Raw genomic sequence first — 55,012 nt, forward strand, 5'->3', positions numbered from 1 at the left:
AGCCTGGTCCCAACAGATTGGAAATCATTCAGTGGAGATTTTACCTTCCCCCGCCCCATCTGGAACTAGGCTCCCTCTTGAAAGCTTGTAAGCCAGTCACTTCTTTGCCTTTATAGTCCCCCGCATTTTGTAGCCAATGTCTAAGTTGCCCATCTCTGTCAGCCCTGTGTACCGAGGGGGGTGGGAGTGATCCTCGCTGTAAAAATTTGTTCCCTTTTTTGAGCTATTACATCCATAAGTATAGGTAAAGTTCATCAAATTGTAGCAGGCTACTCTTTTTTTTCCCCCCTCGTTTTCTTCTTCTAGTCAAGTTCTGATCATCCAGCCATCGAAGCCAGGTCAAACGGGTACTATCTGCAAGTATGGGTGTTCTTGTGCATCTTCCCTCACTTCATATCAGCTGGATGCTTCACTCTCTGCTCTAGTCCTCTGGGGCCATGTCACTGCCTCTAGGCCCAGGAGTCCCCAGGTCTTGCCATACTGCTGGCCACTCAGGTCTCCACCAGGGTTCAGTTCACAGCGGTCTGTTGAATGTGGTCGGACTTAGCTTGCAACTTCATTGCTGTTTTCCCCCCTCTTGCCCTTATCGGTGACCAACGAGGTCACCAGCCAGACCACCTGCCTGCTCATGTATTCCCCTTGAGTCTCAGTCTTGGAAGGGAGTTAGATATGAGGGGTCCTGACCACTTGCCTTGATGGCTCCTGGGTGAACAGCTTACTTGTTCTTGTAGTAATCAATCAGACTGTCGTTATTGTTTCGGAGATTCCCTGCTGGTCTTTCTGTTCTTCTGTTTTTCTGTCCTCTCCAGGCTGGTCTACTCATCCTTTCCAGTGGAAATTTCCTACCTCTGGCAATTCTGGATGAGGTTCTGGATTCCACCTATGGTCTTGTACAATGTAAAGGCTCCACAGGAAACCTCTTTCACTGGGCAACTTCTAGCCCCCTTTAAGGTATTCCAATCAGTTATAGTCTGAAGGCGGACTTACAAGCTTTCTGTAGTGATGTTTCTGGTTATTCCTTTCTCCCTCCCTCTAGTGTCTATTTTACAATGGTAGGCAAGAGAAACCAAGATTCAAAAGACAGCCAAGCATCTTAACATTATTCCCCTCTTTTAGAAGGGTGGTTTTTTTACTTAGATCTTTAATCTATCTGGAATTTACCTTTATGTAGAGTGTGGTAGGAATTAACTTTATATTTGCTTAAAAATAGCAACCTTTGTCATGTATCTCAATTTCACATATACATAGGTTTGTTTCTGAACTCTCTTGTTTTATTGATTTGTTTGTCTATTCTTGAGTCAATACCACACTATTTTAATTACTACTTTTATGGCATGCTTTGACCTCTGGTCTCTACTTCCTGAAACACACTGTTTTCTTGGCATCTGTGACTTAACATGTGCCTTTTTTTTTTGTTTATATATATTTCCTGGTTACTTCTCAGTCTCCTCTATGAGTTCTTCTCTTTCTCTGCTCTTTCACTAAGTCTGCATGTCTTCCCTGGCTGTATACATCCTCATTCTATATACTCCCTGGGTGAACTTACCTATGCTAATGTTGATAGTTTTCAAATACATATCCCTATTCACGGTCTTTTGGAGACATTAAATTCAATCATTGTTGTAGAAGTGAATTAATCTTTTCACCTTACCCACCTCCAAAAAACCCTAGCCTATGTCTAGCGTTTCTCTTTTATTGCCTAGCACCATTGGCCACACAGTTGCTGAAGTTGGATACCTGCTTGTCTCCTTGGTAGTGTCTGTCTTTCCTTTCTTTTCCTCAGATCAACCACTAAGTCATGTTCTTTGGACCTAGTAAATAGCTCTAGAGCTCACCAATTCTTTTCACCTCACTGTGACTTCCCTAGTCATACCTCACTATGTACTTGAGTAATCAAAGTCACTCCCTCCTGCTGGTATCTCGGCCTCTGCTAGTATCCTCCCTGTAATCCAATGTAGCCAGTGAAGAGATTTTTGTAAAATTTATAAAATGTAATTGCATCACATCCTATTTAAAATCTTTAAACCTCTCCTTTACTCATAGGATCAACTCTTCAGCATGGTTTATAAGGCCCTGCCATGACCTGGCTCCGGTTTGTCCACTCAGCTTTAACTATAATATGTGCTCTTTTCATTTCTTGAAGTTCTATTTCAAAGTCTTCTAGAACACTAGACCCTTCTCTTGTTAATTTACCCATCTACAAGAATCCTAGTTTCTTTGGCACCATTTTCTCTGAGACAGTCATATCCCCACCCCATCTGGGTCAGGCACCCCTGTTCTTTGCTTCCACAGTATAATCACTCCATTGTATCTAAAGGAAATGTGCATCCGAAGCTAGGATGGCCTTATACAAGATAGATGCACAGTGAATAGTGAGTGCAAGTAGTGTGCATATGATGTCCAGGACACAGCCGCTTATAGGGGCTCATGGGTGCTCACGGGAGGTAACACCCGTGGGAGGGTTGTTGTTAAGTGCCGTCGAATCGGTTCTGACTCAGTGAACCTGTAGAGGGTTTTTGAGGAGCTGTTGGTGAACTTGAACCGCTGACCTTGAGGTTTAAACTAACCTTGCAGTTCAACACATTAACCCGCAGTGCCTGTCAAATGCCTTTGAGTCATATCTGACTCATACCGACTGTGGGGTTTCCAAAGACATGCTGGTGAGTTTGAACCACCGACCTTGTAGTTAGCAGCTGGGCCCAATTCCACCCGGGTCCAGCCTCTCTTACAGCAGTCTTCCGTCCTAGCCAATCGGGACTTCCCATGATGACCCGCGGGGCACCCATTCAAACTGCGCGGCGAAGAGGAAGGCAGTCGTGATGGCGGCGCGGAAGCCGGAAGTGTTGTCCTCGGACGCAGTCACAGGTAGAGCATGGGGGTCCGGAGCTCAAGGACCCTTGGGGACTCATTTCTTACTGACTGGTGCTCCCTTCAGTCACCTATTCCTTGGCCCTTTCTCCTGCCTGTCCCCTTGTCGCCTACTTCCTGCCATTCTGCCTCGATTTGTTTCTACCCCAGTGACTCCCTCGCCTCCACAGCCCAGGTTCCTCTCTGTTCGACCCCTCTCTCTCTTCATCTCGCCCTTTTCGACCCCACACGACTGCATTTTCTTTTCACTCACTTCCCGGGTTCTGGAGGGCCGCCGCTGTTTGGGCGGAGCTTCTGTCACTGCCTCGGAGCCTTAGGCGAGAGGGACCGGGACTCTTCGTCCCCGCCACGGCTCACGGTGGAGCTTGCAGAGGAAGCGTACGTGTGGCCAGGTGCCCCTTCGTAGTGGCCGATGGGGGGTCCATAAGGGAATGAAGAAGACTGCCTTTGCCCTTGGAGCTTTGCATTTTCTTTCTTTCCTCTGTGCACATACAGATTTGGAGTGGTATGAGAAGGTGGAGGAGACCCCAACCGCCCAACTAGAACTGCTTGAGACCACCTCCGCCCACGGACCTCTGCACCCTTCAGAACACTTTTGCCCCAGAAACTGCATGGTGCCGGTCGTTTTTCCCGGGCCTGTGAGCCAGGAAGGCTGCTGCCGGTTTACCTGTGAACTTCTTAAGCATGTCATGTACCAACGCCAGCAGCTCCCTCTGCCCTATGAACAGATTAAGCACTTCTACCGAAAACCGTCTCCTCAGGTAGGCACATGCTTTGGGGGGAAAGTTGGTGGGAAGATGTTGTGGCTTTTAATGGGTTCCGACTCATAGTGACCCTGTATGTAAGTCTTTACGGGAGCAGAGAGGCCAGCTTTCTCCTGTGAGCAGCTGGTAGATTCAAACTGCTGACCTGCATTCATCAGCCCAACTGGCTACTGTTGTTGTTGTTGTTAAGTGCCGTCGAGTCGGTTCCGACCCATAGCGACCCTGTACAGGGTTTCCGAGGGTGTAAATCTTTACGGGAGTAGAAAGCCTCATCTTTCTCCCGCGGAGCAGCTGGTAGTTTCGAATCGTTGACCTTAAGGTTCGCAGCCCGATTCGTAACCACTACGTTAACTGGCTACTAGCTCTCCTTAAATGGTGGTGGTTGTTGTTATGTGACATGGAGTCGATTTCGACTCATAGCGACCCTGTACAGGGTTTCCGAGGCTGGAACTCTTTACGGGAGCCGAAAGTCTCATCTTTCTCCCGCGGAACAGCTGGTAGTTTCGAACTGCTGACCTTCCGGTTAGCAGCCCGATTCCTAACTGCTACGCTACCAGGTGGTGGGTGTTCAGTGCCTTCGAGTCTGTTCCGACTCAGCCACCCTGCATAGGGTTTCCCTAGGTAGGTAAAATGGAAGTCCTGGTGTGGCACAGCCACCCTGCATAGGGTTTCCCTAGGTAGGTAAAATGGAAGTCCTGGTGTGGCACAGCCACCCTGCATAGGGTTTCCCTAGGTAGGTAAAATAGAAGTCCTGGTGTGGCGCTGTGGGTTAATGCGCCAGACTGCAAAGCCCTTTGAACTGCAAGGTAGGAGGTTCAAGCTCGCCAGCTGCTCCTCGGAAACCCTATACAGGGTCGCTATGAGTAGAAATTGACTCGACAGCACTTAAAAAACAACAAGTAATGGAGTCATGTTGTGGTACCATTGGATAAGCTAGTGGACTGCTAACTGCAGGGACGGCGGTTCATACTCATCAGCCACTCCTAGGAAACCCTATACAGTGGAGGTACGGAATGTTTGGCCCATGGGTTGTAAAAAGATTTCGATATCATTTGGTCTGGCCCTGCCAAAGAAACTACAGGTGGAACTCAAAATTCAATAAATCTAAGAGCTTTTTTCATAGCAATATTAAATAGATTAAATGATGTGATAAATATCCAAATGGCCCTTGGCAGTTTCCCCACCTGTGCTTAATGTCTTTTTTCTCAGTATAGTATTTCTTGTAGGAGCACAAATAAACATTTGTTCCATTTGCCATATTTACCTGGAAGGCTAACTCCAGAATCACCATTATTAGACCAAGTAATCTCCATTCCAATTATTTCCTATGCAGCCAAGATTTGCTACTGTAATGCTGAAGAAGCAGATGACTGCTAGCTATGAGGTTGGTGGTTCAAGCTTACCAACCACTCCTTGGAAACCTTATACAGGGTCGCTATGAGCCCGAACTGACTAGACAACACTTAGGAACAGCCATGCTCCCAAATCTCCTTGAATTATGGTGTTGCCTTTTTCTGAGTACCTGCTAGCTTTAGAACCCTATCTTGCTGTTCTGAGTGTGGGAGAATTCTGGTTTTGTCCCATTCGTTTATTTTTCGTTTTGATATAATGCCCTTTGATAGAGTTCAGTGTTTTGGTTGTGGTGGTTCATTGAGCTGGAAATGCAGTCCCATGAGGATTATTCAAAGGGTAGTAGCTGGGACATTAACTTTCCCTTACCTTGTGTTTCTCTCCCACCATTCTTTGTCCTTACAGGCAGAGGACATGGTGAGGAAGAAACCTTGGACTGCTGCTGAGACAAGCAGCAAGAAATGCCAACAAACCCTGGCAGAACTGGAGAGTGTCTTCAGCCACCTGGAGGGCTTTTTTGCTCGGACATTAGTTCCACGAGTGCTGATTCTCCTTGGAGGCAGTTCTCTAAGCCCCAAGGAGTTCTATGAGCTCGACTTGTCCCGATTGGCCCCTGGTAACATGGAGCAGAGCCTGAACACAGCCGCTTGTGTGCGCCATCTTTTCCGAGCCATTTTCATGGCTGATGCCTTCAGTGAACTTCAGGCTCCTCCACTCATGGGTACCATTATCATGGCACAGGGGCATCGAGACTGTGGAGAAGATTGGTTTCGACCCAAGCTCAACTACCGAGTGCCCAGCCGGGGCCACAAACTCACTGTGACTCTGTCCTGCGGCAGGTTGCCCATCCCAACCACGACCTGGGAGGATTACATCTGGTTCCAGGCACCAGTGACGCTTAAAGGCTTCCACTAGTGAATGACGTTGCTTTTTAATCATGAAGACACAATGGCTGAATTATCTTTCCCCCTGTGGCACTGAGTCACCCGACTCATGCTTGGAACTGAAGCTGCTTCCTGGTGAAGGAGGAAGATTTGGTTCTCTGGCTGCCTGCTTCCCCTCCTGAGAATTCCTGGTGGGCTGATGGTGTGGCTGGGGCTGTAATAATCACCAGTGAACAACATCTCTGAATCCCAGGGTTGATTTTCTCAGAGGGTGCTGGGTCAGGTGTTTCTGTTTGGTATTTCAAAGCAAGCATGGACCCGTGGACACTCCTGTGAAGAAGGCTAGTTTTTGCTTTTTATGTGGACGTTCAGGCTTTTTACCTAGAATATGTGTGTGTGAATCATGAACTTAAATATAAAATGAATGAATGAAATACTAAATTTTCCTGAAAATCTCTTTGCTCAAAGAGATTTTCTTTCTTGTGGCTAGAGTACTTGGCCTCTTCTGTTTCAGGGCTTCCAGGATTTTATTACTAATGCCTTTTTGTACTTCATGGACTCCAGGCCAATCTGGAAAGTTAAGTGACTTGGCTAAGGCCCTAAAAGAACAAGAATGATAGCAGATCTGGGACGAGAGTCCTCATCAGCTCACTCCTAGCCCAACTTTCTGTCCTTGCCACATACTGGTTTTTGTGACCCTTAGATTCTCTCTGATCAAAGCCAACTTCTGGTAAGGAACTTAACTCTCCAGACCACTCAATGGGACCAGTGTGATGTAGAGGAGCAGTCTGGTCCTGTGCTTGTTTAAACTTTCAGTGAATGAGCTGAAAGAATACTCAGAGGAGAGGAGGTGTCTGCAGGAGAGCGGAACTAGAACCTGGCTTATCAACATGGTCAGCTGTAGCCTTGAGTGCTTTGGGTGTTGCTGGTGTTCAGTCAGCATAGGAGAAGCTACAGCATGTCCTGCTTCCTTAAGGCAACTGTTGATTAAACACATACCATGTGCCAAACGTGGGAACCTGCGGTCCAAGTGCAGAGCCTGGCAGCTGCCTCCAAATCTCAGGTCTAAAGGATTCTGGTGAACCTGGCCCATTCTGCCCATCAGATCTGAGAATTAAATGCAGGAACGGGGCTCTGAGAGACTGAGATGAGAGGTCTGACAAAAGTAAAATGGGAGGACATTTCTAAAATCTGTGGGACCAGCTTCCTGAAGCTAAATGTCCCTTCTGGAATTCTGCCCAGCCTGTCTCTTGCTGCCATTGTCTTGTGGCTATTGGCAGTATTGTCCTTAAGTAAGCCCTGCCTCAGCCTATGGCAGCGACTCCTTGACTATCCTGATCCTTGTTTTTATCCTTCTGGCTTGATGCTGTTCTGATCACGAAATGTGGAAGCGCTTTGTCCCAAGGGAAGAACACCAAATGTTTCCTGGATACGAGCTGAAAACCGAATTCTCAACCTACTGGTGCTGTGGATACGTGTGTGTAGATATAAATATGGACAATAATACACATAAGTTTATTGTTGCTAGGTGCACTGAGTCCAGAGTGACTATGCACAACAGAAGGAAATACTGCTCAGTCCTGCATTGTCTTCACAATCGCTGCTGTTTTTGAGTCCATTTTTGTAGTCACCCTGTCAGTTTATCTTGTTGAGTGTCTTCCTCTTTTTCACTGACCCTCTACCAAGAATGATGTCCATCTCCATTGATAACCTGTCCAAAGTACATAAAATGAATTCCTGCCATCTTCATTTCTAAGGAGCATAAGGTTGTAATTCTCCCAAGACAGATTTGTTTGTTCTGGAATATTGAAAATTCTTCACCAACACCATAATTCAAATTCATCAATTCTTCATTCTCCCTCATTCATTGTCTAGCTTTTGAATGCAATTTCAAATACCATGGCTTGGGTCAGGTGCATCTTTGTCCTGAAAGTGACATCTTTGCATTTTAAACACTTTAACAGAGGTATTTTGCAGCAGATTTGCCCAATGCAATATATCATTTGATTTTTTTGACTACCACTTCTATCAATGTTGATTGTGGATCCAAGTAAAAAGTTATTTAAAAAAAATTTTTTCCTCCCCTCCCCCCCTTCACCAATCACGTGTTTTGTCTCATTTCATTGATTAACACTCCCCTCCCTGTAATAATTACTGTTTCTACTGTGTGGCTTCCCTTTTACATCACATTTTCCACAAATGAACAAAGCCAAAATATTTGAGGTGTGCACACAAAACAGAAAATATATATTTAAATATCCAAAGGGCATATAAAATGAAATTCTTGATGGCGTCCATCTTTTCTCTGATAATCATGATGCTACGTGTCCAATTGTGAGGATTTCTGTTATTAGCTTGATGGATAATGTGTGTAAAATGCTTCATGTATGTAAGGTGCCAAATGCCTGTCAAGTACTTAGGATATACTTTCCATTTTATGCTATGTTTTAAGTAGTTTATATGTATTATCAATTTATGTAGTATTCCCATTTCATAAGGAGCTCTGGTAGCGTAGTGGTTATGAATCTGGCTGCTAACCTCAGGGTCAGCAGTTCAAAACTACCAGCTGTTCCACAGGAAAAAGATGAGGCTTCCTGCTCCCGTAAAGATTTACAGCCTCGGAAACCTTGTACAGGGTCACTATGAGTTGGAACCGACTCCACGGCACATAACAACAACAACAACATCCCCATTTCATGGATGAAGCTAAGGGAAATTGAGTAACCCAGTCCATCTAGTGCCAGAGGCTGTGTTCTTTACACTGTTACTGTGCATCCTATGTGGTTTTGCTCAGATCGTTAAACAGGATCTGCCCTGCCAATGGTAGCAGCAGTTGCAGGGCCCTCCTCTGGTTTTCAATTCTGGTTCTTAACATGGAACCTGCTGTTGTTAGGTGCTGAGTAAATATTTAATGAAAATAGAAAGCTTAGGTTCTTTTCTGTGCTGTGACCACTGGAATCAAATTGCACTAGGCAGAATTTCGGCTGTCTTCCTATCTGGTACTACTATTTCACAGAAATGGAACTGGGCCATACCTCCCATTCAGGGAAGGCACAGGCAGAGGGGTGTGACTAAAGGGAGTAGGGGCATTGTGAAACCAGAGGGTTAGAAATTGTTTTGAGAGAAGCCAAGTCAGCTTCCTCAAGATACTTATTTTAAAAGCCTTTATAAATAATGCCTAGACAGTCAAAACAAAATAATTACCTGGGTTATTTAGATATTTCTCCATGGGTGTGGCATTGGGGCCCAGGCCATTCTGACTTTCAAAAGTTCTACAAAAGAATCCAGAAATGAAAAGATCAGTGAATTATATTAGCAATAAAGCCCAGTTCTTTCCCTGATAATAAATTTGCTGAGGAACGTGCTTCTCTGGACTTGGCTGGGGACTCCTGAGGTGGATGTGAAGAGGTAGTCTAGCCTGGGGAGAGAAAAACTTTAGCTGTTCCGGGTCTGGTCTTTCATCTTGCTACCATGGTGCCTAAAAAACAGTTGTGGGGCTCTGGGAGGTAAATAGAGGAGGTGTTAGCTGACGGGAAAATTTGTAAATGTCACCCTTTTTGCACCCTCTTCCACAGCCTCCTTTCCCAAAGTATAACCCTATACCTTGCTCTATTGCCTCGGTTTCCACATGCCATTTAATTGTTACCATCCTATAAAAGGAGTAGATAAAGACAGGTAGTGAAGACTGCAGGAAATGGGATGGATGGGCCCCATTCTGTAAGATCTGAATTTGAGAGGAGCTCTGGTAGCGTAGTGGTTACGAATTGGGCTGTGAACCTTAAGGTCAGCGGTTCGAAACTACCAGCTGCTCCACGGGAGAAAGATGAGGCTTTCTACTCCCGTAAAGATTTACACCCTCGGAAACCCTGTACAGGGTCGCTATGGGTCGGAACCGACTCGACGGCACTTAACAACAACAACATTAAGGACCTCTGCTAGCGTAGAAGTTAGGAATCGGGCTGCGAAACTCACGATAAGCAGTTTGAAACTACCAGCTGTTCCACGGGAGAAAGATGAAGCTTTCTGCTTGTAAAGATTTACAACCTCGGAAACCCTGTAAAGGATCGCTATGAGTCAGAACTGACTCCACGGCACATCACAACAACAACAAATTAGTTGTCTTGGACTTTTAGAGCCACAAAGAATCTCAGTTCTAGTCCACATTTTTCCCATATAAATTTGAAGCCAAAATTATAAAATAATAAAGCTAGCGTTGGAGCTTTTTATTGTTTTTCTTCCCCACTACACATGCAGAGGAATCAATGAGTGTCCATTATGTGGATGAACTCAGACAGGACTAAAGAATCCATGGAATTGGGCTGCATGCGGACACTCATTGAGTGCAGTCGAGTCAGTTCCTACTGATAGTGACCCTGTATAGTTTCTGAGGAGCAGCTGGTGTGCTTGAACAGCTGACCTTGTGATTCAAACCAATTTTGCAATCCAGCGCATTAACCAGCAGCGCCACACAAGGGCTCTAGAAACACTGTATTAAAGTGTTGAGTCAGTTCCGACCCATAGCGATCCTGAATAGTGTTTCCAAGGAGCCGCCGGTGAGCTTGAACCGTCGACCTTGTGGTTCAAACCGACTTTGCAGTCCAGCGCATCAACCCCACAGCGCCACACTGTAGTCTATCTCTATTAGGGAAAGCCACACTGTCGATGTGAAACTGAAGACCCTGTCCCATAATCTGGAGAGGAAAGGGGAGGATCTAGCGTATCACCTGGTATGGTGCTGTAGGCTAAACACTGGACTGTTAACTACAAGGTCGGCGGTTCAAACTCACAAGCTACTCCTCGGAAACCCTATACTGTGTCGATATGAGTCAGAACTGACTCAGCGGCACTTAACAACCTGCTGGACGCAAGATGCTCCGTAGGGAGAAGGGCTTCTTCCGACTGGGCTGGGCTTCAGGTGGTCACGTGGGTGGAAACTTGGCTTCCCGAAAGACGGAAAGGCGGAGTTTTCGGTATCCATGGAGACCTCGTCTCTTGGCAACTTGGCAGGCGTTGAACAGAGCCGCAGGCCTGATGGACGCCGAGAGCCTCCTGCTGTCGCTGGAGCTGGCGTCCGGCAGTGGACAGGGTCTCAGCCCTGACCGCCGGGCCTCCCTGCTCACTTCTCTCATGCTGGTTAAGCGCGACTACCGCTATGATCGGGTCCTTTTCTGGGGCCGCATCCTTGGCCTCGTCGCCGATTACTACATCGCGCAGGGCTTGAGTGAGGACCAGCTTGCACCGCGCAAGACCCTCTACAGGTGGAGGCGGTACCTGGAGCCCGCAGAGGCCTCGCAAACATACTAAAGGGGGCCGCTGTTGCTGAGTCCGAAGGAATAGGAAAGGGGTCGGGGCCCAGGAAAGACAGGATATGACGGGAAACAAAAGGGTCTTGGAAAGTTGGTTGCGGGTTAAGGGGTTGAAACTGGGCATCTTGAAGCAGAATAGAGCGGAAGGAGGCGGGAAATGGATGGAAGTGGTCTGAGGGGACGGGGCCCTGGGAGGGTAGATTTTTCTCCTTTTACAGCAGCCAAGAGAAGCCAATATACTGATAGGCTTGTAATAGAGACTGGGCCAAGAAAGCAAGGTAAGAGTTTTTGGAGACTGGAGCCTTGGAGTAGAAGCCAGGTGTGGGCCAGGTGTCCAACTTGGTATTCCGAAGGACTCAGTTTGGAGAATGATCCGAAACCTTGGTAGGTGAGGGAATGATGTTTGGAAACGAATCCAAAAGCATCTTAGGTGTGGGCTTTGCAGGTAGGAGGTGCTCTTGGAAGTAGTGAACAAATGTGAAATGGAGAGAAAAGGGGTTTGGAACTGGCAAAAATTCATTGGACACTACCATCCAGCCACTTTGACTACGATCAACGATGGTGGGTAGCTCACCACTTTACACAGCAGTCTGTTCAGGAGGCAGGATTTGGAGACTTCACTTAGCTATCCATGTAGCCATCTAACATTGATTAGAAGCATCCTGTGCTAGAATTGAGCTTTCAAAGGTAGCTGAGATGCACCTCTGTTTTCTAGTTTCCCACATCCTAGGGAGACAGATGTGTAACGCAGCAACGAAATTACAGTGTACAGTGAAAACTACAACAGAGCTGTACACAAAGGAGGGCTGGGTGGAGGCATATTCCTAGGAGGCAATTAAATAAGATCCATAAAGGAGCAACTTGTTTTGAGATTTGAAAGATGAGCAGGAATTCTCCAGCAAGGTGTGGGAAAAGTCATACCAGACAGAGAAGAAAATTCTGCAACTACTTGTTGGCTGGGGAGGACTTGGGGTGTTTGGGAAAACCTCAGGTAGGTAAACATGACAGTGGCAGCAAAGGGTGTTATGTGGGACTGGATGGAGAGACCACTAGGGGTTTGAACGTTGTCCTGTAAGCTCTAGGAAGTCATGGGTCTACAAGAGAGGAATGTTTAGGAGCTGTTGCAATATCTAGATGAGGGGACTCCTGAAGGAAGGGGTAGTGAGAGAATGGAAGAGAGGGGCTGGATTAGGAATTTGTAGGACTTGAGACTGTTTGATGTGGGGTGGGGGTGGGGATGGCAAAGAAGAGGTAAGGGTGAGTGCTGGCACCACTAGCTGGGAGAGACAATTCAAGGAGTCAGTCTAGAGTCTAGGGAGGGCAGTGAGTTTAGTGTTAGGTGTCTTGGAGTGGGGTGGGGGGTGGCAGGGTGTTAAGAAGGCATACTAAAATATAGATCTGGGTTTCAGAAGAGAAATCTGGGCTGCAAATAGAAATTGGGACTCATTTCATCTTATTCTATCAGTATTTATTTCTTGAGTACCTCCTATGTGCCGGATGTTGATCTCGGCACAAGGGACTCAGTGGTAAAGGAGACAAAATTCTTGTCTCTTGGGACCTTAGATTGTCTTGTGTATGTGAAGGGGAGAGACAGTAAATATATGCATATATTATGTGCTGTTTTCTTTACCTGCTGCTGCTATTGCAAAAATACCACAAGCGGTGGGCTATAAGTTCAAATTCAGGGCACAGGCAGGGCTAGAGTCTCTCTCTGGTATTCCTTGGCTGCTTGTAAATGAATAGTATCTGTTTCACTCAGCTGGACTTGTGTGTCCGTCCAGAATGGAGAGGTTTAGGACCCACTGTACTCCAAGATAATCTCATTAGTGTAACAAAAGAAAAACCCTCTTTCAAAAGGGTCAAATTTATAGATACAGGGGTTAGAGGACTTTAGCAATTCTTTTTTTGTTTAATGTTTTATTGTGAATTATATGATAGTTTACATGACAGAACTTTAGTTTTATATTCATTCCATCGTATATCATTTCATTGCCATGGTTCCAGTTCCCTCCATGCATCATCAACCAACCAAAGGGTATACCCTACAAACCTGCCCCCTCCACTCCCCACTCCCCCCCCACCCCCAGTCTTTAGCACACAGTCCCTTTCCCTCTTTGGATCCAAAGTCCCCAGCCGCTTCATCACTCCACGTCGTTGTCTCTACCTCTATCTCGGACCTCGCTGCTTCTCTGGGTAGGGTCCCGCTCTGGGCTCTTCCCCTTTGATGGTCCTAGAGACCTCCCCTCCTAGACTGGAGAGTTAATCACTCCCTTCCTTGCTATAAAACATCTACCTTTACATTTCCAACCCTCACAATCAGTCCTGATAACAATTATTCACTATTGTATCACAAATGACCCATCTGCGTTTCATTTCATCAGCTCCGTCTAGACAGATTGGATAGTACTCACTGGAGATTCTGCCTTCCTCCATGCCCCCTGGCTCTAGGTCCCCTCTTGAAAGCTTGAAAGCCCGTCACTTCTTGCCTTTGTAGTTCCCCCACCCCCATTTTGGGTTTTAACAATTCTTTTGGGGAACCACAAATCAATCCATAACACATCATATGGTGCTAGTGTTGCAACAAAAAGACAGCAGTAAAGGGGATAGAGATGCAGGATGGCATGCTATTTTAAAAGCGTGGTCAGTGATGGGCTCTCTGATAAGGTGACATTTGAGAAGAAATTTGAAGAGACTGATTAAGTGAAGTATGTGGCATTTACAAAGGCCCTGAGGCAGGGATGTGCTTAGTTTGTGGAACCCCATAGATTTTAGTATGACTGGAAAGGAGGGTGAGTATTGTAGGATATAAGTTCAGAGAGGTAAAGGGTGGGGAGACAATGAGGCACAGTCTTGTGGGGATCTGTAAGGATCTGTAAGGATTTTGGAATGTTTTGAACATAGAAATGACATGATCTGACTTTGATTTTAACGGGATCGGTTGGTTGTTGGGTGGGGGTAGACTAAAGGGAGAGCAGGTGTAGAAGCAGGAAGACTTGTTAGGAGGCTACTGCAATATCTGGGCAAGAATAGATGATGGCTTGTATCAGGTGGAAGCAGTGGAGATGGTTGGATTCTGGATACCAAGTAGGCTGTAGCTAGGGCCCAGGGAGTAAGGTGAATGAAACTACAGAGAGAAAAAAGGCATGAGAATAGAGCCCTGGAAGTACTTAAGGCACTGAAAGAAGGAGAAGGAAAATGTCAGAAGAAACAGAAATGGAAAAGCATTTTTAGAGCCCATAGATGACCTCTTACCAAGCAGTTTCTTAAGAGCGGTGGGACAGAAATCACAATATAGTAGGTTGAAGAGTGACATTAAGGGGAGGAAGGGCACCTGATGGGCAAATTGTTGTTCTGAGATTATTGTTCAGTGCTGGGGAAGAGGAAGGTGGTACAGGAAACGGGCATTTGTTCAGAAGGCACATGGATTTGAGAGCTGGTGTTGTTTCAGAAGGCTAAGCTGTTTCATGTTGAGTAGGAGCCAGTGGAGATTGAAGAGTAGGAAGAGGAGCAGAGAACAAACTGGGGAGGCACCTGCTGACAGTGGGTTATAAAGGAGTGGGAAATCCACACTTCCTATCCTGACTGGAAGTGAGAAAGAAGGGTTTGGGTAGGGGCTGGTGGGTGGTGAGTACTCCTGAAGACCTCAACGGAGGAGAGATCCTTGAGCATGGGCTGGACTTCCCTGAGAAGTGGGGGAGATGGCCATGTTGTCGGCTCAGCAGGCAGGCCAAGCATTAGTTCAGGGCACCATGAAAGCAGGATCACCCTTAAGTGAAGAAAGCTCACCTTCCAGAAATTTCTCCAGAATTTTACAGCCCAGATATCTAGGAAGAAGCTCTTTTAATTTCAATCTATGAGATCTTTCAAAAAAGAAAGTTCAATTTGAATCACCTATGGTAGTGAAACATAAACTACAATACTTAGGGCTTCTTGGGATCTCAGAACAGCATTGGGAGATAGGTATGAATCCCCAGAGCTTTTCTTGGACCTAACTCCCTGAGGAGAAGGGAAGGCAGAAGACTGGGTGAGGTGGAAGCTGCGTTCCACAAGGTGATATGGATGTTGTTGGCAGCCTGAACTGCATGGAGTGGAGCCTTTTGCCACCTGCCACAGAGGAGATGCTACTGCAGACATCTATGGTGAGCGGCCGCTTCATGGGAGATCCCTCACATGAGTATGAACACACAGAGCTGCAGAAGGTGAACGAAGGTGACAAGGTCTTTGAAGAAGAAGTGGTGGTGAGTGAAGAGATGACAAGGACAAGGGGGTCCTGAATGAAGAGGGTCTGGCCAATAGAAACCCAGCATAATGGAAATGATAACAGCACGATTGCTAATCTCTCCACCCTTGCACTAGATCAATTCCTAGAAATAGGTCAGGTATTGGGTATCTAGAAACCATGTTCTCATATGTGTGTCATCTCTTAATCTTTACAACTCTATGAAGTTGCTATATTACTTTCTGGATGGCACAGAGAAGAAACTGAAGTTTAGAGAGGTTAAGTGACTTGCTTAGGGTCACGTTGTTGTTAAGTGCCATGGAGTCAGTTCCAACTCATAGTGACCCTGTATAGTGTTTCTGAAGAGTGACTGGTGGGTTTGAACAACCTACCTTGTGGTTAGCAGTCCAGTGCGTATCCTACAGTGCCACACCAGGACTCCAGGGTCATGTAGCTATAGGCAGATCACAGAGATTATTGTGGATTTACATCCAGACCACCATAAGAAAATGAATATCTTAATAAAGCGAGTCACACAAATTCTTTTGGTTTTCCTAGTACGTATAGAAGTTATACTTGTACTATGCTGTAATCAATTCAGTGTGCAATAGCACTATGAAAAAGTTTTGAAATATTGTGAGAATTACCAAACTGTGGCACAGAATTACCAAACTGTGGCACACCAGGAGAGCACATGCTGTTGATAAAATGGTGCTGATAGACATGCTTGCTGTGGGGTTGCCACAAACCTTTAATTTGTAGACAAGGCCATCTCTGTAAAGCGAAGTAAGGAGAGACACAATAAAAACAAGGTCTGAGGTATGGAAGGACAGAATGGGGAGAGTGGGGGGTGGCTGGAAGACGGGCCTGTGTACCTCTTGGGTAAAGGAGTGAGCATAAGCTCTTGTGTTTTTGGTCAAAAATGTTTGACTAGATAATACATTATTTGGTTCAAAAGTCAAACATACAAATACAAGATGATGCCCAAAGTCTGGCTCTAGATCTGTGATGCCTTAGCTGCAGTGACTGCTCCTCCCATCTGACAACCTTAACACCTTCAGCCTCAGTTTTCCTCCTATCCCTGCCCACTAGACACCCAGGCCGTCTTTCTGAAGGCCAGTAATGTTACTGTTTTGTATTTGTGTGTGTGGATCTGTGTGCTGTGGATTGAAGCAAAGGCATCACTATGGCTCAGGAGTTAAAAATGCTGAATCTGGGGCCCCAGCAGCAGAATCTGCATTTTAACAAGAAATTCCCAGAGGACTCGAGTGCACATTAATACGTGAGAAACTAGTTTCCAAACACATCGTGTGAAAATACAAACCTCAGCATAACTCTTACTATACATGTCCTCTTTTTACCTGGAAAAATAAGAAATGGTAGCATGCTACACACATATTTCTGCACCTTACCCTTGTCAATGATCAAATGATATATTCAGTTAACAATGTGTTAACAATTAACAGATACTTCTCTTCTGTGCCCTAAGGAGCCTGCACATTTCCTCCGAGCATTTTGGGAATGTACCGTCATGCATTTAACCAGGGTCTTATTATGAATATGTGGGTTTCGAATTTTCATTCAGACAAACAATACCACAGGTATTGAACCTGTACACATGTCATTTCCCATATGTTCATTATCTTGGAAAGATCAATTCCTCAAAAATGGAATTGTTAGGTCTACAGGTCAGGAGCCCGCAGTTGGAGAGTAGACAAACCTGGAATTGAAAACCAGTTTTTCCATTTGGACCTGGGTGATCCCAAAGGACTGTGTCTCAGTCTGTAAACCCTCAGCTGCAACCCAGCCCCTCACACCTGACAAGCTTACTCTTCCTGAACCTCAATGTTATTTTCTGAGATAAACAGATTTACTTTGCAGGTTTTTCTTTTCTTTTATAACTTTCTATTGTGAGGGTGTACAGAGCAGATCAATTTTCCATTCGGTAATTCACACACATTTTGTTTCATCTCATTGATTACTTACTTTGAAGGTGAATATTAAATGAGGTGAATATGTAAAGCCCCCGGCCTGGGCACTTTGTAAATATCAGTTTCTGTCTTCTCTTAGACAGTTCAGCTTGACAGCTCCTGAGAAGTTGGTGACTCAGTGACTTGGGGGCTTCTGTTCATGTGTTTTCTTGTCAAACACTGCTTTCCCTCAAACATCTCTGTGAAGTCTTTTTGTTCAGGGTCCCTTGATATTTGTAACTAAATTTCACCTGCGTAAGTCCTAGTGTGGTGCTGTAGGATAAATGCAGGACCGCAAGGTTGGCTTGAACCACAAGGCCAGTGGTTCAAACTCACAAGTTACTTCTTGGAAACCCTATACTGGGTCGCTATGAATCAGAACCAACTAAATGACACTTAACAACAACAAACAACATTATTATCATATGGGAAGATGCTTGGGAAATAATGTTAAATCAAAGTACAGGGTATAAAATTATATAAATGGTGAGTAATTTTGCCTTCAGTATATGCGCAGATGTAAACAGACTAGAAGGGTATTGCCAATATATTATCAACTAGTGATTATCTTTGGGAGGTGGAATTATGAGTGTCTCCAATGATCTCAGTATGCGTTTCTCTGTTTTCCAAATATTTTCTAGTGAACATGATTGTTTTTATATTATAGAAAGGCATAAGATGGTATTTCTGTAGAAAGATACATGTTGTTGTTAAGTGCGATTGAGTCAGTTCCAACTTGAAGTGACCCTGTATAGGGTTTCCAAGGAGCAGTTGGTGAATTTGAACCATCAACCTGTGGTTAGAAGTCCAGTGCATATCCTACAGTGCCACACCAGAACTCTAGAAGGATACGTTGTTGTTGTTAAATGCTGTCAAGTTGGTTCTGACTCATAGCCATCCTGTATAGGGTTGACAAGGAGTGGCTGGTGAATTTGAACCCCTGACCCTGCAGTTCAAACCGACCTTGTGGTCCAGTGAATTCTCCCACAGTGTCATACCAGGACTCTGAAGGATTTGTTGTTGTGGTTAAGTGCTCTTGAAGTGGTTCCGACCCAAAGTGACCCTATATAGGGTTTCTGAAGAGACATAGGAAACCATTAACAGTGGTTGGCCCCAGGGAGGCATTGAGGAATTGAGGCATTGAGGAAAAGACTGGTTTTTGAAAGTCTAGAATTTGCACCACCTGTAAATATTTTCCATTCAAAAGTAAAACTGAGAATAACTTTGAATCCTGTTAAGAGAGGGGTGATGGTCCACCTATGATGATTTTCTGTGGGCCTGGCACGGTCTTACGGTGGGCACAGTGGTTAAATCGAATGGCTTCTCTCCTCAGATTCAGATCAAGGAAGAGACTCGCTTGGTGTCCATTATTGACCAAATTGATAAGGCTGTGGCCATTATCCCCCGAGGCGCCCTCTTCAAGACTCCTTTTGGGCCCACCCATGTCAATCGGACCTTTGAAGGTGAGTTCTCTGGGGTCCCCCTCAAACAACAGGAGGGGTCTCTTACTAAGTACAATTGGACCCATGTCCAAGAGTCCAATGGTAACCGGTTCACTTCGTCAGAGAACGAATAGCTATGGGCACATCATCAGTGGTCTGGCATTAGTTACCTGGTTATGGGACACTAACGCTCTTCTGTCTTATGGGTGGGAGAGCCTATGACTCTTACCTAGTATTTGTGTGCATCTGGTCTTCCTGCCTCCCTCCACCGTCCCGCTTGACTTCCCGCCTTGGGTATCTCCTCTTTGTAAGATTTGGACCAAGTTTGAGCTGAAGGAAATCTACTCCCTCATCTCCCTTCACTTCTAAGTTAATGGATAACCGAATCCTTTGCAATCTCCTCCACATGGTCCCAATGTAGAGACAAAGGGAGTTTTAGGTTTGAGAATGACCATCCCTTCTTGCCTGTTGCTTCTTTCTAGGACTGTCCTTGTCTGAGGCCAAGAAGCTTAGTTCCTATTTTCACTTCAAAGAAGCTGTTGAACTAAAGAATAAGACCTTGCTTGAGAAGGCTGACTTGGACCCCTCCCTGGACTTCATGGACTCCTTGGAGCATGATATCCCCAAAGGTAATGGCTCATTTAATTCCAGGACATAGAAACTGCCTCTGGGTGTTCCACCTGCCATTCTCCTTTGAGAGTGAAGCCAAGAGCCTGGATGGGAATTGGTTGGTCATTGTGGGCCCTTAAGGATGAGGTTTTCCCAGAGTCTAGTCTAGAGCCCAGCTCATAATTGTTATTGTTAGGTGCTATCGAGTCAATTCTAACCCAAAGCGACCCTATGTACAATAGAGCGAAACAAACGTTGCTACTCTTGAACCCATTGCTACTGCCACTGTGCCAATCCATCTCACTGGGAGTCTCCTTCTTTTTCTCTGACTCTCTACTTTACCAAACAAAATGCCCTTCTCCAGGGACTGATGATCCTTCCTGATAATATGTCTGAAGCATGACCATAATATGGTCTTCTTGGCTTCAAAGGAGAATTCTGGTTGTACTTCTTCCAACACAGACTTGTTTGTTCATGATACTTTGAATTTTCTCCTCCAACACCATAAGTCAAATGCATCAGTTCTTCTACGGTCTTTTGTATTCATAGTAGATGCTGAGTAAATGTTTGTTGAATGACAAAGATGGAAATGTCTTCCATATGCTTCCACAGACAGGAAGCATCTCAGGACCTCACAGCAATCTTGAATGGAGGCAGGTTGGGAATCTTTCCCCCCATCCATTCATGAAAATGTCCATTGAAATACTAAGCATGCTTGCATTGTAAGTTTTAGACTTTGGGAGGTGCTTGGCACATAGCTGGTGCTCATTAAGTGGATGTTAATTGAATGAAAAACCACCTGCTAAGAAAACAAGTTCTGTACATTAGTTCCAGCTATGTGTGGGGCACCTTTTAATCTTAACTCATACAGTTTCAGAGACCTTCCTGTGCTACAGGCCCCATCTGGCCTAGGCACAAAGCCAACAGTTGTTGGCAGGAAGCCCTTTCTGCTCCCTCCCTTGAGCTGTGCCCATGGAGGACCTATCCTGGGAGATGCTCCTTCTCTGAGGTTTTACCCCAGAGTAGTGCCAGGTGCTAGGTAGTTGACATAGCCACTGGCTCAGCATCCTGCTTCTTCTCCTCCCCACACCTGATGTTTGAGGACTGGAGGGATTTTGATGTTGGTGATGATAATGGCAATGATTGTGGTAATGATGGTGGAGTTGGTTGTGACTCACAGTGACCCTGCATAGGGTTTTTGAGGCCGTAAATCTTTACGGGAGCAGAAAGCCTCATTTTTCTCCCCCTGGAATGGCTAGTAATTTTGAACTGCTCACCCTGAGGTTAGCAGCCTGACTCGTCACCACTACACTACCAGAGCTCCTGTGATACTGCTGATGTTGCTGCTAAATGCTGTTGAGTCAGGGTCTGACTCATGGCAACCCTGGATAGGGTTTCCAAGGAGCAGCTGGTGAGACTGAACTGACGACCTTATGGTTCATACTGACTTTGCAGTCCAGTGCATTAACACACAGCATGACAACTAATTCAGAAAAGGGATGAGACTGCTTCCTGTGTAGCAGACACTGCTCAGCGCTTTCCATTTCTCATTTCTATGTTCACAGTCATCCTATTAGGTGGGGTGGGTCCTAATATCAATCCCACTTAACAGATTAGGAAACAGATGCAGGGAGTTAAGCCCGTGGAAATAATTCGAGCATTATACTTCTGGACTCTGGCATTAACTATGGAGCCAAATAGATGGTGTTTCCTTTTAAACCAATAAAAGGAATAGCCTGACAATTGTCACATCCACCCCCACTGTGGTGGCTTGTGTGTTGCTATGATGCTGGAAGCTATGCCACATATATTATAAATACCAGCAGGGTCACCCATGGTGGACAGGGTTCAGCTGAGCTTCCAGAAGAAGGAGAGGCAGACCACTTTTGAATGGGTAGTAACTAAAAATGTTATGAATAGGAATAAAACATTGTCTGATATAGTGCCCAAAGGTGAGCCCCTCAGGTTGGAAGGCACTCAAAATATGATGGAAAAGAGTTGTCTCCTCAAAGTAGAGTTGACTTTAATGACATGGATGGAGCAAAGTATCATTTGCTGATGGTGCACAACTCAAAATGAGAAGAAACAGCTGCAAACAACCATTAGTAATTGGAACATGGAATAGCTCAGAAAACTGCAATTCATAAAAAATGAAATGGAACGCATAAATATTTATATATTAGACATTAGTGAGCTGAAATGGATCAGTATTGCCCATTTCGAATTGAGTTATCATATGGTTTACTATCCCAACAATTACAAATTCAAGAGGAATGATGTTGCATTCATCATCAAAAAGAACATTTCCCAAAATCTATCTTGAAGTACAATGCTGTCTGTGATAGGATAACATCCATATTATACAAGGAAGGTCAGTTAATACCACTATTACTCAAATTTATGTATCAACCACTAATGAAGCTAATGAAGAAATTGAAGAATTCTGTCAACTTTTTCAGTCTGAAATTGATCAAACATGTCATCAAAATACCCGGATGTTAATGGTTATTGGAAAGTGAATGTTAGAAACCAAGAGGAAGGATCGGTAGTTGGAAAATATGGCCTTGGTGATAGAAACAATGCTGGAGATTATATACTAGAATTTTGCAATAAGTCCAGTCAATGATTTATTCATTGCAAATATCTTTTTCAACAACATAAACAGTGACTATATACATGGACCTTACCAGATGGAAGCTGAAGAAAATGAAAACATGTCCATGAGAGACAAAATATAACATTGAGTATATCCCACCTGTATTTAGAGATCTCATTAGATGGATGGAGTCCTGGTGTGGTGCTGTGGGCTAATGCACTAGACTGCAAGGTCAGTTAGAACCACAAGGTTGGTGGTTCAGGCTCACAAGTCACTCTTCAGAAACCATACACAGGGTTGCTGTGAGTAGGAACTGCTCAATAGCACTTAACAACAATGTAGAGACCATCTCAAAAACATGATACTTTGATGCATTAGACACTAATGACCTAAGATCAGAGAGTTGTAGGAACAACTCTCTGATCTTAAGAACATCATACATGAAGAAAGCAAAAGGTCATTCAAAAGACAGGAAAGAAAGACAAGACCAAAATGGATGTCCAGACAGACTCTGAAACTTGCTCTTGACCATAGAGAAGCTAAAGCAGCTGGAAGAAATGAAGTAAAAGAGCTGAATAGAAAATTCCAAAGGGCAGCTCAAGAAGACAGTCAAGTATTATAATGAAATGTGCAAAGACCCAGAGTTGGAAAATCCAAAGGAAAGAACATGCTCAATATTTCTCAGGCTGAAAGAGCTGAAGGAAAACTCAAGCCTTGGATTGTAATATTAAAGGATTCTAAGGGGAAATTTTTGAATAATGCAGAGAAAAAGAGGAAGACCCCCAATGAGATGAGTCAGCCAAGTGGCATCATTGATGGCGTCAAGTGTGGCAGCAGTAGTGAGGTTGGCCCAGGATCGGACATTGTTTCGTTCTGCTGTGCATGGGGTCTCTATGAGTTGGTTCCGACTCGATGGCACCTGACAACAACAACATACTAAAAATAATTGGTTGATGTTCTATGTCAAGAGGTAGCATATGATCAAGAACCAATGGTAATGCAGGAAGAAGTTCAAGCTGAACTGAAAGCATTAGCAAGAAAAAAGGCTCTAGGAATTCATGAAATGTTTCAACATACTGATGCAACATTGAAGGTACTCACTTGTCTATGCCAAGAAATTTGGAAGACTGTACCTGGCCAACCAATCGGAAGAGATCCATATTTGTGCCCATTCCAAAGAAAGATGACCTAACAATGCAGAAATCATCAAACAGTATCATTGATGTTACATGCAAGTAAAATTTTGCTGAAGATAATTCAAAATGTGTTACAGCAGTACATTGACAGGATGCTGCCAGAAATTCAAGCTGGATTCGGAAGAGGATGTGGAACTAGGGATATCATTGCTGACCTCAGATGGGTTTTGGTGGAAAGCAGAGAATACAAGAAAGATGTTAACTTGTGCAACTATGCAAAGGCATTTGACTGTGTGGATCATAACAAATTATGGAAAACATTGGGGAAAATGGGAATTCCAGAACATTTAGGAAACCTGTATACTTTAAGAAATCTGTACATAAACCAAGAGGCAGTTGTTCAAACAGAACAAGGAAAACTGAAAGGTTTTAAAATCCAGAAAGGTAGGTGCCAGGGTTGTATCCTTTAACCATATTTATTCAACTGTATGCTGAGCAAATAATGGGAGAAGTTGGATTATATGAAGAAGAACAGGGCATCAAAATTGGGGGAAGACTTTTTAATAACCTGAGATATTTAGATGACACAACCTTGATAGCTAGAAGAGAGGAGGCCTTGAAATACTTATTAAGATCAAAGACTATAGCTTTTAGTATGGATTACCCCTCAGTTTAAAGAAAACAAAAATCTTTATAATTAGACCAATAAATAACATCATGATAGATGGAGAAAAGATTGAAGTTGTCAAATACTTCATTTTGTTTGGATTCACAATCAACACTCATGGAAGCAACAGTCAAAAAGTCCAACGATGTATTGCATTAGGCAAATCTGCTGCAAAAGACATCTTTAAAGTGTTAAAGAGCAAAGATGTCGTTTTGAAGACTAAGATGTACCTGACCCAAGCTATGGTATTTTCAGTCACCTCATATGCATATGAAAGTTGGACAATGAATAATAAAGATCATAGAAGAATCAATGCATTTGAATTATTTTTTTTGAAAAACATTGAAAGTATCATGGACTGCCAGAGGAACAAACAAATCTATTTTGGAAGAAGTACAGCCAGATTGCTCCTTAGACGCAAGGATGGCGAGACTTCGTCGCAGGTACTTTGGACATTTTATTAGGAGGGACCAGTCCCTGGAGAAGGACATCATTCTTAGTAATGTGGAGGGTCAGTTAAAAAAAGGAAGACCCCCCTCAACAAGATGGATTAGCACAGTGGCTGCAACAATAGACTCAAATAGAAAATTATGAGGATGGAGCAGGACCGGGTATTGTTTCATTCTGTTGTGCATACGGTCACAATGAACTGACTCAAACGGACTCAAAGGCACCTAACAACACCACCTAACCCCCACCACTAGGGATACTTACCTCTGAGCAACAGTGAACCATCAGATGGGCTGGAGCTCAGGTGGAGAATGGGATGGCAGTAATGGTTAAAGGCAAGAGCTCTGGGATCAGACAGCCTGGCTTGGAATTCCAGCTCTGTCACTTACTAGCCGTGTGACCTCAGACATGTTCCTCAGTTTCCTTGTGCCTCAGATCCCTCATTTCTATAAGACGGCAACTATATTTTGACTTCATTGGGGTTGTTAAGAGAATTATATATATACAGAGTTAACATATATACAGAATAGTTATGACAGTGCTTAACACATAGTAAGGACTCAGAAAATATTCCTGGTATGATTTTCATTAACAAAAAGGCCTTGGGGTGGGGGGGAGCCGGGGGCTGGACGGGCCTAGGAGAGCCTAGAAGGCCAGGGCACTAGGAGTTGTTGGTGGGTTGTGGGCAGGCCTGTGAACGAAGGCAGCAATGCACTGGTGCAGAGAGCAAGAACAAGCCAAGGATCAGGAAGCCATTCAGGAGCTACTGCAGTGCCCTGGTGGTGCAGTGGTTAAAGCGTTCTGCTGCTAACCAAAAGTTCCAAAACCATCAGCTACTCTGTGAGCGAAAGTCGTGCAATCTGTTTCTGTAAAGATTTACAGTCTTAGAAACCCTACGGGGCAGTTCTACTCTGTCCTGTACGGTCACTATGAGTCCGAAGCCACTCAGTACAGTAGGTTTGGTTTTGCTTTTGGTGTTGGACAGTGTCCTTGGCTCCTGAGTATCTTCCATTAAGGAACAGCCACTCTGGTCTTTGCCACATGGGGGCGCCCGAGTCAAGCTGCTCTGAGCGTGACCAACTCTGCAGTGATGGATACAGAAGGGGCTTGTGATCTGGCAGGAGGGCTGGCTGGTGGGGGATGGGGTGGGAAGGGTTTATAGGGGCTCCTCAGACCTCCCTTATCTCCTCTAACTCTGCACTCCCAGCCTGGCCAGGAAACTGGAGGTGGCTGCACATCCCCCACTCATAAAAGGAGCAAGGAACTCTGGTGGTGGGACCCAGTGCCAGGAGCTGAGAGGTGGGCTGAGAAGTCCTTTTAAACTGAGGGCATCAGCCCACCTCCCTGATTCAGGCGTGACTGGAATGCCTTCTCACTTGCAGCTGATGCTCCAGGATTGGAGGAGGAGGAACTTCCTCTTCCAAACTGGGTGATGATGGAGTTGACACAACAGTGCCTCTTCCCCGTGGAGTCTCATCCATGCAGTGGCAGTGGTGGTGGTGCTGAAGGGGTGCTAGGGCCTTTGTAATCAAGACTGAATCGGACCAGATGACTTCCTAAGGGAACTCCATCAACCACTACCTGCCCTGTCCTTGAGGTAAAGGGCCACAGGAGGCTGATCTTTCTTGTGTTGTTATTAAAGTGCCATCTAGTCAGTTCCCATTCATAGCAAACCTCTATAGGGTTTCTGAGAAGTAGCTGGTGAATTTGAACTGCCAACCTTGCGGTCCAAACCAACCCTGAGGTCGGGTGCTTATCCAGGACTTTCTCATAGCAGTGGGGAAGATGTGGTAACTGTGCAGTCTTCCTATAGGAGTTCACTCTGATGTGGTACCTAATGGTCAAGGCAACCCCACAGGAGGGTACAATATAGGGCTTGAGAGGTGGATAAGCCTAAGACCCTAAATATCTGCCCTATCTGCCTCAAGACTGAAGGACCAGCTGCTTGCTGTACCTCCCAGTCCACCCGTATGGCAATGTTTGGGTGTTGGGGCCTTAGATGTATGGACCGCTGCCATCTCTTGTGTATGTGAGCCTGAGGGGTAGGTTGCCCTGGGTCCTGCCTTGGCAAACCTCCCCAGGCCTCCTCTTCCCTTATTCCCAGAGCTGCCTCCAGAAAGCCTCCAGGAAGTTAGGCAGTTTTTCTTAGGATGCCTTGATGGGGGCTGTTGTGTGGACTGGGGTGGAAGTAGGGAGAGTGGGGGAACACAGACAGCTCTGACTTTGCACCCAGACTCCCTTCTTTATCAGCTGGTCCAAGAGCAGAATGAGCAGCAGGGAAACTTTCTTGCCAAGCTCAAATTGCTGGGCCCCTCTAAATCCCAAGGCAGCCTTCTGGGACACCAGGACTGGTGGAAGGGATGAAGTTGGCCTGTTTTTTGCCCAGGTAAAATTCAGAATTTCCCCATGGTGACCTGCCCTTTCTGAATCTGAGGCAATTGTTCAGAGGTCTTTGTGTCACCTTGGAACAGGTGCAGTTTAGGCTCCCCTGTCCCCGAGACTGCTGCTCTCTGTGCTCATGAAGTAGACCAGGAGCTCAGCAGCCTGTCCCTGGACCAGCCTTGGCTAAAGAAAAGGATGAGAGGGATATTGCCTGGGGCCACTTATATCCTCAAAGGAGCTCTGGTAGCGTAGTGGTTATGAATCAGGCTGTGAACTGCAAGGTCAGCAGTTCGAAACTACCAGCTGCTCCGCGGGAGACAGATGAGGCTCTCTCTGATCCTGTAAAGATTTATAGCCTTGAAAACCCTGTTCAGGGTCGGAACCGACTTGACGGCACTTAACAACAACTTATATCCTCAGGTGCCACCCTGCCTCCTTGGATCTGCAGTTAATGGGAGTGGGTCGCTTTGGGGTTCACCACCTATTTCTGGGGTGGTGGGCAACAGCTAAGAGTTTTCTGGCCTTGAGATAGATAGAGCATTAGATTAGGATGCAGGAGACCAGATTTCTAGGTTGTGTTTTTGTTAATTGCTGTCAAGTTGGTTCTGACTCATAGTGTGACCCTGTGTAGGGTTTCTTACCTTGTGGTTCACAGTGCAGTGCTTATCCTAGGTTGTTGTTGTTGTTAAGTGCCATAGAGTCGGTTCTGACCCACAGTGACCCTGTAGAGGGTTTCCAAAGAGTGGCTGGTGAGCTTGAACCGCCGATCTTGTGGATCAAACCGACTTTGAAATCCAGTGCATTAATACACAGCACCATCCTAGGCAGGACTCTGCTATCCAATGCTCTTTAACTTTCATCCTTTCAGTAAATAGCCATTGAGCAGATTTTATGTTAGATACTTGGGATACCATCATGAACCAGAAAGGGGCATGGGAAGATCAAATTAAAGAGTATGGTGAAGGTGTGTGACAGGGGCCTTATAATTGGGGTCACTGGTGTCCTGGGAAGCAGAGAGGGGTAGGCAGAGAGCAGCAAGAAAGGCAGCACATGGGAGGACTGAAGGGCAGAACTCCCGTCCCTGCTCTACTGTGGTCCTGCACAGCTGAGGTCCGAGGGAGCCGCCAAGCCCAGGACCATGGGACTTCATCACAAGTAAGCTCTTAGTGGCAACTCCCAGTTCAGACAGCAGAGGGCAGCATAGGGCCTGGCTGTGGACAAAGTGGCCTTTATGGTTGTGGGAGTTGGGGAGGCGGTCAAAGACACTGGGGTGTTGGAAGGAGAAGGATCAGCTTTCTCTTGTAGGAGGGGGTGCAGATAGCTCCTCCCATCCCAGTCCTTTGGAAGTTTGGCCAAAGGGTGTGTGAGTTTCTGCATGATAGGGCCTGGTCCTGTTCCTCTCTGCGTCAAACAGAAATCTGCCCCCTGGCCACTAGGGGTTTGACTCTACTTTATAGCACAGAGGAGGGGTACCTGTTCTGAGGAAAGGGACCTATGGCTGTTTTTTTGGGTAACGTCACGTGGCACTGGTCTGAGGATAGGGTTTAAGTCATCTCTGCTGCCCTTTCTTGGAGTTCTGGTATGGCACCATAGGATAAGCACTTGATCTCAAGGTCAGTGGTTCAAACTCACCAGACACTCCTTGGAAACCCTGTGCAGGATTGCTATGAATCAGAACCAACTCGACAGCACTTAACAAGATTAATGGCTGCCCTTTCTTAGCCTTGGTCCCCAGCCTGGCCCACTCCCTCCCTCAAATTTTCATCAGAGCTTTGCTGCCTTTCTTCCTTGGAGGCAGGACAATGCAATTATGAGAAGTAACATCTAGGCCTGAGGATCCCACCCTAGCAAGGTGGGTAGGAGACCCCAGGAGGACTCCCTACCAACTGCAGCAGGTCCTATACTCCTGACTACTGGCCTGTCCCCCAAATACATCCTCTGGAGAAGAGTGGCTGCTGGGGTGCTGGGGGTGGTGTCTGGGGAGACTTGGGAGATGGGCCCTAGGGACCGTGAACTGAAACACAGGGGCTGCAGGAGGCCTCTTGCCCCCAGAGCCCTAGAGCACGCAGCACTGGCTGGGCCCAGCCTTTGCAGCAGTTGCAATAAGAAAAGTGGGTGAAGGTGACAGCAAGCGCCCTGCTCCCCAGGTAGACGCTACGTGACTCCTGGCACGTTGAGAGTCTGTGTGTTTCCTGGGCGACCAGCTGAGCCAGGGACAGAGAGAGGAGGATGGAAGTGTGACGGGAATGCAAGGGAGGGAGGGAGGCAGTGCCGGCTGGCAGCCCCTCACATGCCAGCTAGCGTGCTCCTCTGCCGGCACCCTAGGCCTGCTCCCCTGCCTGAGCACTGCATTTCTTTAGCATGCTTGCCAGTTCCTCCTTGCTCCCCACCGATGCCCCTTATGTACTGGAGACAAGGGTGGACTGGCATTGAGGGCAGGATGAGACTCAGCCCTTGTCTAGGTTCTGGTGACCCTCGACCAGCTAATGGTCTAGGTAGGGGCTCTAGGGCAGCCTGTGGCTCTGGCAGCCCTCCCTGGGTAGACAGTGGAGCAAGGCAGAGCCTGACCTTCCCAATTCAAGGGTTCCATGAGTGGGGTGGGCCTGTCTGTAAGAGGATGCTCTGGGTCCTGGTGGGGGTGACTAAGGGAGCACTGGGGAGTGGTACCTTGCCAAGGCCGGTACTGGGAACACCGTGTTCAGTCACACCTCCCCCCAGGCAACGTTGGCTGATGAGTGACAAGGGGAGCAGCAAGCCAGGGCCTCTCAAACTCCCATGAGGGCAGGTGATTACACCCTGAACAGAGCTGAGCTGCTGCACAGTCTGGGGTTCCCTGCAGCCAGGTCTCTTGAATATGGGGTGGCCCTAGTGGGTGGGGACTGAATGTGAGGCTGTTGGGTGTGGAGTGACCAGGGTGGGCCATGGTTGGAGGAGGCCTGTGGGAAGCTGAGGCGGCAGGAGCAAAGCAGCAGGGCTGAACTGGCAGCTGATGAAGGCCTCCAAGCAGCCCTCAGTGCATCGCTGGCTGGTCCAATACCAAAACCTTCAAAGCATCGGCCTTTCTGGCAGGCAGTGAGCAGAGCTGCGGCTGGCTGGGAGAGGCCTTGGTGCACAGGGGAATACAAGCTCCAGATCTGCATCCAGAGGAGATCTTCCCAGGCTCCTTCCTCCCACACAGTGGCTCCCTCCCTCAGACCTGGAGCTGGATCAGACCCTTGCCGCCAAGTCCTCAGCGCTGCACAACTCAGCCCCAGGCTGGGTTTCTCCTGTCTGGAGGAATAAAATCCAGGGCAGAACCTAGTGAAGACAAAAGCTCATTAGCTGCAGCCCAAGTCCCCTCCCGCCAAGAATGGCTCCCAGTCTAGCTGCCAGCAAGGGCCATTGAGCTGGGAGGCTTAAGTGGCCAAACCCCTATTCCAGCCCCTGGTCTGTTTGAATCCATCTCAGGGCAAAGGGCTTTGGGACTCGGACAGAGAGCAAAATGGCATCCTGGGGGCAAACCCAGGGCAGGGTAGAAGGGTTATGTATGTTTGTGTGTTGGGGGAAGTTTGGAGTCTCGCTCCAGTCCAACGGGCCATGGATTCAGCCTCCTCCCCCACTCAACCTTTACTAGACTTGCTGACAGGAACAAAACGGACTGGTTTGCTTTTCACCTCTTTCATTTCCTTTGCCCTCCCTCTAGAAGACAGTTTAATGAGCAGTGAAATGGCTAAGTGGCAATCAGGAGGAGGAAAGTGCCTGGATAATTAAATTGTCTCCCCTTTTCCCGTGGAAGCTCAGCATATGGGCTTGGCTGCCTGAGGACGCAGTGCCTCTGCAGAGTAGCCAGGCCTCACCTGCTTCCCGCTCCCCTAGGGTCCTGGAGCATCCAGATGGAGCGGGGCAACGCCTTGGTTGTGCTGCGCAGCCTGCTCTGGCCAGGTCTCACCTTCTACCATGCTCCCCACACCAAGAACTATGGCTACATCTACGTGGGCACTGGGGAGAAGAACATAGACTTGCCCTTCATGCTATAGGATGGGGGTCAGCCTGGTAATTTTTGATGTAAAGAATCAAAATGTTATTTTCGTAAACTTCCCTGAGCCTGGTCTATTGTTCTGTTCTGCACACACCCCCGCTGGACCCCCTGCCTCAGTCTGGTGTCCTGGCTTTGAGGAGGCAGAGGATTGGAGTGTGTTAACATGAGAAGTGTTAACATGGAGAGATGCCACATGATGAAGAGGACTGGAAATGGCTGCAGGTGACAAATGGGGGCCCTTTGAGGGCAGCAGCTTCTTGGCCTCAGATGAGCTGCATATGGGCCAGGGACCCCAACTCTCCTCCTCCATGGAGTCCCGAGACTAAAGGGCATCCAGCTGTCAATAAAGAGGACAGGAACCTAAGGTTGTGGACACCCTCCAATTCATGTGGCCCTTCACAAGGGACAGTGACTTTGTTCAGAAGTCAGCTATAAACAGGACCAAAGCCCAAGCATTGACACATACCCACTGGGTAAACACATAAACCTGGTTTATAACATTTCTCTGGCAAAACTGTTCCCCAGCCCTGAGCGTAGCCCAGCAGCTGCCTAGGGTCCCACAGCCTGGTGGGCAGGCTGAGGACGCATGCCCATGTGGCCTCAAGTCCAGGAGAGGCTGAGCGCTGGCTCAGTGGAGGTGCTGTAGGGCCTGGGCCAAGTCCTCAGGAAGCCCAGAAGCTCTCAGTCAGTGATTGAGCACCAAAGGTCTTCTTGAGTAGGAGACATTGTCCTTCAGCAGGGGTGACCCTACAGCCATGCGCACTTTATTCCAGCGGTGGCCTTTATTGTAGATGGGTCTGACGGACCTGGGAGACCACCGGGTCAGGTACCTGTGGAGGAGGGACAAGGAGGGGTGAGGTCGGGACCCATGCTGGAATGGGGAGAGTAGGGCACTGCCTCTTTGGGTTTAAGCAGCAGCTGGCCAAGCAAGCAAACCCTTTCTCCAAGGGTAGGGGCATTTCCTGGAGTAACCACTGAGAGCTTTTGCGGCCACAAGTGTGTGTAGCTGGGGTCAGGGCCGACAGGCAGCCCAGGGCCACGCGCTTCCTTGATCTTTTGAGTGGTCAGTGTTGCTGTGTGTTGTGGGAGGAGGCAGGAGAAGAGCTGCTGCAGAGCAGAGCATTCCCTCTGGCCTGGCCGTGGGGAGAGGAGAAACTGATGTCAGGCCTGGAGGAGCCCTCTGCTCTTCCCCACTTGGCTCACTCAGCCCCAGGCTCCCCAGTCTTTGGGGTTCTCCCCTGGGTAGCTGTAACCTGTGTAGGACCCCTGACCCTCACTCAACCCACGATAGAAGCCAAGGGGTGGAGGCTCATGAGTACAGACCTAGTCCAGGAAGGTTCCTGTAAGCAGAAGGGGGGCAGGGAAGATGGCTGACACCCATGGTACTTTGGCCTCCTTTGGGGATGGTCAGGCCCTGATAGTTCCTGGAAAAGTGGCTCATGCCGGCTGGGATTGGGTTTTATTCGGTCCAGAGTGAAACCTGGATGCTGTCCAGAGGCCGGCCCATCCTTTGCCCCGTAAGCTCAGCAAAGGCCAGTCATCTTCCCTTGTAGCCACACTAGGTTGGGGCTCAATCCAGTTGCCTTGCAGACCCTCAAATGAGAGTTTTTCCCATTTGAAAAAAGAAAGATGAGTGTTAATTCCTACAGTTGAGTTCCCTGGGCCCTATCTCAACTCCTCAGGCCTGTGCAGAGGGCACAGCTCTGCAAAGAAGCCTCAGGAGGTGCTGGCCTGCTCATCAAGTGTGGCTAGGCAGGAGGGGAGGCCTCCTGGTGTGGATCTCAATGTCCAACAGGGGCCCGTCTGTGGAGTGCACAGGCCCAGATACAGCTTTCTCTAACTGGTAGTGCAAGGACAGCAGGCCAGTTGAGGCACTGGAAGGGAAGACCCGGGAAGCACCTTAGCTGGCATCACCCAGCCTTCAATGGGGCCAAGTGAAGATGGGGTGTGGGATTCAAGGGTCCAAGCAGGTTCTGAAGCTGCCTAGGCTCTCGAGCCTTTCTCTGCCCCATGTCCCAGAGGGAATCTAGGCTCCAGCTAACTTTAGCCCAATGCCTATGCCACAAGGAGCAACCAGCAGGCAGGAGGTGGGCTGGCTGGGGACCTCTAGTTGGCTGTCTGGGAACACCCAGCTCTAGAAAGCACCCTGTGTCCTTCCTACCTCTCCTGCAGGGGGCAGGGAGGAGGGGCGCGCAGGACAGCACAACCCGGATGAGCCTGAGCCAGTGCATGACAACTCAAGGACCTCCGGGTAGAATCACAAAAGAATCAATCTCCCTCAGAGCCTGGACTACCCTCCCCGAGGATGGCCTTTGCAACCCAAGAGCCCCCACACGTCATCAATCCCATGTCACGTTAAAGGACACCAGATGCATGGGAGGGCGCCTGGCCTTGCTTCAAAGGCCTGAAGGCGGGGATGGATTGTATCCTCAGCCTTGCCTGCTGTAAAGACTTGGGGGGCGGAGCATTCAACCCCAAATGGTCCACATCACAAATGGGAGAGACAGGAAGAGGTTAATATGTCCTGCTCTTCCAGGGCTGCTGGCAGATGGCCCAGCTGGCAATGTGGGAGGTGCAGGTGGAGGTGGGCACAAGGCCAGGGTGCTGGTGAGGCCTTAGTGAAGGCCCAGCATTTCACCTCCTATAGCCCCAGTTCAGCAGTGTGTGGCTGGTACCCACTTGGCCTCACCCCTCTATACTTAGGGACCTAGGTGGCTAGCTTGCTGGAGGCAGGGTGTTTGGCTTTGCTTCGTCTTTGGTTCCTACAGAGAACAGTTTCATCTTCCTCTCTCCTGACTGGGAATGGCCAACGGAACCAGAGACTACTGGTACAGGGGAACAAGAAGAAATCCCCAAATCAGCTTTATAGATGTGGATCTATATTCAATATCTCAAGGACATTAAAGATCTAGGAGTGTGTGAATGCAAATCTGATGGCTGCCCGAATGTTAGATTGGAATCTGCTCCCTCTCGAGGGGCCATCTGTAGGCTAGAGCGCAGACTGTGATTGTTTCCAGGGTCTGTGGGCCTTCTCCTCAGGACTTCCAGGCCGCCGCGAGCCGCTGTGTAGGTTGTTATCTGTGCAGCTCCATGAATGCCGCCCTGAAGCTGTTGCATGCATGACTTGCATAGTAGTGTACGGCAGCCCTGCCCCAGAACTCCCATCTCTAAGACCTCATTCTATCCTTTTGGAAACCAAGTACCAGAGAGAGCTGGGATACTAAAAGTTTGTACAAGTGCTCTGACATCCCCAGAGCAACCCAACGTGATGTCATCAACAGCGGGTTAGCACTTTCTAACACCCAATCGGCAGAGCAGGCCTGCTTACCCTCTTTGCCCTGTGCTGAGTGGCTTAGTGGGGAGGGAGGGAGACAGAGGCAGAGGCCAGCAGGGCGGGTGACAGAGTGTGTAGTATGAGCTGCAGCAGTGTTGGACGGATGGGGGCGGGATGCTCAGCTGAAGAGAAATGAACTGAGTGGCCAAGAATACTCCAGTTTTCCTGAGTGGTGCCTAGCTCTCGCAAATGGCTTCTCCGCGGAATGCAGGGAGAGGAGCTGTGAGCCCACAGAACACTCAGGCTGTTGACACCGGGGTGTGCTTACCGGTTGAGCTGGGGTTTGCTCTTGGGAACAAACCCTTCAGGAAGCTGAGGCCTGTGGTTTGGGAACAGACCTGTGGGGAAGGGAAGAGTGGGGAAAAGGATGGCCTTCAATTCCCACAGCACTCTTAAGGGGCTAGAAGGAAAGTCAAGGGATGAGCAGGTGGGGTGAGTCTCATTTCAAGACTCTGGGTGTCGACTTCTCTTTTATGAGGGACAGCTGGTGGGGAGATGGGTCCTTCAGCCCTTTGCTGCCCTCAGCCCCAAGGGGGCTCCTACCTGCCCGGTGGGCCATCTTCACACACTCCTCAATTTTGCGGTGCTCTTCCTGGCACAGACCTGTGATCCTTCGGGGTAACATGCCTCCGTGTGGCCGGATGAACTGACTTAGCAGCAGGACATCCTAGTGGAAAGAGAAAACAAGCAGAGAATAGAAAGAGTCCAGGGTCACCTGGGCTGGATTCTGAAGGTGGGGATGAAGGACAGCTTGGTTTCCAAGGGAGGCATCTGCATCTCAGTTCTGAAAGGTGCTGGCATCTCTCTTGGGCATGTACCTGGGACCAAGCCCTTCAAGCAGAGCTGTGTGCCTGGGTCTGCCACCTCCACCCTAACAAGAGTTAAATGCCACTAGCACTAAGATTTTCTGTGCCAGATCATGAGACAATCTTTTGACAGACTGGGTTAGCAAAAAGAAACTCCTCAAGAAGTGTTAACAATCTGTTCCGCACCTGCAGTATCTTTCCCGGTGAGGGAAGGAAGGCTGAATTAATCTCCTTGGGTGGGGTAAAGGGCATGTCATAAATTTCCCCAAGAGGGACACCCTGCATCATTTCAGTCCCCAAAGACTACACACCACAGGCCAGAGCACATGCAGACAGCCCCTGCACCTTCTGCTCATCCCTCCCAAGTGCTTGGCAGGCCTACTCATGGAGAAGGAAGGGAACAGTGTTATGAAGAAAGACAGTAGGTTTCACCTCCTATCTCAGGAGAGATGTGTATGGTTCTTGGCCTTCCATTGGACCATCATATTCCCACCAGGCTGCTTTACAGGAGTCAAGAATGAATTGAGTCAGAATCAAGATAAGAGACCACCTTCCTCCTAACTCTCACATTCTTTAAACATGCCTTAAAAGTACTGAGGGGGTTAAAGAAAACTCCCCACTCCACCCCCACCCACTCACCCCCAGGAGCCTGGCAGGCCATCTCAGCAGTCCTGTTTCATGAAGCTGACTTACTGCCCTGGAGGAGCCTCGCCAGCTAACCGCAGATTTGTTTTAATCACTGGACAGCTCCTGAGGGACCCAGGCCCCCGATTCCCACCCCTGTACTCTTCAGAATCTGATGAAAAGAACTTGGATTGGATTCATCCAGGGCTAAGGAGCTCTTGTAGCAAGCATAGTGGTTATGAATCGGACTGCAAACCGCAAGGTCAGCAGTTCGAAACTACCAGCTGTTCCGCGGAAGAAAGATGAGGCTTTCTGCAGAAACCCTGTAACAGGGTCGCTATGAGTTGGAACCAACTCCATGGCACATAACAACAACTATAAACGGTGCTCACAGCCCCAGCCCCCACTTTGGGCTGCCAAGCAAGCTGACAGTTTTATGCAGCTCAGGCTAATGGTGCTCTGAGTGGAAAGGGGTAAAAGGAAAAACAACTTTAGCCTTTACCTTGGAGGGGATTAGATTTCTTTTGATGGATAAACAGTGCCCAATACGTTTCCTGGAAACGGCTGGTAGGTAGAGTGGCTCATGGTGGCTGGCCAGGTGGGGACTCACATCCCCATTGGCCACCTCAATTCCAAGTATGCCCCAACCCTGCTCACTTCTATACCATAGAAGCCTATGAACTATATCCTGTTGCCTCTAAGCTTTCTTTCACTCCAGGCGGTCGGTCATCAGCAGAAGGACCCTGGGATGGAGCAGAAGACCCTTCATCCCTGCCCACAGATGGCGTGAAGCCAAGGCTCCCAGGCTCAGGAGATTAACTGGGTCATTCTGTTCGGATTCCAGGGGCACATGGCCCCTCCTGCTCTTCCTGCCTAGCCAGAATCGCTAGAGGTCCTTAGTCATCCCATTCCACAGGGTGGACCAGGGACACACTGCAGGTCAAACTGGCCCAGAGCTGGAATCACCTGAAACCCAAAGACAGGGTGCTTAATGTCAACATCCAGAAGTCCTGGTGTGGCACTGTAGGATAAACACGGGACTGCAAGGTAGGCAGTTCAAACTCACCAGCCGCTCCTCAGAAACCCTATCTAGGAGCACGATGAGTTGGAACCAACTTGATGGCCCTTAACAACAACGATGTCACCAATGAGAACTCAGGAGAACAAGCATGGATTTCTCTACGCTTTACTTTTTCCCCAGGCCCTCCCTGTATCCAGAAGATGTACAGAGGAGCCAGCAATGTGGGGGCTGCTTTGCTTGGGCTTTTTATTTCTGGAGTCTGTACCCCAGCTCTGATGCCAACTAACTGGGTGAATCAAGGCAAATGAACCAACCTCTTCATGCCTCACATGTCCACATCTACAAAAGAGGTTGGAAAAAGCCGCCAATTCATAGGGCTGTTGGACAAACGAAGTAAATGAAGGCATGCAAGTACCCACAAAGTGCCTGACACATGTGTGCACTCCAAGCATGTCACTTATGGCAGTCATTCACTATCCTCTACTTCCCGGGGAAACAGCAATTCTAGGAAAGCCAGAACAATCAGGAGTCTTTGTTGCTCCAGTATGGAGAGACAACCATGTGTTCTTAGACCACAGCAAGGACTAAGAGTCTCTTCAAATACATCCTTTCTCACTGTAATGGGAAAAAGTCAACCCCAAATCAAGATTCCATCCCTTTGAGAACACAGCCCCAGAAAGGATGGGTTACAGGGTCAGTAACCAAACTGCCGAATTACAACAAAACAAAAACAGTATCTCTGCCCCCCAAATCAAAAATAAAATAGAGTAAAAAAATTCTCAGGTCGATTGTAATTCATGGTGACCTTGTGTGTGTCAGGCAGAATTGCACTCCACAGGCTTTTCAATGGCTGATTTCTTCAGGAGACCGCCAAGCCTTTCTTCTGAGTGCTTCTGGGAGTGAGTTTGAATTCTAACCCTGCAGTTTAGAAGTTGAGTGCTTAAGCATTTGCAATACCCTGGGATTTCAAAGTGGCTTTCCATTCTGGCTGCAAGTTAGAATGACTGGAGAAGTTCTATAAAACAAGGAGCCCAGGCTCCACCCCAGACCAATGTATCAATCTCCAGGGGTGGGGCTTAAGCATTTCTGTGACAGCTCCCTTGTGACTGTAACAGGTAGTGAGGACTGAGAAGCCCTGGATGAAATGCTTCTGTCTTTGGTGGCTCCCCAACATGCATCAGTGGCTAAAGGAGAACACGGCTCAAACTATCCAGGGAGACAAGCTCTGAGACATGCACACTCACCTCATAGTTATACTTGTGCTTCAGGTTCCAACGACAGATTGGGCACTGGCCAGAGGGGTTTGGGGGATTTGGACTCTCCTTGGGAGTCCCGGTGATGTGGCCTTCGATCTAGGAGGATAGAAAGCAAACCAGTGAAGGGGAGGGCCAGTGTATTCTGAACAAACCCCCAAATAGTGGAAATGCTGGTGAGAGTTCATCTCCGGGGGTCTTGTGGGTTTAGGTCTCTTGCCTAAACTGATGTGGGCCTGGATGGCCACGGGGCTATGGGTTAGTGGACTGTAGGCATAGTGGAAACAGTCTGAACTTAATCTTGGTGGCAAGAGGGAGGATTTGCTGCATTAGCTAAATACTACCTTTTATTCCTTAAAATTATAAAACAAAAACATGTGCCAAACATTAAGATTTCTTCCCCTTCCATCTCTGGAAAAATAATACAGGTATCTAATACAGGTATCTAGTATCAAGTTTCAAATGGCAAAGGCCCAGAGGGTTCAAAGAATCTCCTCAGATGAAACTGCACTTTAGTTTTAAGAGCCTTAGAGAGACCTGTATATGCGGGATTGTCACTCTCAATCCTAGCGATTTTGCTCCTCAGGGGACATTTGGCAATGCCTGCAGACAGTTTTCATTATTATTGCGATGACTGAGACAGGATGGTGGTTTGCTACTGGCATGTAGTGAGCGGGTGTTGACCAAGACTGTCTCCACAACAAAGACTTATCTAGTCCTAAATGCCAATAGTGCCAAGGTGGGAAAACCTTGGTCTATGCCTGTACAAGCAGTATCCATATGGACGAGGAGACATCTCTGTGTGTTTTGTTGTTTGTTTGTTTTACCAATGGGAAGATCCAGTCCTGTTCTGGCTTCTATCATTCTGGATGCCACTCTTCAAACCCTGCTGAGGCCACAGGCGAAAGGACCGCCCTGTTGTTGCTGGCCGGTAGTCTCTGTCTCCCGTGCCAAAGCCTTGGCAAGAGGGGGAGCTTAGCAGGCCCTGCTGATTGAAGCTGTGGGCTATGGAGTGTGGCTGGGAAGCACCACTGTCCACTGGGAGAGCAGGGCTGGCTGGGCATGGCGCCTCCACCTACCCTTCTCCACAGCAACCAGAGTGACTCGCGGGATAGAGAAAATGTGCAGATGCGTGGCAGGGCTTGGAGAGAGGGTTTACATAGGTTTCTGACTTCCCATTACATATGAGAGGTTATTTTGAAGTTTGTGGAAAAATGGAATGGAAAGATAATGAATGTTTTCCACAAACTTTGTGAAGTCCCCTTGTATCTGGCTCTGTACTAATAACAGCTCACAAGTATCATCTCATTAAATTCCCACAACCTAGTGAGGTAGGCACAATGAGACCCCCAGAGATTAACACTCAGGGTCAACCATGGCAGCACCTCTCTGGGCAAGGAAGGGTGCTCATCTCTTCTCCTGGGGCTTCCACAGTGCCACACTGTCCCGGAGCCCATTCTACAAACAGCAGACTCCCACCATATAGGAAGATCTCTTTCCTCCAGCATGGAGTTTAGGTCCTCAAGACGAGAGAAGTGTTTTGAGGCTAAGTAGTGAAAAGGCTGAGGGAGTATTCTGGGGAAGACCCAAGGAGGGAACCCTCTGAGCCTGCCCTGGGGATAAGACTGCCTTGGGGAGGACTAACTTGGCTGGCAGCCAAAAGGATTAAATCCCTGCTTGGGATAGCAGCTAGAGGCTTCTGAGCGCTCAGTGGAGTAGCTGAGGATTCCTTGGAGGCATACAAGACCATGTGAAAATGCCACTGTCTTTTAAGGATTGTAGGATAATCCAGGCCCCATGACTCCTCGAGGAAGGGAAGTAAGAAGGACTCAATGAGAGAAAGGGGCAGGGGGTGGGCTTCTTGTCAATAGACCAGCCAGGGAACCCGAGGGTTTCACCTTCCAACTGCATCACTTCAAGGAGAAGCTTAGTCATTCTTGGCAGAAGGTAAAGGAACAGAGGCCAGGGTCCTAGCCTGGGATCAACTTCCTCTAGCTCTTGGGGTCTTCCATTGCCTTAGTTTCTCCTTTGGGAAACTGATTTATCACCGACCAAAGAACACATCAGCAAAGGCCTCTGAGACCCTAGCATCCAAAGGCCACTTGAATCAAGTAACGAATGCCACAGTCCAGGCCCAGTGACAGTTCCTGATTAACTGCACTAGAGCACACAGCTAGAGAAAGGACTGTTTGATTTATGGTCACAGAGGGAGATGGTTATGGGGCCAGGAGTCCAGTTTGGGTCACCATCCCTTCCTCAGAGGAGCAGCCAGGCAGCTCCAAGTGTTAAAGAGGTTAGGAGTGGCCAACTCGGCCGTACTTACTATAGTCGTCTTCCCTTCTTGAATCTCCACCACTACAAAGATAAAGAGGAAAAATGAGGTCAGCCATTTAATAAGGAACAACGAGTTTCAAGTTTAATTTTAGGAACAAACATTGTCATGGCCCTCTCCTGGTGTTAATTACAGTAACAGAGGACTTAGGCCCGAGTAGCTAGCTTGCAAACTGTCTCCCCAAATCCTGACACCATATTTTAATGTCAGCTGGGCCACTAGAATTCAGTTTTACTCAGGTCTGGCAAAGGCAAAAATAGAACTGATGAGAAAGTGATAAAGAGGTCCTGGCTCTTAGCTTTGATAACCCCACAAAAGCTATGGACTTGTCTTTAGAGAAACATCCCTGAGCATAATGATGTGAAGACTTCAGGAGAATCACAGGCCCTTGAAGCCACATTGTTGGTTCAGGTTACTTCTCCTGTATGTGGTGTCAGTAGGTGATTTTAATGTCTTTTTGTTTTATGTGGTATCAGTAGGTGATTTTAATGTCTTTAGTTTAGTCTTCCTATCTGTATTTTCTAAAGTCTCTAAAATATACACGTACTGTTTTTGCAATTAAAAATAAAAAAAAGCAGAACATCTAAGGAAAAAGAGTGAGGCAAGTCTAACCTAACTGGAGGCCCATGACAGCATCTGTGATCACTGAGCTCTGTGACCAACACCAAATTGGACACAGACACCTGGCATAGTTTCCTGTTTGTTTTCTGGGCAAGGCCATTCATAAAGACTCATTACTCCAAACCAACCAACCTGAGGGTTCCTTCAGGTCCAACCCCCAGCCCACAAAGGAGTAACAAGGATCAGAAAAGCCCTGGGGCTTTCTTCAGAGAACACTGTAGCCACTCATCAATTCAAAGACAAACTATATTTCTCCATAGAAAAGAAATGCCTCACCCCACACACGGATCTACTTTTACTGAACAGACTAGCCCAAGAACGGGATGTGAGTGAGACTTAGCTTGGTCCTCAGTCTAGCAGCCAGTGCAGCTGGGGAGGATCCATCACTGCAATGTGTCAGTCTGCAATCTGAAGACATGGCCTACAAATTTGGGAGAGCAGTCGGACAAACTTTCTGGAAACTGCCAATCTGCAGAACTCAAGCTGGGAGAGGGACTGAGGGTGACCAAACCTGAACATAACCACCAGGGAGGGAGGAGGTTTCTGAGCATTACAACAGGAAATGATACAGGAGGCCGCACTCTGGTCCCACTGAGTCAGCACAAGAACAATGCCCCAAACAGAGAGGATAAACATGTGGTTCCCCTCTTGGTGGAGGCACTTGGGTCCTAACCATGAGGTAAACAAGTATAACAAAGCACACATCACTCCCGGCAAAGAACCAAACCCTGAAGTCATCCACTGGGCTCTGGAAGAGAGATCAAAGTCCATGGCAAGCTCCACTGTTCACAAACTCCCCACACAACAACTCTGAGCCAGTGAATCCTCTTACTATAAGCCAATGGGTAAAACAATTGGCAGATGCTTATCTCATAGAAACAATTGGTTAAATTAGAGGGCCTGACAGGAGAACTCACTAGAGACTGAGATTGATCAGGGTGGTGTCTCTGTGGAAGGGGGGTGGCCCTGGTGGATTCTCTGGCTCTGAAAACAGGAGATAGCAATCAGGATAGTATTGATTTTCAGTGTGCATACAAAAACATGTCAAAACCAAACAAAACCTGAGATCCACTCTATCCCTGGCCTCTCCACCATTTATTTCTCAGTCAAGTGAGGGGTGGTGGTGGTGGCAAGGAGAAGCTAGATTCTGAGCTACAGCCACTAGTGGAAAACTTGTTTAGCACTCTTGCATCTGAGACTTTAAACTAAGGAAAGACAGGAGGAAGATTTACAAACCAGAACTAAGGGCCAAACTCTTTCAAGACAGACACTTGTCATACATATCAAATAATCTGTCCCAAAGGAGGCAACACGTTTGCTGGGCACCAACCGAGAAGAGAACCTCACTCTGCCTTCAGTGAAGAGTTAGAGTTGAACTGGAAGACAGTCTTTGCCCTGGAGGAAGAAGGAAAACTAAAACAACCCTGGGAAGCTGACTATAATAAACTCCATGCCTTGTAAAGAGGTCCTTTGAGTACTTCAGTAAATACTGCCCTAGGATAGAATCCAAGAAAACTGAATTACTAGGCTCTGGAGCAAACAGCATTGTGGTGTGATTGTGGTGAACTCATGATCTTCATGGTCACATAAACACAGACACAATGAACTGTAGTGGTAGAAAGACCCAACTGCTTCATAACAGAGGAAGCAAAGAAAGACGAGTGGTCAGGAATAGGATGTGCTGCTGCAGGAAGTGCCCAGAGAACAGGTCTCTGGAAAGGACTATGGAAACCAAGAGGAAGGAATGGAGTAATGGAGTGGCAGAAGAATGAACAGAAGATGGCACCAAGTCTTGTGTAGGGTTGCAGGTGAGAGGTGAAGGTGGGGATGGAGAGGTGACGTGTCTGTTTCTGACTACTGACTACTTTTCTCAAACTCTGCCAGCATTGTTCCCTTTGTTGTTAAGTGCCACTGAGTCAGTTCCAACACATATCAGCAGTTCAAACCCACCAGCTGCTCCTCGGAAACCCTATACAGGGTCACTACGAATTGGAACCAATTCAACAGCGCTTAACAACATGGGGTTTCCAGGTGCAGCTGGGTGGTTTGAATCACCAACCTTGAGGCTAGTAGTCCAATGTTTATCCTACAGCGCCATGCCAGGACTCCTTTTAGTTCATGTTTAATTCTATCCCAGTTTTTAGGTCTTCCATGAACACTTTCCTTTTTACCTGCCTCTACCCTGTACAGGGTCGCTATGGGTCGGACCCGACTCGATGGCACTTAACAACAACAACAACAATCCTTTTCCTTTAAGGAGCTCTGGTAGCGTAGTGGTTACGAATCGGGCTGCGAACCTTAAGGTCAGCGGTTTGAAACTACCAGCCGCTCCGCGGGAGAAAGATGAGGCTTTCTACTCCCGTAAAGATTTACACCCTCGGAAACCCTGTACAGGGTCGCTATGGGTCGGAACCGACTAAACAGCACTTAACAACAACAACAACATCCTTTTCCTTTGGTCCTCCGAGGAAATGTCCCTCTCCACTATAATTCAGAATTAGGAGTATTATTGGTATAGAAGTCTCTTTCCAGTAGCAAGCTATTGCAAACTGCTGTCCAGTTGGCTCTGACTTACGTGGCGACCCCACGTACAATAGAATGAAACACTGTCCGGTCCTGCACCATCCCCATGATCACTGATATGCCTGCGTTTGCTGGAGGTGCCCATGTAGTTTGAGTGCTTTCCAACCTGCAAGTCTCCTCTTCCAGCAATAGGCTGTTAGGTGTTGTAGAGCTGATTCTGACTCACGGTGGCCCCATGTGTACCAGGTGGAAATGCTCCTAGGGTTTTCAAGGCTGTGATGTTTTGGAAGCAGATCTCTAGGATTCTCTTCTGAGGTGTTTCTGGGTGAACTTGAACCACCAACCTCCAGTACTGTACTGGACAATACTCTGATGTGATCCATAGGGTTTTTATGGTCTAATTTTCAGAAGGAGAACACCAACCCTTTCTTCCTAGTCTATCTTAAACTGTCTATCATGGGGCTCTGCTGGTATTTGAAACAGACAGCATGGCTTACAGCATTGTAGCTTATTGTGCACAAAAGTGTCTTTCCATTAGCAGGTTATTCTGGAGTATATGTCTTGAATGATTTAAAGCCCTCAACTCACTTCCTTCTTTCTCAAAGTTTTTAGCCATAGGGCTGACCACCCTACCTGGCATATTCTTATCTGAGATGCTAGTGCTTCCTTAGCTAACAGGAAGAGATGAAGCAAAATCCCTTAGGTTTACTCAACATACTCTGCTGTCCCTGATCCAGCTTTACTGTTAAATCAGATAATCATTTATTTTTCTTATTTTGAATACATTTCTTTCATAAGGGTTCTAAGAAAAACAAGGCAGGAACCAGGTCTAAGCAATTTTTGCAAGGTCTGGTAGCATCAACAATAGAGGCAATTAAGTGGTCTTTAGCACGAGGGCAAGGAGGGGACAATATGGAGGTTCTTTCCCAGGGTATCACAGTGAAGTTACTGGGGGAGAAGGAAGAGTGCTGCTTTTACTTTCAACTCCACTACTTACTATCTGAAGGAATCTTGGTAGCGTAAAGGATTATGAGCTGGACTGCTAACCGCAAGATTAGTAGTTCAAATCTTTCAGTTACTCTGTGGAACAAAATTTACAGCCTCCGAAACCACCATGAGTCAGAAATGACATGGTGGCACACAACCACTATCACCATCACTTACTAGCTATGCGATGTCGGGCAAGCTACTGAACTTCTCTGGGTCTGATTTTCTCATTTGTCAAACTGAAGTCAGTGATATCTACTTTTAAGGATTACTAACAACACTGAATACATATATATGAAAAAACCTAGCACAGTGCTTGTAGCAGGTATTTACTGAATTAAAATTTCCAGTTTAGTTCTGTTCAGTCTTGCTTCTTCCATAATCTTAATAGCCTTTTTTTTTTTTACTTTGGTGGGTGTCCCTCATTTGTAATCTTGAGAGACGAAGGTTTCTCAATGACGGCATAACTAACACTTTGGGTCAGATAGTTCTTTGCTGTGGGGGCTGTCTGTGCACTGTAAGATGTTTAGCAGCATCCCTGGCTTTTACCCACCAGATGCTAGTAGTACCAAAATACCTCCAGACACTGCCTTCAGTTAAGAACTGTGAGTTTGGACTGAAAGGCCTTCCAGGCAGGATACTGGTGCTCGGTCTTCAAGAACTTTGACTAAAATTAAGTAATATTACCTAACACTTTGAAAATAGGATACTTAAATATTTTTATCAAGAGAACCAGCTTTCCTCTCACAACTTACCAATATTACTTTTTTGTTTTTAAATGTTTTATTGTGAATTATGTGCTAGTTTACATGGGAGAACATTGGTTTTACATTCATTCTATCGTATATCGTCTCATTGCCATGCTTACAATCCCCTCCATGCAATCCTTCCCCCGTGCCCCTCAAGTCTTCAGCACACGGTTGCTCTCCCTCTCTGGACCTAAAGTCTCCAGCTGCTCCATCGCTCCACGTCATCATCTCTGCCTCCATTTCAGGCATCACTGTTTCTCTGGGTAGGGTCCCGGTCTCTGCTCTTCTCCCTTGATGGTCCTAGGGACCTCCGCTCCTAGACTGAAAAGTTAATCACTCCCCTCCTTGCTATAAAACGTCTACCTTTACATTCCCAACCCTCACAATCAGTCCTGATAACAATTATTACTATTGTATCACAAGAGACCCATCTGTATTTCATTGCATAAGCCCCACCTAGACAGATTGAATACTACTCACTGGAGATTCTACCTTCCTCCAAGCCCTCTGGATCTAGGTTCCCTCTTGAAAGCTTGTAATCCAGTCACTTCTTGCCTTTGTAGCCTCCCACCCCCCATTTTGGGTAGCCAATGTCCCAGTTGCCCATCCCTGTCTACTCTGTGTGTGGAGGGGGTGGGAATGATTCTTGCTGTAAGGACTTGTTCCCTCTTTTGAGTTACTGCTTCCAGAGGTGTAGGTCAAGTTCATCAAATTGTATGAGAATACTTTTTTTTTTTTTCCCTCTTCTTTTTACTTCTGGTTGAGCTCTGATCATCCAGTCATTGAAGCCAGGACAAGTGGGTATTATCTGTGAGTATGGGTGTTCTTATGCATATGCCCTCTCTTATCAGCTGGACACTTCACTCTCCGCTCTAGTCCTCTGTGGCTATGTCACTGACTCTGGGCCCAAGAGTCCCCAGGTCTTACCACACTGCTGGCCAACCAGGTCTTCACCCAGGTTCACAGAAATCTATTGAATGTTGTAGGGCTTAGCTCACCGCTTCATTGCTGTTTTCCCCTCACTTCCCTTTATTGGTGTTCAGCGTGGTCACCAATCACAGCGTGTATTCCCATTGAGTCTTAGTCTTGGAAGGGGGTTTGCACTGAGGGGACCCGACCGCTTGCCTTGATGTTTCCTGGGTAAGCATGTTGCTTGTTCTTGTAGTAACAGTCGCTCTGCCTATGTTGTTTTATATTTTTCCTGTAGGTATCTTCTGTTCTTCTAGCCACTCCAGGTTGGTCTGCTTTTACCAATATTACTTGAGTGACAAATATACCAACTGACAAGAGTGCAAAATTAGTCATAGATATGCAATACTTTGGGGTTCTGGTGTGGTGCTGTAGGATAGGCACGGATTGCTAATCACAAGATTGGTGGTTCAAATTGACCAGCTGCTTCTCACAGGACCACTATAAGTTAGAAATGACTTGACAGCACTTAACAATAGCACCATGCAATACTATATGCCTTACCAAATATGGGTAGAATATCCAAAGTAAATTTTTCTCATTTAAAGGTTCTGCAGACAAGGTGGTTCTCAAGTAGAGTATAGAAGATGATACACGGCTTTATGTAACATCACATTCATGGCAGTCTAACAGATGTTTGGTCTGAAATAAGATATAAAAGCTTGGTGGTGGTTGGTTGTTATGTGCCATGGAGTCGGTTCCAACTCATAGTGACCCTGTACAGGTTTTCTGAGGCTGTAAATCTTTACAGGAGCAGAAAGCCTCATCTTTCTCCCATGGAACAGCTGGTAGTTTCGAACTGCTGACTCTGAAGTCAGTAGCTCGATTCGTAACCACTACGCTACCAGAGCTCCTATAGAAAAGCTTACAACCTAAGTATTTAAAGTTGAACTTCAGAGACCCAGCTGGTTAAGTAGCTCATCATTTCATACACTTTCCAACTAAAAAGTTCTTTTAAGCCTAAGCTTAAGCATTCCTATCATAAAAAAAAAAACAAAAAAAACTGTTCTTGCTTATCAGAGAACACAGCAGGGAACTGTTTTCCACTTTGAATTTCACAGTGTATGCAAACTGTAGCCACTGTTTGACATTTGGTAGACACCTTCAAAAACATGGCCATATACCTATTTTGCAGCATGGAAATAGATGAAACACTTCATTCTTGTCTTTCCTTATTGACATTATCAAATGTTAAGCAGGCAGTGTTTGCACCTCGCTGCTCTTTCTAGTATATGTTATCGCTCTCCTTCATATCTCAATTCTTCAAACATATTTTCTGTTTTCATTTCTTCAACTATATCCTTAATTAGTGGCTGGTGAGTTTGAACTGCAAACCTTATGGTTAGCAGTCCAGTATTTATCCTATAGTGCTATACAACGATTCCTCTTTCTCCTGTTCTTGTTGTAAAGGGCCAGAGTCTGTTCTGACTCATAGTGACCCTGTATAGGGATTCTAAGGAGCAGCTGGTGGGTTTGAACTGCCGACCTTGGGTTAAGCAGTCCAGTGCTTATTCTATAGCACCACATCAGGGTTCCCTTTTGCTCCTAGCAATACACAAAGGTAGGCTATGTTTCAAAGACCGTTTCACGCTTCCTCGGATTTCATTCTTTTACAACCTTCTCAAGATGCACCCCTTTACAAAATCTTCTAAACGTTTCTGGTAACAGAATTTTCCCTGTGCTTGATCATGTAATTGCTTAAGCTGCATTTATTGGAGCGTATACATTATCATCTAAGCGTGTCTTAAAAAAGGTTGTATTTTCTCTTCCATCAGAATTCTTTCTCAGTTCTTGGCCTTCAGTATGCTCTCAGTTGGTGCTGGAATCAGGTCGCCTTTCTGAAAAGCAGAACCACCACCCAGTATTTGCCTCTGTTTCAGCTATTCAAAGGACTTTCCACTGTGACCTCCACCTGTCAGAGAAACTATAGGCAAGGACAGAAGAAGCCGCTGTTAGATCACAGCATATTCAGTAGACAAAATGGAAAGGACGTTCCAGTAATTCTTTAAAGAAGGAGGAAGCAGTTCGAGGAAAACGGAATGGAGAATTAACTTGCAAACCCTTATCGAAAATTTTCTTAACCCTTGGAAAATTTTTTCTTCTGCTCTTACAGTCTAAGCAAGCCTTTCTTCCTATCCCTTTCTCCCTCGTGAGGACATTCACAAGGGGCGGGCAGTCAAGCTGACAGCCCCAGGGTTAGTACAGTTTTTCAGTACCCCCAGGGCACCAACATCTCCAACGTTTCAGAACCAAGCAAAGGAAAAGGAGGGCGGGGCGAACAGGGACTGGCGAGAGACAACCGCCGCTACTCTTCTCCTTAACCTCAAGGGAGGTCGTCGGGACCCGGGACTCACCTTCTCGGAATCCGCGAGTTGTAGACCTGGCCCAGCTTGTTGTGGCCGGGCCCACCAGAAACCCCCGGAGCAGCCGCCCACATCCAAACACCAGCACACTGAAGGCCGCCATCTTGAAAACCAAACCTGACCTCTTGGCATTTGCACTTCTGTTTCCGGAGCGGCGCGCGCGCATGCGCAGTCAGCGATGCGAAAAGAACTAAGGTTTTGCGAATTTCCTTCCCTGCTACGCCCGTCGTTTCTATTTCTCTCATTTCTTCGTATTTAGGATAAAGGAAAAGGCTCTGAATCAGACGTGCGTTTCTTCTCGAGGACCTAAGGGAATTCTTCATCTGCATGTCATTCTAAGAGTCTAGGGCGGGGTATCTGCCAGTCTTTGTAATTTCTACAGTGACTTTCTCTCCCTAGAATCACACTGACTACCCTAATTTCTTGAGAACTTTGTCTTCTGTGCAAGTCATGTGGATTTTCAGTTTCTTGTACCGGAGAGAATGAAATGGCTAGAAACTTTACCTGTGGGGTATCAGGACGACCCGGATCAAAACCAATAACCTCCTTCCCACCCCAACTACTCAGAACGTTTACAAACCAATTCCTTTGTTGCTGTTCATTCACCTGGCAAACTCTCATGTGTTTTTCAGATCACGTTTCAAACTTCACTTCCATAATGAAGTTTTCTTTGCTATTCTTGTTACTGGTTCTCAGCATCTTTCCATCTTAGCATTAAGAAGTCAAGAAATCAAACAACGTATTACATTAGGCAAACTGCTGCAGAAGACTTCTTTAGAGTATTAAACAGAAAAGATGTCAGTTTGAGGACTAAGGTGCGCCTGACCCAAGCCGTGGTATTGTTAATAGTCTCATGTGCATGTGACAATTGGACAATGAATAAAGATGATTGTACAAGAATTGACACATTTGAATTATGGTGTTGGAAAAGAATAGTAAAAGTAACAGGGACTGCCAGAAGAACAAACAAATCCGTGTTGGAAGAAATATAGCTAGAATAGAATGCTTCTTAGAAGCCAGATGGTAAGACTTCGTCTGTCATACTTTGGGCATGTTGTCAGGATGGACCATTCCCCTGGAGAAGGACATCACACTTGGTAAAGTGGAGGGTCAGTGAAAAAGAGGAAGACCTTAAATGAGATGGATTGACACAGTGGCAGCAGCACTGGGCTAAAAAATAACAATTGTGAAGATGGTGCATGACCAGGCAGTATTTCATTCTGTTGTGCACAAGGTCACTATGAGTCTAAACCTACTGCATGGCACCTAATTACAAAGATTAAGGAGAACCAGTTATATCAGTTTGTTGTGAAGAGTGTTGTTGTTAAGTGACTCCGAGTTGGTTCCAATTCATCTCAAGCCTGTATAGGGTTTCTAAGGTGGCTGTGAAATTGAACCACCGACCTTGTATTTCAAACTAACCTTGCGGTCCAGTGCACTATCCCACAGTAACACATCAGGTTAGGTAATACATAAGTGCTCAACACACATAAGCTAATTAAACATTGTGGCATTGTGGGTTAATGCGCCAGACTGCAAAGCTGTGTGAACTGCAAGGTCTGTGTTTCAAGCTCACCAGCTGCTCCTCAGAAATCCTATACAGGGTCGTTATGGGTTGAAACCAACTTGACAGCACATAACAACAACAACAACAATTAAACACTGGCTATCAAAAATGGGGTCCTGGTGTGGCGCTATGGGTTAATGCACCAGACTGTAAAACCGTTTGAACTGCAAGGTTGGTGGTTCAAGCTCACCAGCTGCTCCTTGGAAACCCTATACAGGATCGCTATGGGTCGGAATCGACTCGACGGCACTTAACAACAACAACAAATAAAAAATGGGGGTGGCTACGAAGGCATGAAGTGGCTGGTTTATAAGCTTTCATGAGTGTGCTTAGTTTCAGAATGAGGAGGGCAATGTAGAATCCCCACGGAATAATTTTCCTCTTTTCCAGATGGATCTGGTAAAAGGGGATGGAGGATGATGGTGATAGGATTTTATGTTTCAATTGTGAGCAGGATTAACTGAGATGATCACAACTGTAATTATAGAAGATGTGTACCTAAAAAGGTAGAGTTGATAATCTTTCATTGCAGGAACAGAGGATCCCAGGACCATCAAGAAGGAAGTGCATGAGTGGAGCGTGAAATCCCACTTAGAAAAAGCAGCAACAGCAGAGACTGTGGCAGAGGCGATGCCATGAAGAGATAGAGCAGCTGTAAGCTCTAGGACCATGGACCTAGTAAGGCTGTGTGTGCCTGTGGGCAGGAGGCTGGCTTGCTAATTGTGCCCTTTGGACCTTTAAATGAATATGTATATTTTTGTTTTATATATGTACATCAAATATTTTTGCTTTGATGATTTGTGAAAAATAAGATGTAAAAGGGAAGCCACAGCGAGAAAGCAGAATTAACTGTTGTTGTAGGGAGAGGATTATAATCATTTAGATGAAACAAAACGTATGATTGGTTGAAAGTAAACCTTTTTGTTAACCTTCACTCAATTCACAATACAAAGTAAAAAAGAAAAAAAATACTTTAGAAAAAAAGTATTGCTACAAAATCATTTTTAAAAGTGCCGTCAAGTCAATTCCAACGCAGCCACCCGGTGGATTTGAACAGCCAAGCTTGCTGTTAGAAATTCAGTGCTCATCCTGCAGCACCATACCAGGATCCCTATAGAAACCTTTATTAAATAAAAATATGAAAACAAAACAAAGCAAACAAAAACAACAGCAATTAGTGAGACAGCCCTTGTGCTAGTACTTTTCACAAGTTTGACACATTTGCCTTATAAGGAAATTTATAGTACAAGAAGAAGATAACACAACTGTCCAGAAATTTTATCTCTGTTGGATTCACAGCTCATTTCTTGTATTTTGTGGTTAGGGTATTATTTTCCACCCTCCATAATAAACCTGAATGGGGAGTTTTCTAGTTATCTTCCTCTGATTCATAGATGGGAAAATCAGGCTGATTAAATGGCACAGTGTTTTCCTTGATGAAAGGGAGAGAATGAGCCCATCTTTCAGTTGGAACTGTAACCAGATGGACTAGCCACCAGGAATGGAGGATGCAGAGCAGCTGCTGCATGGTGAGTTTGAGTGGTATCATCATACACAGAGCAGAAAAAATTACATTCAGTAAATACAGATCTGGGGAAGGGGGAACTTGGGTGAAACTGACTCATAGATTAGGAGTGGAGCTGGCAGAAAGCAACCACTTCTGGGTGGGGTGAGTTGTTGGTGCCCGGGACTTACCTTTCCAGAGCCCAAGAGCTGGAGACCTGGCCCCATAGTGGGTCTAGACTTCCCAGTCAGGATAAAGAAAGCCTTGGCTCTCCCTCTAGCTTTGGCTTTCCCTCTGTGCAGATGACCTTGAGCCCTTTCTGGCTCATATCACACCCCGGTTTCTCTAACCCTCCACGACTTCTGGAGGTTTGATAGAAGCCATGACACAGAGCCCTTCCAGGGTTTGTTTTGGGCATAGTTAGTGGATGTATTTGCTTGCCAACATTCTCCTCATTATCTTATCCTAACTTATCATAATCAAATTTTGTTTTAACAACTTGTATTTTCTACAATGACAAGTAGCTCGTGATTACCATAGAGAAATGAAACAATACATAAAGTAGAAAGAAAATAAATATCATCCATAATCTAGAGATACCCACTATTTACATTTAGCAAAATATTATTGTACGTATCTTTGTTTTATAATATCTAATTTTTTTGGAATCCATTTACTATATTAATGGATTAGTTCCTACCTTAGATACAGTTCTGTGAAAACAGGTTTTGCTTAGTAATGAAGACTAACTTTTTTTTTTTTTGTTAATATAAAAAGTCTTTTTGTTAAAGTGTAACCTACCTAAGAAAAGCACACAAATTATCAGGAACATGATGTGAGACAACTACCTATATGAACTAATAGAACATTGCCAACCCTCTAGAGTATACCCTTAGGTCTTCCAGACCCTGAGCCCCAAGGATAATCATTATCCTAGATTTTAGCACTGTGAATTACTTCTATCTGCCTTTGAGTTCTGTATGAATAATTTTACAGCCCATACTTCATGTGCTCATTATCATGCTTGTAAGATTCATCCATACGTTGCAGATGTGGTTCATTCATTTTCATTACTCTTTAATATTTTACTGTGTATATACTACAATTTTTGTTCTCGTTAAGTGCCATTTAGTCAGTTCCAATCCATAGTGACCATGTATGGGGTTTTTAAGAAGCAACTGGTGAGCTTGAACTGCTGATCTTGTGGATCAAACCGACTTTGCAGTCCAGCACCTTAACCCACAGCACCACACCAGGACTCCATAAGTGATTGTACCATTTTACTCTGGTGCCAGCTGTATTTGAAAGTTCCAGTTGCTCTAAATCTTTATAAATTGATATATTTTTTGGATTTTTCATTTTGACTATTTTGGTGGGTTGTTGTTGTTATGTGCTGTGGAGTCGGTTCTGATTCATAGCGACCCTGTACTGGGTTTCTGAGGCTGTAAATCTTTACAGGAGCAGAAAACCTCATCTTTCTCCTACGGAACAGCTGGTAGTTTTTTGAACTGCTGATGTTGCGGTTCGCAGCCCGATTCATAACCACTACTATGTAGTGAGATATCACTGTATGTTTCATTTACATTTTTTGATGCCTAATGAAGACAAGCAACTTTTCATATATTTATTTATATGCCATTTAGAATAATCAGAGCATGGAATGTACAAAATATGAATCTAAGAAAATTGGAAATTGTCAAACTTGAAATGGAATGCATAAACATCGATATCTTAGGCATTAGTGAACTGAAATGGACTGGTATTGGCCATTTTGAATCTGACAGCCACATGGTTTACTATGCTGGGAATGACAAATTGAAGAGGAATGGTGTTGCGTTCATCATCAAAAAGAACATATCCAGATCAGTCATGAGATACAACGCTGTCTGTGGTAAGATAATATCCATGTGCCTACAGGGAAGACCAGTTAATACCACTATTATTCAAATTTACACACCAACCACTAAAGCCAGTGAGGATGAAATAGAAGAATTCTACCAACTTCTTCAATTTGAAATTGATCAAACGTGCAATCAAGATGTATTGATCATTACTGGCGATTGGAATGCAAAGGTTGGGAGCAAAGAGGAAGGATCAGTAGTTGGAAAATATGTGATAGAAATGATGCTGGAGATCACATGATAGAATTCTGCAAAATCAATGATTTGTTCATATCAAATACTTTCTTTAGACAGCATAAGAGATGATTACACACATGGACCTTGCCAGATGGAATACACAGAAACAAATTGACTACATCTGTGGAAAGAGATGATGGAAAAATCTCCATATCATCAGTCAAAACAAGGCCAGGGCAGATTGTAGAACAGACCATCAATTGTTCATATGCAAATTCAAAATGAAACTGAAGAAAATGAACAGAGGTCCACAAGAACTGAAATGTGACCTTGAATATATCCCACCTGAATTTAGAGATCATCTGAACAACAAATTTTATACATTAAACACTGAAGACTGAAGACCAGAAGAGTTGTGGGATGACATCAAGAACATCATACATGAAGAAAGCAAAAAGTCATTGAGAAGACAAGAAAGAAGGAAAAGATCAAAATGGACGTCAGAAGAGACACTGAAACTTGCTCTCCAGTGTAGAGATGTTAACACAAATGGAAAAAATGAGGAGCTACAAGAGCTGAACAGAAAATTTCAAAGGTCATTGCAAGAAGACAAAGTCAAATATTGCAACAAAATGTGCAAAGATCTGGAGTTAGATAACCAAAAAGAAAGAACATGTTCAGCATTTCTCAAGCTAGGGGAACTGAAGAAAATATTCAAGCCTTGATTTTCGTTACTAGGCAAATTATTGAATGATGCAGAAAGCATCAAAAGAAGATGGAAGGAATACACAGAGTCACTGTATCAAAAGGAAATGGTTAATGTTCAACCGTTTCAAGAGGTAGCATATGATCGAGAGCCAATGATATTGATGGAAGAAGTCCAAGGTGCATTGAAGGAATTGGCTAAGAACAAGGCACCAGGAATTGATGGAATAAAAATTGAAATCTTTCAAGAAAGTGAGGTGGCATTGGAGATCCTCACTCATCTATGCCAAGAAATTTGGAAGACAACTTTCTGGCCAACTGATTGGAAGAGATTCACATCTGTGCCCATTCCAAAGAGAAGTAACCCAACGGAATACAGAAATCATTGGACAATATTTTTGATATCCCATGGGAGTAAAGTTTTACTAAAGGTAATACAGAAACAACTGCAAACATACATTGACAGAGAACTCCCAGAGGTTCAAGCCGGATTCAGAAGAGGCCGTGGAATGAGGGATATCCTTGCTGATATCTGATGGATCTTGACTGAAAGCAGAGAATACCAGAAAGATGTTTACCTGTGCTTTATTGACTTTGCAAAGGCATTTGATTGTGTGGATCATGACACGCTATGGGCAACATTGTGAGGTATGAGTATTCCACAACACTTAATTGTGCTCATGAGGAATCTATACATGGACCAAGAGGCAGTTGTTCGAGCAGAACATGGGAACACTGAATGGTTTAAAATCAATAAAGGTGTGTGACAGGGTTGTATTCTTTTACCATACTTATTCAACCTATATGTTGAGCAAATAATCTGAGAAGCTGGGTTATATGAAGGAAAATGTGGCATTAGGATTGGAGGAAGACTCATTAACAACCTGCAAAATGCAGATGATACAACCTTGTTTG

The 55,012-nt window shown here is 46.0% G+C and overlaps 3 protein-coding genes across 3 annotated transcripts; 2 read left to right on the plus strand and 1 right to left on the minus strand.

Annotated features, from left to right (window-relative positions):
- Nucleotides 1–2,819: 2,819 nt before the first annotated feature.
- Nucleotides 2,820–5,897, plus strand: MAD2L1BP (MAD2L1 binding protein). The gene is made up of 3 exons (XM_006860500.1): nt 2,820–2,865; nt 3,364–3,629; nt 5,388–5,897. Exons 1-3 carry the CDS (start codon nt 2,820–2,822, stop codon nt 5,895–5,897), a joined length of 822 nt encoding a protein of 273 aa, XP_006860562.1.
- Nucleotides 5,898–10,834: 4,937 nt separating this feature from the next.
- On the plus strand, nt 10,835–30,721 carry RSPH9 (radial spoke head 9 homolog (Chlamydomonas)). The gene is made up of 5 exons (XM_006860501.1): nt 10,835–11,124; nt 15,245–15,410; nt 18,695–18,824; nt 19,286–19,432; nt 30,499–30,721. Exons 1-5 carry the CDS (start codon nt 10,898–10,900, stop codon nt 30,657–30,659), a joined length of 831 nt encoding a protein of 276 aa, XP_006860563.1. The 5' UTR covers nt 10,835–10,897; the 3' UTR covers nt 30,660–30,721.
- Nucleotides 30,722–31,322: 601 nt separating this feature from the next.
- On the minus strand, nt 31,323–48,346 carry MRPS18A (mitochondrial ribosomal protein S18A). Its single transcript, XM_006860502.1, has 6 exons — nt 48,235–48,346; nt 40,023–40,054; nt 37,691–37,798; nt 34,539–34,662; nt 34,264–34,333; nt 31,323–31,491 (listed from the first exon to the last, which is right to left on the minus strand). Exons 1-6 carry the CDS (start codon nt 48,344–48,346, stop codon nt 31,347–31,349), a joined length of 591 nt encoding a protein of 196 aa, XP_006860564.1. The 3' UTR covers nt 31,323–31,346.
- Between the last annotated feature and the right edge of the window lie 6,666 nt (nt 48,347–55,012).

The sequence above is a fragment of the Chrysochloris asiatica genome, unplaced genomic scaffold (genome assembly GCF_000296735.1).
Source record: "Chrysochloris asiatica unplaced genomic scaffold, ChrAsi1.0 scaffold00038, whole genome shotgun sequence".
Classification (NCBI taxonomy): Eukaryota; Metazoa; Chordata; class Mammalia; order Afrosoricida; family Chrysochloridae; genus Chrysochloris; species Chrysochloris asiatica.

Excerpts from the sequence above, each read along its gene's own strand:
- MAD2L1BP (XM_006860500.1), top strand. The coding sequence starts at position 2,820 with ATGGCGGCGCGGAAGCCGGAAGTGTTGTCCTCGGACGCAGTCACAG. Across the intron at positions 2,866-3,363 it reads GTCCTCGGACGCAGTCACAG|ATTTGGAGTGGTATGAGAAG; the intron begins GTAGAGCATGGG and ends GTGCACATACAG. Across the intron at positions 3,630-5,387 it reads ACCGAAAACCGTCTCCTCAG|GCAGAGGACATGGTGAGGAA; the intron begins GTAGGCACATGC and ends TTGTCCTTACAG.
- RSPH9 (XM_006860501.1), top strand. The coding sequence starts at position 10,898 with ATGGACGCCGAGAGCCTCCTGCTGTCGCTGGAGCTGGCGTCCGGCAGT. Across the intron at positions 15,411-18,694 it reads TCTTTGAAGAAGAAGTGGTG|ATTCAGATCAAGGAAGAGAC; the intron begins GTGAGTGAAGAG and ends TTCTCTCCTCAG. Across the intron at positions 19,433-30,498 it reads GGAGCATGATATCCCCAAAG|GGTCCTGGAGCATCCAGATG; the intron begins GTAATGGCTCAT and ends CCGCTCCCCTAG.
- MRPS18A (XM_006860502.1), bottom strand. The coding sequence starts at position 48,346 with ATGGCGGCCTTCAGTGTGCTGGTGTTTGGATGTGGGCGGCTGCTCCGG. Across the intron at positions 40,055-48,234 it reads AACTCGCGGATTCCGAGAAG|TGGTGGAGATTCAAGAAGGG; the intron begins GTGAGTCCCGGG and ends TTATCTTTGTAG. Across the intron at positions 34,663-37,690 it reads AGCACAAGTATAACTATGAG|GATGTCCTGCTGCTAAGTCA; the intron begins GTGAGTGTGCAT and ends TCTTTCCACTAG.